Source organism: Phocoena phocoena, chromosome 3 (genome assembly GCF_963924675.1).
Source record: "Phocoena phocoena chromosome 3, mPhoPho1.1, whole genome shotgun sequence".
Classification (NCBI taxonomy): domain Eukaryota; kingdom Metazoa; phylum Chordata; class Mammalia; order Artiodactyla; family Phocoenidae; genus Phocoena; species Phocoena phocoena.
Genome location: NC_089221.1, coordinates 151,334,040 through 151,406,128, shown reverse-complemented (window position 1 = coordinate 151,406,128; position 72,089 = coordinate 151,334,040). Strand labels below are relative to the sequence as shown.

At 42.7% G+C, this 72,089-nt stretch overlaps 1 protein-coding gene and 1 pseudogene across 1 annotated transcript; one reads left to right on the top strand and one right to left on the bottom strand.

Annotated features, from left to right (window-relative positions):
- Window positions 1-11,558: 11,558 nt before the first annotated feature.
- On the bottom strand, window positions 11,559-67,023 carry SFXN1 (sideroflexin 1). Its single transcript, XM_065873352.1, has 11 exons — window positions 66,972-67,023; window positions 42,269-42,441; window positions 30,324-30,494; window positions 29,509-29,607; window positions 27,921-27,996; window positions 27,242-27,327; window positions 26,189-26,316; window positions 23,357-23,406; window positions 15,925-15,974; window positions 15,464-15,511; window positions 11,559-11,738 (listed from the first exon to the last, which is right to left on the bottom strand). Exons 2-11 carry the CDS (start codon window positions 42,430-42,432, stop codon window positions 11,642-11,644), a joined length of 969 nt encoding a protein of 322 aa, XP_065729424.1. The 5' UTR covers window positions 42,433-42,441; window positions 66,972-67,023; the 3' UTR covers window positions 11,559-11,641.
- On the top strand, window positions 50,633-51,707 carry LOC136120320 (nuclear transcription factor Y subunit beta pseudogene; annotated as a pseudogene).
- Window positions 67,024-72,089: the final 5,066 nt, after the last annotated feature.

Sequence of the window (72,089 nt, the reverse complement as noted above, 5' to 3'; positions counted from 1 at the left end):
GTCTGGAGCCTGTGCTCCGCAACGGGAGAGGCCACAACAGAGAGAGGCCCGCGTACCGCAAAAATAAATAAATAAATAAAAATCTGGAGTTAATGAGAGTCTGGAAAACATCCAGGTGAGAGGGCGGAGCAATGAGAATGCTGGAGGGATGCAGACACGGTCTCCGAGTCCAAGCCTGACTCCTCCTCCCATTGGCTTTGGCCCCCGGGGGGAGCTACATAATCTTTCCACTCCTCGGTTTCCTCATCTATAAAAGGGGGATGATATCATTTCCTACAGCCGAGGATTCCTGTGGGGACTAAATGGCAGTGCACGGAGAACATCAGTTCCTGATGTGTGCTAAAGGCTCGGTAAAAATTAGCAGAGCAACGAGGTTAATGGGCATAATGCCCATGAAAGATAAAAGGGGGAAGAGGCAGGGAAAGTTTCAGACGGTGGTGCAGCTCTGAAGTTCAGCCAAGGCAGCATCAGGTTCTAGAGCAAAGGTTGTTTTTAGAAGAATCTGCATTGGACAGAAATAGCCAAACCTGAGTACCCTTGACCCTCTCCTCCATCCCTCTGCTCTTCTTTTTTTTAATAAATTTATTTATTTTATTATTTTTTACTTTATTTTTTTTTGGCTGAGTTGGGTCTTCATTGCTGCATGCAGGCTTTCCCTAGTTGCGGGAGTGGGGGCTACCCTTCGTTGCAGTGTGTGGGCTTCTCACTGTGGTGGCTTCTCTTGTTGTGGATCACGGGCTCTAGGTGTGTGGGCTTCAGTAGTTGTGGCATGTGGGCTCAGTAGTTGTGGCTCACGGACACTAGAGTGCAGGCTCAGTAGTGGCGCATGGGCTTAGTTTCTCCGTGGCATGTGGGATCTTCCCAGACGAGGGCTCGAACCCGTGTCCCCTGCTTTGGCAGGTAGATTCTTAACCACTGCGCCACCAGGGAAGTCCCAATCCCTCTGCTCTTAAACTGTGCCTCCCAGCTTTGGGGAATGAGACAGTGGTCCAACACTGAGCCAAATATGTAACGTCTGCTCTCTTAGCTGCCGAAGACCCAGAGGGACCCAGAAGCAATCACATGTAGGGACTTCCTCGAGGGCATGTCTGTCCTTGTGTCTGGGGGAGAGGAACCCAGGAAGGAATCTTCTTTTGAATGCATGAGAAGCTTATGCTTTAGAAGTCAGCCAATGTGTGTGGGCTTGACTTTTTTGTTAGCTAGTTAATTAATTAATGTATTTAGCAGCCACTTATTGAGTGTCACCTATGTGCCAGGCACCTGGAAATTCTCTCAGAGGAAAAAGACACCTACTTGGACCCAAATATGAACAAAGAGGCAAGGCCAAGGTTCCTCTCAGAGAGTAATTTAGAATTATCTAGGTCAGGGCCCTAAAGCACTATTTTAGAGAGCACAGACTAAGACATTTCAACTGAAAAATGCTCAAAGCTTAAAGTTATTTTATTTTTTTCTAGTTACGAAATAGTTACTCATGTCAAAACATTTAGAAAGCACAAAAAAGTATAAAACAGAAATAAATATCAGTATCACTTCAATATTAATATTTTGGTGTTCTTGTTGGTTTTACCCTGGTCTCAGGAGGGGCCATTTTAACTGGGCTTTGAAGGATGAGTAGGAGTTCACCAGGCATATCAAAGATAGGAAAGCTTTCCAGGAAGACGAAATGGCATGTGCACAGGCCTGGAGATGTGAAAGTACATCGACATGGTTTGCAAAAGCCAACGGGAGAAGGACAGGAGGGCCAGAAAGAGGATATTCATTTGCATAGTTATGGAGGGTCTCACATGTCAGACTGAGGAGCCAGGACTTTGTCAAATGGCTTCAGGGGAGGGTGTGCCTGCTCAGGCAAATGTGGAGGATGGGCTAAAAGAGGGAAGCCTGGCAGCAGGAGCCAGTGGAGGCTCTGGTCCAAGTAGGGGAGACAATGGTCCAAAAGAGAACGGTAACAGTGGAAGTTCGAAAGATTTATCCCAAGGGATGAGAAGTAAAATTTTAAAAAGTGACTTTTAGATATTTAGTTCTTACAAAGACAACTATATCCTATCTTGGGGAGGCTGTGGGCCCTGTTGCTAGAGTGAAATACCTTTTTGGAGGACAGTCCATTTACTCCTAGGGTGGTTCGGGGCAAGGGTTTCAACCTCTCTAGGCCTCAATTTATTGTGTGAAAAGTGAGGCTAATAAGAGAATTTATCTTATAGAGCTGATGAGAGGCTCAAATGGGACAGTGAATAAATTGCACTTATCAGACCTGGCACATCAAAATAAAGGCTAAATACAGTTAGCTTTCATCATCATCAACAAAATTGTAAATGCTCACATCCTAGGACCTAACTAATCTCCCTTCTAGGAACCTCTCTTAAAGAAACAACAGCGTAAGAATATAAAGCTTTGCACAAGGATATTCCCAACAGAATTTTTTTTGTAGTAGCAAAATTGTGGAAATAACAGAAATGCCCGTCAATAGAGGAATGATTAATAAATTATAGGAATTAACGTTTCAGAATTCTATGAAGCTCTTAACAAGAATGAGGAAGATCTATAAATATTACCTAAAAAATAAAAAATTTTATGGGGAAAAGTGAGATTGTAGTAGAATATGTATATTTCATTTGTATGAAGTCAAACCAAATACACTTACGGGTGAGCGCATACATATGCAGTGGCCAGATGAATGGAGATCAAAGTCCACAGCCATTACTCCCGGAGAAGGTAGCCTTGGGGTTGAGATTAGGAAAGGAGAAGAAGGAAGCCATCTCTTTATACGCTTCTGCGTCATCTTAGTTTATACTTATGAGCGTGTATTATTTTGGTGGGGCTTCTTAGGTCAGAGAGGTTGAGGCAGAAAAGAAGGCTGAAGGAGGAGGAGTGTGAGGCGGAGCCTGATGGAGCCTGGATGGGAAAGGAGGCAGGAAGCAGCCGCACGCCCAGAGGAGAGCACGCTTCAGGGCTCCAGAAGCTTCATCTTTCACATTGCAAACTCCACTCACACTGGAATCCTTCCAGAGCCACATTGTCCAGAACTAACAAGCCACTGCGGTCCTGGGCACATCTGTTGTTTGCCTCTGGCGATGTTCCAGAATTCTTCTCCCAGGCCTGTGGGAATGGAGCCTTGGTTGTGCTTACCCTGGGGTCAGAGGCTGGCTCGACCCTCCCCCCCGCCCCCCCCCCCACCCGCGATGGATGGCAGGCTAAGGGGAGGGTCTGGGCAGGACACATAGGCCGAGGGCATTCTGCCTACCTCTGCCACGCGTGAGCTGGCTATCTCTGGCAAGTCCCTGAAATGCTGCAGTTTCATGTGTGAAGTGGGAGCAACTAGAGTCGCAGTTACTTGACAGGGTGTTGTGACAGTAAATGAGGCTGCGATAGGGTAAAATAATTGCTCAGTGCCTGTTAGCCATCGCTGTCTGTAATGGAGGCTCGACAGTGGTCGAGTGCAAATAAATGATAACACAGGTCCACACTCCTAGTTCACTGCGGGACGTCCCGTCCCCACCACTGCAGAGCACTAACCACTGCCCCCGCTCCCCAGCACCTCCATAGCCGTGGAATCACTTTAACGTACTCTTCGATCTCGAGAACAACAGTTCTCAACCCTGGCTGCACTTAGAACCTAAGCCCTGGGGAGCCTAAAATGCCGGTTCCCAGGCCACCTCCGAATATTGGGATGTGATTGGTTTGGATGGGACCTGAGCAATGAGACTTGTGAAAGTCTCTTCAGGTGATTCTGGAGTGAAGCCAAGGAGGGAGAAACCGTACCCTACACCCAAACGGGGGTGCCTTCTTAATGCCCAGCATCAAGGATGGGGGCTCCCCATTGCTGCCTCTTTGTGTCCCCTCCCCCCAAACCCTGTCTTCCCGGCTCTCAACTCCCAGACTTGAGAGCTGCTGTCTACACCTGGTCCAGGCAGCTTTTCTGTCCAGCCTTCTCTCCCTCTCTCCATTTTTTTATTGTCAGCCTCTACTTGGGAGTCCTTCGCTTTGTTTTCTTTTGTTTCCCCATTGTCCACATTTTGCCTTGCAAAGGAGCCCTGGGAAGCTGGAGGTGCACTGCAGAAGTAGAATCCAGTCCCAGCTTCTCTTTCGGTGACAGTATCCTTTTCCTCCTCATCGGGTCATCCTCACTAGATTTGCCGATGTGACTCACCCCGCCCAGGGAGAAGGCCGTTGGAAGAAAACTTTCTGCTTCTTTCCTATGTCAGCCATCCAGCGGGTAAGCCACCCGGCTGCACCTGAGGCCGCTCCCCTGGGGAACAGGGTTCCCAGCAACCCCACTCCTAGTTCTGGACCGAAATTATTATTCAGGGTTTGTATCAGGAGGTGGCATCCTTTGGAATTTCAATAGCATCGTCATCTTCGTCTCTATTTTTAGCTTTGCGTTATTAAAAACCTTGTTCTCTCCTGCTACCATCTTTCTTGGAGATTGCACATGATTAAAATACATTTTCATCATAAATGAGAATACGAGGAAAGAACTTGTTCTTGATTGCAATCACACATGATGAATCGATTTCCTGGCTCCTGGAAACGTCACACTTGCCAAACCGACACTGTGACATCCTGGAAATGGCCTGCTTGTCTGTCTTTTCCATTTGGTTTATTGCAGAGAATTAAAAGGACAAGGGAAGGAAAGTCACGACTTCAGGTTCTCCATTTACCCATTTTAAGTTTCACAGCAAGACTGTAATGTATGTATGTATTTATTGTCTGTAATGTATGTGTTTATTTATTATTTGCAATTTATTGTCTCCATTTTACAGATGAGTACACTGAGCATCGGAGAGGGGAACTGGCTGGTCCCACATGACAAAAACAGCAAGTGACAGAGTTAGGACCTGACTGTTCCTCCCCGGGACAAAAGCCTCCAGAAGGAGTCCCTGCTTTCAGGATGAAGCCCGCACTCCTTCCCTGGGCACTGAAGGGCCCTCACGACCCTGAGATGCCGGTGGCATCTTCCCCAAAGTTCCCTCCTTTGCACACACCATTCAGCCACACTCTCCCTGGTTTCTAGATCTTTCCATGAAAAGGGAAGCCCATTCCGGTACGGAGAAGCCCTAGTTTTCTTCTTGCCCCTTTTCTCCTCCCAGTGAGAGATTTCTACTCCTCTTCCCGGTATCAGTTGAGATGCCACTCTTTAAAGCCCTCACTAATTCCCAGCTCCATTTCCCTGAGCCAGCTTCAGGTGTGATTGGCCTGTGTCGCAGCACTGATGGCCCCGAGGGCAGGGGCTGGGTCTGGCCTACAATTGTTCTGTGTTCCGCACTGCCCCCCTCCTACCGGGAGTCAGGTGCCCTGTACAATAAGTCCCATTCCTGCTTGTTGGCATCTTTCCAGCTTCCTGAAGCTGGAGAGATCATGTCCTCCCGGCTTCCTGCACCATCTTCCCGACCTGGCCTTGGAAATCCAGAGATGCACGTTCGAGGGCCGCAGTCTGTTGCCTTCCGCCACCTGCCGGCAGCTCTGGGGATCGGTGGGCTCCAGTCGCGCGATGTTGCAGGCAATGCTGCTCCCTGGCGGCGTCTCTCGGCGCTGCGGATCTCTCCGGCCTGGAGCTCCAAAACCACAGGTTCAGGCCTCTCTATAAGGTAGATACTGTTTCCATCACTTCCAGGAGAGAGATGGAATCAAGGGGAGGGTCAATGATTGGCTCGGTAATCCCAGGGCTTGGCAGCTGAGAGGCACCCGCTTCCAAGCCTGAGCTGGGGGTCACTCAACGGCCTGAACTTGACGTGTTTCTGATTTTAGAACCAATAAAGGTACATTCCAGAAAATCTGAGAAACAGAAAGCTGTAAAGAAAATAAAGATGACCTGTAAATCCAGAGATACCAACTGTTAACCATTGTGGTATATATTCCTCTAATATGTCTTTTTATACGTATCAGTGCATATATTATTATAAAATTGGGACTATAACCTACAGGTTTTTTTTTTTTTTTAAGTAGCATTTAATATGTCCTGAGTTCAGAAACAGAAGTAAATCTGTAAAACTAGAAAAGCATAAAGGGGAAAATTTTAAAATCACTTAAAATCCCACCATCCAGAGATAGCCTTTCTTCCCAAATTAGCTTATATTTGTGACAATCAACTGTTATTTATCCTTCTATCTTGCAAAAATCCAATTCAGAAATTTAAAAATTCTTTTTCCCAAGGGAAAATTTATTCTTATACTTGGGATTACCCACAATAGTGTACACTTTTTTTTTCCTACCTGGCAGTTTCTCACCATCTTCTGGAAATATTCTCCAACCTCCCCCTTCCTTCACTTCCCCCGACCATTGCATTCATACGGTTCCCTCCCAGGAGTAGCCAGGCCTCCTGTGAACCCGAGTGTACCCATCTGTGGGATTAATTCTTAGACGTGAAATTGCTTTAAGGAGGGTACGTGCTTTTATACGTTTTGAGGGAGACACCCAAACTGTCTTGCAGGAAAACTGCAGCAATTTGGATGTCTACCAGCAGTCACGAGAGTGCCTGTTTCCCTGTAGGATCACCAACAGTGTTGTCAAACTTCTGGCCCCGGGGATCACATAAATTTAGCTACAATGCGTTGAGTGTACCCTGTGCCAGGCTAAGTGCTGTCCATTTATTAATTCTCATTGAATCCTCCCAACAACCCAATGACGGAAGTGGCATTAACATCATTTTACAGATGAGGAAACAGGTTTAGAGAGATTAGCCTGCCTCAGTTCATAGAACGGAGCTGAACGCGACTCTAGCATTCATCCTAACAACCACCCAGTGGTTCTCAAGTTTGAATGGACTGTGTCAGAGTCACTCAGAGGGCTTGTTAGAAGTTGGCCGGGTCCCACCTTCGAGTTTTTGATTCAGTACGAGAGGGCCTGAGAACATGCATTTCTAGTTCCCAGTGATGCTGATGCTGCTGGACCAGGGACCACACTTTGAAAATCATTGTTCCTATTACTCTAATAGGGGATCCTATCTGGAAATGACCTTGCTGATCTGCCTTTGACCTTGGTTGGGTCCTTATTGGAATTCTGTATGTTCCATAAACCTTTTGTTTGTGGGTGTGTGTGTGTGGGAACGTGAATACATCTTTTATAATCCTTTGAATCCCCCAAGTTAGGTTGGTGGTAAGTGATTTCACTTCTTCAAGACTATTTCCCCACTTTTTAAATGGAGATGATGCTCAGAGGAACTGTCGGGGGTATTACAAGGAGTAATGTATGCAGAAATAAAAATACGTTGAAGATTGTAAAATGCTGTACCGAAGCTAGTTCTAATTATTCCTATTGATGGAGAAGCTGTGAAGTACAGTGGAAGACACTGGAGTCTGACAGGCCTGGACTGAGATAGCAGTTGGGCCACCGCATGACATTAGACAAATCAGCCCACATCTCTGAGCCTCAAATTCCTTCTCTTTAAAACTGGGCATATCGTGGGCTCCTTGAGGGTTCAACAAGCCCCTATGTGTATTGTCCCAAGTGCTCCTTCATCTCCAAAAGCTACAGCGGCAGTGGTGTCCTCCGTGACAGTTGGGCTGGCTCCACAACAATGGTTACAACTTGGATGCGCATTTTGCCTCTTGGTTCCCAAGGATAACATTCATGGCCAGCTCTGGTCCCAGAAACCCTCAGATTCCCTGTTCTTTCCACATCTTGGTGATGACCTCTCCGTGACGCCAAGTGGCTTCCTTTCCACAACTGGATATCGGAAATGTGAAGACCCTTCTTCAGATTCCCAGAAAAAGCCCAGGATGAACCCGATGACCATATGGGGACCCTTCGCTGGTGCCAGTTGTTCTAGGTGATGGAGCTACGGCCGTGGACAAAACAGAAATCCCTGCCCTCATAAGCTTGTTGACCCTATGTCCCTAAGAACGTCAACATTGAAGCTGGAAGCTTCCTTGGAATCTGGTGAGGGGTAAATACGCAAACTCACAGAGTATTAGAAGTTGATCTGAAACTGACCCAGTGAAGCTCGGGTCCCTGGGAGCGTCGGAGATGTGGCACAGCCAGAACTTCTCCAGCTGTGACGCATACGGGGATCTCAGGGCTCCTGTTATCTGGCAGATGTTGGCTCAGCAGATCTGGGCTGGGGCCCAAGAACTTGCATTTCTAACAAACTTGGATGTTGCTGGGCTATGGACCATACTTTGAATATCTAGAGCTTGATACTTTATAACATCACTAACAGATGTAACCTGACCTTTCTTTGGCTTTTAGTGAAATTATGAATACACAAGAATACACCAATTTGAAAAACTAATGTTATTGGAGTGTTCCAGTTGTTTACACTTTTTGGACAGGGCTGTAGATTCAGGTGTCAGACCTTGGCTGCCACTATAGTTTTCAAGCGACCAGGAGCAGCCTTGAACTTGTACTACTTGAAGCCCCAGCTTTCTCATCTGTGAGCAGAGACTTTCCTACCTCTGTCTCATCTAGGCAAAACCTTAATCGTTGGACGTTTTAAAAGGATGGATTCAAGTGTCTCCCCATGGCCACTTTAATCTGCTACTTTTAGTGAAGTTGTGGGTTATCTCTGGGGAAGCCGCCAAGATTCTGAAATCTTACCAGTAGATTGATGTACTGGCATTTGGAATGCACGTCCAACATCTGTAGACAATTGGCAATCGTCCACTGAATGGTTACTCTGTACCAGGCACTACGTAAACCGCTGTGCTGGAATTATCTTGTTTACAACTCTGTGAGGTAGATTCAATTATTCTCTCCAATCTAAACTAATAAAACTGAAGGTCACAGAGAATGTCACCAGCCCAGATACGTTTATTTTAAAAGTGGGTACAACCAAGACTGTAGCGGCTCTGACTCCTAGGCCCAAGCTCTTGAATATATTTCAATAATTTAAGTGATAAACAGAGGTCCTGTAGCAACACAGAGCAGAGACGTGACCACGGTGGGTAAAATGCTCAGTTCTTTTTTACGTCTCTTAATAAGGCACTCCCCAATCCTGGGTTCAATTTAGATTTTCTCTGTGAACTATGGTAAACGCTAGTTCCACATTAGAATCTGACAAACAATATAAAAGCAAATTGACCTGACCACATGTGTAAGGGTGTCAGTCATCAGGGTCTAAGGCAGAATCTCATTCCCCCTGTGTCATAACGAACGTACCTGGAATTACGCTGTGTGGGGCTGCCGTGGTGGGGCGGGTGGGAGCCTCTATGGTGTTCAAGAAGGTGGAAAACTGGTAGCCAGGACTAGAAATATATTTCCTGCTAAAGGCATAATACAAAAATATCTCTTCATCAGGAGTTACTGATGGTACCCAGATATTAAGTTAGAATGAAAGGTACCATTGAGTATAACATAAAAACTGCATCATCCTTTACATACAAATGAAAGAGAGAATTTTTTTTTCATTCTGAGTTTATTTAACATTTCATCCAGTTGAACTGAAATAATACATCGACTCCAACACTGGCCAGACACTGTGCTAATACTGAAAAAAGCTGCCAGTCGGTTAATACTTACAGTCATAATTCTTTATATCATGTTGCTAGAAATATTAATAACTATTTACCTTTACAAGCATATTGCACTTCGTGTGAACTTTTCTCCAGAAGAGGTATTCCTAAGAGATCAGCAAAGATCGCCAATCTTGGTTCATTTTGTTCCTTTTTATAAACCATGATTCAACTATACAATTCATAGTTCTCTATAAAAGCATCAAGAGTCAGAAGCTTCAACAGATAATGTTTAAAAAGACACATCTCCAGGCTCATTATCCCTTTTGTAATGATCCTTTGGCCATCTCATCCTGGTGTGTATTAAAATTTTGGTCAGTTTGTCAATCTTCCAACCAGGCATTCATTAATTTTTCAACGAAGGTTAAGATTTGGACATGGAGCTGCCACCTGACTCGGGGTAAGCATTCTGAGATTAGCTGGGGCGAGTGGGGTAGGCCTCAAGGGCTTTAGTTTCTTGTTAAAAGTGCCCTTTAAGCACCTCGTGGAGCTCTGCCTTGAATTTCCTGCTTTTACCCATTTTTAAAGAGAAGCATCTATGGCCACAAAAGACATCCAAGGCCAGAATGTCATGGGGAAGCTCTTTTGCTTCAAATGGCTTAAGACAGGAAATCTAAATGAGAATATTCTGGCAGTATATAAAGGAAGGCTCAGAGTGGCCCAAAACCTTCAGGTCCATTCATCGTTTCAGAGAAAAGAGAAACACAGACACGAGGCACACCATTTTTTCTTTATGAGGAAATTCAGTCTGGTCACAGTGTCAGGAAAAATTTGCCCAAACTAGTTTCTACATTTTTTTCCCACTTATAAGTCTCTGAATTACAAATTGAATCGAGTGGTCTATACTCAGTGAAATGACCACCTCACATATGCCTTTGAACCTCTACAGAGTTGAAACATAATCTATTAACATTAAATATATTGTATGTGAAGATACTACAGATGATGTAAACAGTGGTCCATGGGTTCATTATTTTCAAACAGGGTGGAATGTAATATACAACATTCAAGTAAAACTCATTGAGTCATTGATTCACATACACATTATTTCCGTATCTTTCTGAAAGCCAAAGAGATCTACGAGGATGACAAGAAAAGACATGTAGGCAGAGGGAACTGTTCTCTCACTTCTAAAAAAAAAAAAAAAAATCAAACACGCCAGATTCAACCCAGTCATACAGCGTTGGTTTTGAATATACTTCCAAAATTTGACATTTGTGCATTTCTGTTATTTGATTAGTTGATTTAAATGACTGAATATAAAGTCAACAAGTGCAAGGTAAGATTGATATCTTCATAAGAATGTAAAATAGAATAAATTTCAAACTCAACCGAAGAAATCCACCAGCAATATGAAAGCATACAGCTGTTGACAGCAGGGACCTTTCACAATTGTCTATCACTCTGACTTCCGGGAGGTGTATGAAGGAGCTTTTATCCTACAAATGCAAAGAACTCATCATCTACTTCAGGTCGCCTCCAGCCCGAACTGGGCAGGAAAGTAAACTGTCCTTAATATTTACGAGTCATTTTCTTTTACAGTTTAGCTTCAGAGCTTTTGTGTTTTCTCAACTCACTACTGAGCTCTCCTTGATTTGAAACCAGAGTAGGATAAAAATTCAGTATTTTAAACAGATTTCCTTTTCATTGACTGACAGTCAATATACTGAACATCTACTCTATGCCTAGCGGTGCTTTTGAAAACTCTGGGTGAGGGTTGGGATATTGTCTTTTTTTTTTTTTTTTTTTTGTGGTACGCGGGCCTCTCACTGTTGTGGCCTCTCCCGTTGCGGAGCACAGGCTCCGGACGCGCAGGCCCAGCGGCCATGGCTCTCGGGCCCAGCTGCTCCGCAGCATGTGGGATCTTCCCGGATCGGGGCATGAACCCATGTCCCCTGCATCGGCAGGCGGACTCTCAACCACTGCGCCACCAGGGAAGCCCGGGGATATTGTCTTTGAAAAAACAGTGACTACAAAAGCTACAGGAAGGGTGTTTCTGTAAATTATACCATGATTCAAATGTAAGGGGAGGCCACCCCAGGTGCTGTGCTGTAAGTAGCAGCTTGACTCTAAAAGGCTAATGTGGATCGTTAAAAGGTATCTGTCACCTGTCGACCAGAACCAGGATATTCCTTACCAACTTGGCTACACCACACTTGTGGTTGGTAGGATCCTCTGAAGATGTTTCTTTCCCTACTTTATAATCCCTTGTTAAAGTACACGCGCCGTAATTCAGGATGGGTCTCTTGGATCTTGGCTTGCAGCTCGGTCTCCAAGCTTGTCACAGACATGGAACTGGGAGAAGGGAGAAACGACAGACAGGGTCATTCCACGGGTGGAGGTGGGAATTAGAACCTGGAGAGAGGAGAGAGAGTAGCCCCACCCACCCCCTGTGACTGGGACAACAGAGTCCTGTTTGAAAAATGCTTCACATGCCCAGAAAACGAGTATCCTGTCCCTCTCAGAAAACTGTCACTAAATATCAAAGAAAGGCACCATCAAAACCCAACACTGAGGTACGCTTTTTACCTCTCATCTTATTAAAAGCCTTAAAAACCACTTTTGCCAGCAAGGAGGTATGGTGATGACACTCTCAGACCCTGATGGTATTGGAAAACAACCTGTGGTCACGCCACTTCCCAAGGAAAACAACATACATGTTCACCGTTAATTAAAAAAAGATATATGCACTCAGTGGAATTTTTTAGCACTACAAATTCACTTGCGTTAATCTGCTTTTGTCCACTGTATAGTAAAACATACTTATTCTAAAACTTTCAGAAAATACTAAAATGTATGAGAAAAAACATGTCTTGTTGACCACCGTTAGTGCTTGCTTTATACATTTAAAAATGTACTTGAATGTTTTATATGTGCATATGTATTAAGGATGAAGAAAAACTGTCCAGAAAAACTGTGGACATTTTGTTATTGAAAGCAACTCGTTTGCCCCTTTCCTGTTTGCCCATTTATGTTGCCCTCTGATTGTAAAAGAACCTAATGACAGGGATGAGATCACTAGGCGATTAGCCTAACTCCTGACTTGTGCTGTCCTGAATGCACACCAGGCCTTGTCTAACCTGTTGATTCTTTTCCTAGATAAAAAGAAGAATGAAGAAGTAAGCAGTTAAAAAAATGACTAGCTCTCTACCCACAACGAATCCCCCTAAGCAATCCCGCAGGCAGATCATGTGGGCAAGATAACATGTGAAGAGACTCAGCCAGTCTGCACTCAACGGAGAATGATGCAGAATCCAGCTTCCTGCCTCGATGATTCGCTGAGATTCTTCCCCCTCCATTTTTTTCCCTTTAAAAACTGTCATGGCTGAGCAGAATCATCAGAGCCGGTCTCTGGACACAAGTCCACCATCTCCCCAGACTGCCAGCTTTTCTGATTAAAGCACCTTTCCTTTCTACTGACACCTGCCTCTTGAATTATTGGCTTCTGAGCGGCAAGCAGCCGAACCTGGGTTTGGTAACACTATATAATTAGTCTTTTAAAAAGATTAGTTCTTTAATATAGTTGAGATGTGGTAAACTCCGAGGTAAAAAAGGTAAGAGGCCTCTTGCCTTCCAAGATGGCCCACACTCTGTCTATGGAGTGTGTATCTCCCTGAATAAACCTTCTTTCACTTTACTAGGTCTTGCTCTTGAATTCTTGCCTGCACGAAGCCAAGAACCCACACTTGGCGGCCACCCCAGGGACACAGACATGACTTGGGATGTGACCATCCTCTCGCATCCCACTCTCTTTCCTGCAACATCTTTTCTGGCACCCAATGCGGGGCCTCAAAGGCCATAATCTCGATCTGCCTATTGGGCTATGGCTCCCCTCTGAAGGGTGGCTGGGACTTATCCTGAGCCATGTAGATTCGAGTAGCCCGTTAAGTGGCAGCTGACGTCGCCTGCAGGATCTGGCAGAGACCAGTTCTCTGGCCGTGAAGAAGTGCACTGAGGCCAAGGCTTTTCCCACTCAGTCTTTCTCGTTCTCCTATTGCTCTATCACTTTGGACTTGAAAAGATCCACCCAGATGACCACCAAACATCCAAATTATGACTGCGTGGCAAGTAACTGACAACTTGGTTGGGTCTAAAGAACTCCTGCCAGGGGGCTTATCTGGTGGTGCAGTGGTTGAGAATCTGCCTGCCAATGCAGGGGACACGGGTTCGAGCCCTGGTCTGGGAGGATCCCACATGCCGCGGAGCAACTAGGCCCGTGAGCCACAACTACTGAGCCTGCGCGTCTGGAGCCTGTGCTCCGCAACAGGAGAGGCTGCGATAGTGAGAGGCCCGCACACCGTGATGAAGAGTGGCCCCTGCTTGCTGCAACTAGAGAAAGCCCTCGCAGAGAAACGAAGACCCAGCACAGCCAAAAATAAAAAAAAATTAAAAAAAAAAGGTAGGATACAGATTTATAAACATATGCAAAAAAGAGAAAAATTATGAATATAGAAAAAAACTAGAAAAAAACCACAATGGCTATTTTTTTTCCATATAGTGGGAACTTGGGTAATTTTAAAATCATGTTGCTGATGATAATGATAATGGGTGTGACTTAGTACTCAGTTTCCTGGTCCGACGTTATGCGTTTTAACCCTTATAAAAACCTGGCAAGTCAGGGATTATCCTAATTTTACAGATAAGGAAACTGGAGGTGTAACTGAGATTTGAAGTCAGATCTTTCTCGACCCAAATGCCATGTTCCTAAGTCACCGAGCACAAGGTCAAGGGCTGAACACACATTCCAATGCGCTATACTAATGAAATAAACATTTCTTACCTTAAGCCCTGAGATTCTGGGGTTTGTACAATTAAATAGGTATGAGTGCTTCTCTTTAGGAAACTCATCTGTATTGGGCTTCAACAGAGGTTCTGAAGGTCCCGCCCTCTTCAAAGGGGGCTTAGCTAGGCATCAAGGTGATAAAAGTTCCCTCTCCTTGAAATTTAAATCCCCAACTAAGAACAGTGGGGGTCAAAGGCAGAAGTGAAAGACCGGATAAAAGATGGATTTTTCTATCAGGTAGAGGGACCTGATGAAGTTAGTTCTAGAACAGAATACCTCATCCCAAACCCACTGTGAAAGCCTAGGGCATTAAAGGCCATATGTTTGGGGCCCGCTGGCCCACGAAGGATATTACAAGGGCAGGAGTCTGGTAACACAGACCACAGCAAAACAACAAAATGCTGCTCCTCTGTGCCTTGATGTTAGAATAGAAAAAAGCTGAAGCCTTAGATTTATGTGACGCTGATTTAATGCCTGTCAATGCAGTTCTTACATCAAAGGCAGGATTCAAGGGCAGCTTGTGATGAAAGACACGTGCACAATCAAGCTTTTAAGGCAAAAAAAGAAAAAAAAGGGCTTCCCTGGTGGCGCAGTGGTTGAGAGTCCGCCTGCCGATGCAGGGGACACGGGTTCGTGCCCCGGTCTGGGAGGATCCCACATGCCGCGGAGCGGCTGGGCCCGTGAGCCATGGCCGCTGAGCCTGCGCGTCCGGAGCCTGTCCTCCGCAACGGGAGAGGCCACGACAGTGAGAGGCCCGCGTAACGCATAAAAAAAAAAAAAAAAAAAAAAAAGAAAAAAAAGAAAAAAAAAAAACCCTAAGTAGGAAGAAGGGAAGCAAATATACCAACCACCAAAGCTAAGTGCATATAACTGCTGTCCCTGGGGGTGGAACTTAAATTCGAATATATCTGCATTATAGATGCATTTGCCAATGGATTGGACATCGAGTCATATTTAAATTTTTATAAGAGCAAATTGGCACCAGAGTTAACCTGAGTCTTACACAAGAATAAAGAATTTTCAAATATAACAGTAGCAGGTAGAAAAGAGCTGGGCAAAGAGAATTTTGATATTAAACAGACAAGCATTTCATTTCTGCCTCTTATCTCTTCCTTTTAGAGGCTTGGCTTCATTATTTTTTGAGACTCAACTTTCCTACTAGTGAAATGGACCTGTGTCTTCAACTGGTTTTTAGGATTAAAACGCATGATCACTCTGAAGAGTAACAAATACATACCTTTTCTGAGGAAACAGAGCACAGCACAGAGGTGTAGCAAATACCAAACTTAAAAAAAAAAAAGAAAAGAATCAGAGCATTTTTGAAATGGTCGACTTTTCAGATTCTTTTTTATTATTTTACTTTGATAACAATCCCCTTTCTTTCATTCGAGTGTTATGCTGCCTCCCAAAAATATGTCCTGTTCGTATCATTTTACTACCAAGGACTGCCAAAATATATATATATTTTTAAATCAAAGAGATAAAGGCATTTAAAAAAGAATCACACAAATAGCCCCAAATGTTGTAGGCTTCTCTAAAGACAGCTTATGTCTAGCTAATAACTGGGACCGTAAGTTCCAGATGTTCTGGGATGGTCTCATTTTCAAAACGTGTGTCCCATATTATCCCTCACATTTCATATGCTGTATACTTATCTTAAAAACAAGAAATTAATGACATCAAAGTAATTCTACTCACCAGAAGCCAACTAATCCGACCTGAATGGGCGCGCTCATCCATGGGAACCTCTGTGTTGAGAAATAAATTATTTTGAGTACTTTTTATACAGGCTCTTAGAAACAATTTCTTCTGCTGGTTAACTGGGACAGGAACCTTGCCACATTACAAGATCCAGCTGGAATGCGATTAGTGAAATGCAGGGGTAACTCTGTAACAGCGTTACAGTCAGTCCTGACTTCCCTCTTCGATCTGTCCAGGAATGCACAGGCAAAGATTAAGCGGCTTCTCGTTTTTCTCCCTTGCACATATAATCTGAGAGATGCCTGGCTATATGGGAGCTGGAGAAATGGTTATCCCTTAGCTATAATTTCTCTCCTGGCTGGGGGACTGTATCGCGTGGTTCCAAGCCTGGAAGACAATGCTGCAATCAAATCCCTGCCCTACCAGTCCATCCCCACTGTGGGAAAAGGGCACACGGTCTCCAACCTTTGGTTCCTTCTCTGTAAAATGAGGATCACGACAGCTTCCTAAAAGCGTGTGAGTGAAGATATGCCAGATAACATTCATAAAGCACCTAGTACCGTGCCCGGAACGTAGCAGAAATCCAACTGGTATCCCCCCTCCTCCTCTGCACCTTTCCTTTCTTGGGTTTAGTTGCTGTCGGTACGGCTAAAACCATTGCTGGCATGACAAGTTTTTGCCTGTCACTTTTTGGTTAATGGAAATGAATGAGTTGGTTGGTCTTTTAGAGAATAAGTGCTATTAGATTTTTAGCATTCAAAAGGGAGTTTTAAAAAAGCATAACATGCACTATAAAGAGCAACGAAATATACAGATTATATAAATAAGGCCACTGACAGAGCTGCAACCACGTTGTGAACTGGCTGTAATGAAATCAGCCAACTTAGTTAAGTGTCAGCACAAGCTGTTAAAAGATCATGACCCCAAGGAGGCTTGCGTGACAGGCATACCGTGGTCCCCGAGCAGACTCCTCTGGCAAAGAGGTACATCACATGGGTGAACGTGAAGGGAGAGAGGCGTGGACTGGAGAGGAAGAGAGAGATGTCATCAAGCAGAGACAGACCACGGAGCTCTCACAGAGGGGCCCCACCCCTCCAAGGAAAGCAGGAAAAGGAAATATTGTATCTGGGGCAACTGGCTCTGTCTGATGATGAAGGATTTTCATAAGGAGATGGTAAATCCTCTTCCTAGCACTTCCCAGATGTGTGTCATCTGGGCGGGTACACAGACTTGGTGATGGGAAGGCAAGCTAAGCCCTGAATGAGATCTTGAGGGAAGATGAACCCATGAGAGCCCATCCTCACGTCAAGTGGACTCTTGAACAGCTGTGTGTAATCTCAACAATGGATGTGTACAAACCAAAGGCTGACGGCGGCTTGTGCAGAGGGTTTTGTTGGAAAGGCTCTCGGTAACGACAAGGATCCTGGAGAATTCTGATCTCTTCCATGAAACCCAACCTGGATGTCATCCCTCCTCCCGACTCCTTCCCAGCATCCCATCCTGCCTCCTTCATCCCTACTTCTTAAACAGAACTTAGTCTGAGATTAAAGAAGTGAGCTGAGGATGTCTGGTTTTCCCCTAGATAATCACAGAACTCCGTGAGGGAGGGACACACCTTATTTAGCACAGAATTGTGCAAACAGAGGATATTTTAAATGAATTAAAGACAGTAATCACAAGTTTAAAAGATATATAGTCAATGAAGTAAAAGCTCAAAAAGTTAATATGAATAAATTCTTTCTCCTCCCAATGATTTTTCCTCCAACAGCTTTATGAGACACAATAAATTGTACATACTTACTGTGTATGATAGAAGTTCTGATATACGTATTCAGCTGTGAAGCCATCACCACAATCAAAATAATTAACAGAGCCATCATCCTTCATGTTTTCCTTGTTCCTTGTGCCCTTGGCAATTCCACCATCTTCCCTAAACCCGGCACCCATTCCCTGGCAACCTCTGATCTACTTTCTGTCATTATATACTAGGTTATAATTGCTAGGACTTTCTATACAGTATCTACTATTTTGTGTAATTGTTTTGAGATTCATTCATGCTCTTGTACGTATCCATAGTTCAGGACTTCTTATTGCTGGGTTAGGTATTCCACTGCATGGAATGTATTGCTTTGCTACTCCATTCATTCTCCTGTTGATGAACATTTGGATTGTTTCCAGTTTGGGGCTATTACAAATAAAGCTGCTTTGAACATTTGTCTTTTATGGACATATGTTTTCCTTTCTTCCAGGTAAATACCTAGGAGTGAAATGGCTGGGTCACATGGTAAGCATATGTTTAACTTTTTAAGAAACTGCCAAACCATCCTCCAAAGTGGTTGTATCATTTTACATTCCCACCAGCAGGGGATGAGAGTTTCAGGTCCTCCACAGCCTTGTCAACACTTGTTATGGTCAGTCTTTTTGATTTTAGCCATTCCAGTAGGCGTTTAACGGTAGCTAATGTGGTTTTAAACTTGAATTTCCCCAATGACTAAAGATACTGAGCATCTTTACATGTGATATTATTTTATATCTATATATACTTGGTGAAATGTCTGTTCAAACCTTTTGCCCTTTTTTTTTTTTAAAAAAAAACTGGTGGGATAGGGAGGGTGGGAGGGAGGGAGACGCAAGAGGGAAGAGATATGGGAACCTATGTATATGTATAACTGATTCACTTTGTTATAAAGCAGAAACTAACACACCATTGTAAAGCAATTATAATCCAATTAAAAAAATGCAAAAAAAAAACTGGGTTGTTTTCTTTAAAAATTATTGAGGACTCTTTATATATTCTGGATACAAGTCCTTTATCAGACACATACTTTGCGTAAATTTTCTCCCAGTCTGTTTCTTGTCTTTTCAATCTCTTTACAGTTTTCAAAAAACAGAACTTTAACATTTTGTTGAAGCCCAATTTGTCAATTTTTTCTTTTATGGACTGTGCTTTTGGTGTTATGTCTAAGAAATCTTTGCCCAAGTCTAGATCTCAAAGATGTTCTGCTACATTTTCTTCTAGAAGTTTGACAATTGTAGATTTTTACATTTAGATTCCATGAACTATTGGGAGTTGATTTTTATATATGGTACAGTCAGTTCCCTACACATGGCCCACATCCCAGGCAACCTGACCATCTGCAAGTCTCCCAACAAGCCGTGCTCTGTGTCTTCTCTGAGCTTCTGCAAAGCAGATGTCCCTGGCCAGTTGTCTTCAAGCCTCTGCCCACCTATGGCCGTTGGGGGCGAAACCTCTTCTATGCTCCCTCTGTGCCTCACGCTGTACTCACCATGTATTGGAACCATTTGCCCTGTGCCTCTCCCCACCACCATGCTATATGGTCCCTGAGGGCAGGGCCCAAGCCCTATTTCTCTGATGCTAGGACCTAGCACATTGCTTGGCATGCAACAGGCATTCAACAAAGGGCTGCTGGATAAAATAAATGAATGAACAAATAAACGCTACATTCACACTCCATTAGCAGACAATCCTGAAAATCTACTGAGTAGACAGAGCCGTCCACTTTTATTAAAGAAAATATAAATGAACTAGAACTTAAGGAACGAGCAGCTCTTATCTGACCCAGACCATATCAACTTTATTCCCAATGAAAGTGCCAGCAAAGTAGAGAGGCCACAGGAGCTATTCTTCAGGAACACTGTTGGGAAAAGCACCAGATTTTAAGCAGTGAACTTTTTGGTTTACTGCAAAGATTTCTGTGAGTCACCTGCCCACAGCTGATGCTTTTTGCCAGCGCTCCATTTGGGAAAAGCTAAAGCGTGGGGGGAAGGATGAGTCATGCCGAAGGCTCCCCAAGCTCACCGTTTAAAAAAGCCAAGAACATTCAATTCATTTCATGTTTGCAGAGGAGTCTGGTCATATTCAAGGTAAAAGCCCAGATAAGTACATCCTCGCAGAGAGGCACATCTGGCCGCTGGAGCTACGGGAACAATCAGAGGGCTAACCGACCCAGGCAGATGCCACCCACATGGACATGAACGGCTGAGGAGATGACCTCTAAGCCTTTGTAAAAGGGCTCAGAAAAGCCTGCCCTTCCAAATAGCATGTGAAAGTGCTTTGCAGATGGAAACATATGGATAGGAAGATAAGCGGCTCTGCCTATGCTTTTGTAATGGCCATAGGTATCAGTGAAGTCCTACAGTCCTCGCTACATGGGCAAATTGCAATATTTTGGTGTAACAGCCACCCTGAACATGGGAGTGGGATGTTATGTCCGAAGAGCTCAACGTTTAGCCATTGCTTTTTCAAAGCAACATCCTCCACAGAAGTCCAAACGAGTTCAGCTGCAGCCAGACCCTTTGTAGCTAGCGAGGTGCTCGGACTGACCCATGAGCTACTCTGACCGCCTCCCCCAACCCTGCCCCATGGCTTCTGATGCCAGCGGCCCCTTCCGGTTCCACATGAGGCCCTTTAGTAGTGGAGTGGGGCGGGCAGAGGGGAATCGAGGTGGCACACCTCTATATGATTATTGAAGGGTATGGTACCAAGCAAAGCTGAAAACCACAAACAAAAACAAGGGAGGAAAACACAATATTTATTCATGTATTGCTGTGAAAAGCCTAGGGCAGTGTGGCAACAGCGGCTAACTGCTCGTATCATTTGCTGGTTGCTTCATGGAAGAAAATGCCAGGCTGTATCTACAGCAATTTCTGTCTGTCCCAGCAAGAAAATGATACAATATGCCCAGCTATGTCTCCTGCCCAGTGTTTGTCACCAAGATATGAGAGTAACCGTGGCAACTTTTCCAACAACACTGAGACCCCAGGAGTTCAAAGGCACGACAGTTGGGAGAGTAAAGGACCAAGTTCATTTCACATGTCTTCCCCAGTGACCTAACTCTTTAGCATGAATGTAGGTTCGAATGCAGACTTTCCTACAGAATTTCTGGAATCCCACGCCATGATCAGCTCACATGTAAGCAGCCATGTGTGCTCAGTATCCACAGCCTGGAGTGAGACTCCGGGGAATAATGTCCCACCAGCAGTGGCGGCTGGCAAGATTAGGAGTCTCCACTCCAGAGCCGGGCTGCTGACATACCTCTGCTAACTGGGTGCTGGGTGACGTTTGAGAGGCAGAGAGAAGGGGATGGGAAAGCTTCAATGGTGGGGACACACTGTCACTGAAGGTGGCCTCCCAACTGCTCTCACAGTCACCTGCAAATTCACGACAATCACATATTATTGATGGAATGACCCACACTTGCAAAAGTATTCCTCTCTTGCAAAAGTTCACTTTTGTGCCAGACAAACTAACATGATGAGATGACAATTTCCAAGCCTTGTTATCTACCCAGAAATCTGGTCTTGCTTTAAAAACCTGATTCTGCTTAAATTCCAAAATTTAAGTTGGGAAGTTGGGTTTATTAAACATGGTTTTTGATTCTCCATTGTTCCCAAAGTTGGCATGCCAATACCTTAAGAAATTAACAACCAGGCAAAAATCCAAAGGTTGACTGGGTCAACATATGGCCTTGCAGAAAGACTATAATCCTAATGGCTTATCAGATCAAGAGCCAGCAGAGAAGAACCCAGGGCATCAATTCCATGTCTGCAAAGTTATGGATCCACTGGATGGGTCACTTCCTATTAGCATCCTGGAGGATAATGTTGATGGCCCCCTTTCTAAGTTCATTTGATAGGTTTTCTCCCTCAAAGCCTAAATTACGTCCCATAAGGAAAGCAGGGATGGATAGAGGAAGGAGCATTAATTTTTTTTTTTTTAGATTATTTGAAAATCACTGAAATGTCAAAGTTGGTGAGTTTTAGATGTCTACATAGGATCTAGTCACTGTTCAAGCACATACACTAATTCCTTTGGCAGCTTTAAAGAGTTCATCTGTTTACATAATTTGGTAATTTCAAGATCTAGTCCCTGTTCTAGTACATAAACGAATCCCTGAGCAGCTTTAAAGAATTAATCTTTTCTAAATTTTGCAGCAGAAACAGACTTCAGCAAAGCCTTTTCATGAATCCTCAAAATAAGGGCTTATCGAAGTAGGTAAATTATGTCAAATGAGGTCACATTTACATTTTGGTCATCACTAATAGCGTTACTGATTAAATCGGTGTAACTGTTTTATATTTTTGTTTAATCTTACACTTTAGGCTGTAGAAACCCTCACAGGAGATGGGACGGGGACTCAGAGCGCATTTGAGGATGCAGCCTCCTGGGGTGGCCCGGGGGTCTGTGGACACCCCTGGGAACGTTCTCAGGAGCAATGGGATAGTTCAATCACTACAGAGCCACTGTGACACCCTGTCTTGCAATTCACATCGACATGTAAGATTGCCAAAGGAAGAAGCTCAGGGAATATAATCTGCTCACGTACCCAAAGCTCCCAAGGAAGATGGGGAGGGGGCTGCTGAAGAGAGGGTCCCCTTTCCCTCACATGGGGTTGGTGCATCGACATGCCAGTCAAATGAGGCATGCAACACTACTGTTTTTTCAAAGCATACTTTCTTGGCTTATTTTTCTAAGAATGTGATTGTATTGAAAGTATTTAGTGTTGGCCTTAATTTTCCTCCTGGATGGAGCCCATAGGGTGAATAAAGGTCAATGAACATTTACCTGTTGGACACTTAGAATTCTCCTAATCACAGAAATCATTCAGGAGGTGTTTGGTCTGTGAACCATGTCCTTTTTTCAAAGTCCGATACTGTCCTCTCAGTGTGACGGTTCTGTCGCTAAGACCCAAAACAATTCACCCCAAGAGAGCTGCAGTGTTTACAACACACCTGCTCCTCCAGCAAGGAGCTGGACCCATTCCTCCCTGCAGGTGTAATGGTGTCAGTTTCTAAACACAGCAGGAGCCAAACGAGTCACCCTATCCCACTCTTTCCTACTTGTTACAAGAACTGGAAAGCTAAGATGTAGCATAAATATGATTGCATTAAATCATGGAAGTTACAAAAACAATGCAGACAATGCATAGAGATTTCTCAGTGACAGTTTCATCCTATAATATTTTCAGACCCTGAGGGGAGGTGGCTGATAGATTATTAGATATGATCACCAAAGAAAAATACGTCAGGGCACTAAATTCAGTGTTCTGTGAAGCTACTACCCCAGATTATTTTTTCCTTTCTGATAGTATGTATCGGGACTTACAAACAAATCATTCCAAATTCACACCATCTCCTCATTATTACCTAGCTAGGGATCCAACTGATGACTACGATGAATGTGTACCTGGGTTATAACCTCTCAAGAGGGGTGGGCAGCATTCAATAAATGAAGATTTATGAGAGCTTTTTCAAATATCTGATATTAGAAATAAAATATTCCCTGAAGTGCCCAATTGCCACTGGCCTTCAAATTCTTTACTCACTATTCATGTGGGAAATACTTCAGTTTGAAGTCTGAAAACAAACTGAAAGGATTGAGACAAGGATAAACAGAACTGGGGCTTACCTTGAGAAAGGCTTTCTTTTCCAAAGTGTTCATGATAAATGGAGGGATGGCTGGAAGTAAAGATAGATCCACTTAAATCTTCATGTCTATTTTCAGCTCACTTTTTTTTTGTTCCCCCCAACAATTTCACAAAAGGCTTATATTACTTTTAGGCTATTTTCACACTGACAGAGTAAAAGTAATTGCAATAATTCTTTAAAATACCTTAGTATTTTTAAAAAAATCCATTGTTTCCATTCTCTAGATTTTTGAAAAATAACACAATGCTCTTTGCCAGCCAGAAAATTTTATGATCTTGAAGAGAACTTTATATCTAACATTAAATATGCAACAGTACAAACATCAGGAACTTCTCCCTCCTATACCAATGAAACAAATGCAGCCTTCCCGGGGTGTCCATCCCACGTAGAGTCCAGTATAAAGATTCCTGCTTTGAGTCACGCAGACCACTTGCTAGCTGGGTGATCCTGGAAAACACTTCTCTGAGCCTCAGTTTTCTGTTTTCCTCATCTATATAATAGGCACAATTGTATCAAACTAGCCAGGATGATTAGATGCAATGATGCACGCAAAACACTGGATAGCGTTAGTTCATTTATTCATGATTTTTATCAGACTAAACTGTCACATCAATTTCAATATATCAATTACCTTTAGAGATATCGCTGGGATAGAAAGATTGTGTTCCTTCTCTGGGGACTAAATAATGTTTAAAGTAACCAAGCCACTGGAAACAAATTTGTTGGGCCGGCTGAACTTCAAAGAGGAGCGTCCTTATTTCAAAATGGGAGAGAACAAAACCAAAAGCCCACCCAGGGTAGAAGCCAGAATGGCCACCTTGATTTCGGCAAACTGGAAATCTGGGCTCAGCAGGTGTTCTGGGGCTGCCTCCCCAGCCTCCTCGTAGGTTAGTGACAATGTGCTGGTCCCGGACTCAGGGGACTCCTGGCCTACAGTTTACGACTGTGGTTTCCACCATTCACTCACCCCTACGGTGCACACCGCTGTCTCATGAGGGCACTGAGGTGCTTCTTTGTTAAATCACTTAATGGTGGTTAAATCAGATAACCAATTAGCTGGAGTGCCATTGGCTGGAATGCGCCTCCAAGTTTTCTTTCATGCCCTTTTCTTCAACTTTCCTTTGCCCACTCCTACTTGTCTGCTGATCAGCTTTCCCAGTCACAAAAGGAATTTAAAGACAACAAAAAATATTAGTGAGAAAACCTGACAGCACTTGATCAAGTATGCTTCTTTTGAGAGTTTAGTTAATAGCCAAGTGCTGTTTGCATCTGATTTAGACAAGGGAAGTAAACATACTCATTTCTCTCTGTAAAATATATATTTATATTTTTCTGCAAAGAGTTATGTACTCCCGGGCCCTCTGGTTTCTGAGTAAGTCTGAGAACCTTCTTGAGAGCCCTGGTCTGAGGGTAGCTGAAGAAGCCTTAGGAGTGGACCAGAGATTCTCAGGGGAACTAAATCACAATGGAGATTTTCTGCTTTTGGTTATGTTGAGTCCAGGCCCTAGGGACAAAACTGAGTCACATATTAATAGCTCCTATAACTAACCCAACTTGGTTCATGCTCTAAGGGTTTCCCATTGATATGAATAAATCTTCAGTAGAAGTTATTCCTATTCAAGAACTTTTGGAAGTTTCTTTTCAAGATTTACAAAGATCAAATTCTTTCCCTTCAAATTGTCATCACCTTCACTGTCACTGCCCTGGTCCAACTACCATAATCTCTTGCCTGCAGCAGTCAACAGCTTCCTGAACAGTCTCCAACCACCATTCTTGGTCCCTCTTCAGCCTACTCTCAACGCGGGACCCTGAGTCACTCAGTTAAAACCTAAGCCGGATTATTACCACTCCTGTGCTCGAAACCCTCCACGGCCTCCTACCCCTCAGACTAAAAGCCGGGGCTACAAATGCTTGCAGGGCCATCTGCGTTCTGCCCACTGGGGCCTCGTTGACTCCTTTCTACTGTTCCCACACCCTTCTCTCCCCTCCCGCTGCACCTGCCTCCTGTGATGCTTCCATCACACTGGGCACAGCTCCCTGCTCTCCTGCTGTTCCGTCTGCCCGGAATATTTGACCCTGGAACCACTTGGCTCCCTCGCTCCCATCTGTCCAGTCTACTTCTGTAACCAAGCAGGACCGCACGGGGTCTTCCTGGGACAGACCCCTTCCCCATATCCTCTGCTGCATCTCCTCTCTGAAGTACCCAGCTAACAGTACCTCATGGATATTTCCCGAGTTTTTCAGATGCTAAAAGCCACCACCCAATGGAAGAAATTAACTGTTTGATGATGGAGCACGTAGCCCCCAGACCTTCTGGTGCCTAAGGATGGATAATGTCACCTGCCCTGTGGCCTCCACATCAACCAATCAGAGGATTGTGCATGCGTAGATCACACACCCTGTGTCCCCCCTCCCTCACCTGGCCTTTCAACATGCTTTGCTGAAACCCTTCGGGGGTTTCTGGGGGCATGAGCCACCCACTGTCCTTGCATGGCCCTGCCATAAACCTTTCTCTGCTCCAAACTCCCAACACGTTGGTATCATTTGGCCTCACTATATGTGGGGCACACGGACTTACGTTCGATAGCACTTCCACCCCAAGATCCCCAACCCTCTCCCCCCCGCCCCGTTAGCTCTATAACCATCTCACATATTCATATTCTACTTATTTTTTTTAGTTTTCTGCCTCCCCCGCCAGAAAGTAAGTTCCACTAAGGGAAGGGATCCTTTGTGGTTATTGCTCACTGGTGCACCAACGCTTGTTTGATTGAAACGTACCGAATAAATGAATGGATGGCAAAGCTCTACTCACCCATGCCGGGGGCTGCCATGAGGATCCTGGAGACAACTACTTGCGTGATGGCTTGTTTGGCTGCGTTTGCTGACTCGCCCAGGCGGTTCCCGTTTTCATCTGTGACAGGAATGCCAACTTTGAGTTCCCTAGAAGGCAAGACAACGGGCAAAGAAGTTCACAGGTGCCTTCGCGGAATGGCTGGACACAGTACTGAAGCTGTGAAAGCCCAAGTCTCTACTTAATCCAAAAATCCACTCCAGTGTCATTTTTGGCACTATTAAGTCTATTTTTAAAACCACAAACATGCTTAATCCTTGCGTGATAGACACACAAGTAAAATAATGCCAGTAAACTTTGTAAAAAAAAAAAGGTGCAGCGTTTTGAACAACAATAGGACTCAACAGGTGAAGACGCTAACTTAGAGATAAGGCTGATTTCTAAGCTCATGTGCAAATTTGAGCAACTTTCCAAATGAGAGATAGATATAATTACTAAAAAATAAACTAACTATACTGACATAGGAGTCACAAGTACACGGAACTATTGCATATTTAACTATGGTCACTACTGCTACAATTATAGCTCCTGCTGTTACCCTGCTTTTCGTTATCCAATCCAAAATGCTTTTTTCTCGTTTTTTCTTCTCCTTTAATTTTTGCCAGCACTAAAAAATACTTCCAGAGATATAGATTAATATTACTTGAAACCCCAAGAGAAAATCTGGGGGGAAGGGGGGAAGAACCTACTGTATAGAAGAAGCTTTCTAGGCATAGACGTAAGCTTGAGATCTATTTTTTAAACTTTTTATTACACAGGGGTAGAAAGACTATTCTAAACCCCATACGGCCATCAGCCGCTTTAATAATCAGCAACTCAGAGCTGACCTTGTTTCATCAATGGACCCATCCTCACCCCCAAAACCAGATTATTTGGAAGCAGATCCCAGATCTCATAAAACTTCATCTGTAAATATTAAAATAAAACAAATTTATTTAAGTTTCAACAAAGCAGAGTATTATAAGACCCTACTGTCAAGCACAAGTCCTCTCTTAGAGGGCATATTAACCTTACCTTTGCCTCATTAATGGAATATTAATGCAATTAGCAGCAGCTACCGCAGCGAAGGGAACAAAGCGTCCTATGAGCGGAGAGACATGCTGCAGAAAAGATAATTCCAAAAGCAAGATCTTATTTTTCCTGTAGTACTGAATGCAGGTACTTATTTCTTCTTGAAAACCTCTACAAATGCACAGTCCTATTTGTATAGAAACTTGGGCCAAGAGTACGTTCAAAACCTGGTTTCCTAGAGGTACTTTTCTATTTCCAGCCTGGGCACACTGGGACAAGGCAGACTTCCAAGATATTTTGATGGCTTTATGTGGCTGATGGAGCAGGGGCTTTGGAGTCCCACAGTCTTGGGTTCAGATGCTGACTCCTCTACCTCTTCAGGGCAGTGCCTGGAGGTACCCAGCCCGGCACCCAGCCTCTGGTGGGCTGTATGGATGGGTGAGCATTTAGCATTGAATACACAGTGCCAGGTACAGACCAGGGTCTTGGCAGATGTTATTAGTGACACTCCTTCCCAAACGTATTGAAAGATACACTTTAAGAAAGCAGTTGAAGATAATGACTATAATAAGAGAGTCATAGGACTTGAACTATTTTTGAGAAATTAACAGAGAGATTTAGAGCCAGGCAGGTGAGAACAAATTTAGAAGCTTTACTGCTATGGAAATAAAAATCTGAGTACCTTGGTTAATGCATTGAGTCCTAGAGCTGTGGCTACAGCACCTGTTGTTGCAGAAACATAAGCTGTTCCCAATTCACTGAAAACAAAGAAAATGGTACATAAACAACAAGTGTTATGTCAGAAAACTCAAGCCCAACATTTTTGGAAGAAATCAAGATTAAGAATAGAGATTCCATAAAACATGACACAAATGAACTTATCAAAGAAACAGAAACAGGCTCACAGACATAGAGAACAGACTTGTGGTTGCCAAGAGGGAGCGGGGTAGGGGGGGGATGGATTGGGAGTTTGGGAATGGCAGATGCAAACTATTATATATAGAATGGATAAACAACAAGGTCCTACTGTATAGCACAGGGAACTACACTCAACATCCTGTGATAAGCCATAATGGAAAAGAATATGAAAAAGAATGTATATATGTGTAACTGAATCACTTTGCTGTACAGCAGAAATTAACACAACATTGTAAATCAACTATATTTCAATAAAATAAATTTTAAAAAGGAGATCCCACAGAACAACATTCGTCATCACTCTACAAGTAGAGATATTCAGAGAAAAAGCAAGCAGACCCATACAAAAATGGCATTCTTCACATAGAACCTAACTACCACGCCAAACGAGTAGACATAGAGAATATGCATGCGTGGTGGTGGGGGGGAAGGAAGCAGGGACTGTGCAGGAAGCTACAAATGTGGGAAAATGCATATTAGCTTAAATGTTTGTAGCATATTTGCTTAAATAAAAAAATACTTCTCAAAATATCACTATACATACTGAAAGTAAAAATGCAGTGCCACCATTCTAAAAATGACATCTTATGGTATAAAAATACTAAAAGTCTCATCCTCAAAATACAATTAAGCCCAAGCAGTTCTCTCTTATTTTAAAATAAATTTTAATTCAAGGATTGGATCAAATGAAGGTGTGACCAGCACTGCTGGGTGGCAGATTTCAATATTCTTTGTTGCCTAGGATGATAATAGAAGACTACAGATGGTCAAAAGCAATTTGAGAGTTAAAACAAAAAAGAAAATGCTTTGAAGTGTTACTCAGTTAGGCTCAAAGTTTTGGTTAACTAATCACTTTAGTCTATCTGAACATCTTTTCACAGGAGGCAAAATTTTAAATCCATTCACTCTCCTATTTTAAAGACAAATCAGATACAAAATTCCCCTGGATTTCTGCAGAGATCACATTGTTGATTCTGCTTCTTTTGATGTTGGTATCTGTCTACACCCACAGGGTGGATGGGGGTACAGTGTGTCATGTCACACAGGCCAGCCCTGAGCTGCCTGCTGTGTGTTCTGTGGGGGCGAGGCGGGGATGCGCCCTAGGGTGTGGGAGCCATGTCCTCCTACCAGAGCCACTAACGGCATGGATGATGTCTGGAAAGGCAGCCTGCAAAAAACCGTTACCTACATAGAAAGGGAGGAAAAGAAACACTACTGAAAAAAATGCTCCCTAGGATTCCAAACCATATAAACAATTTGTACGAATATACTTTTTTAACCAGGAGAGCATCACCAGTGAATCAAATGAACCCCAGAGAAGTGCAGAGGACAGTTAAATCTTCCAGTCTTACTTTACAGTGAGGGGAGCATCTCCACTTCTGTTGGTGTAATTGACCACGGCATTGAAGGACTGGTTGATCCACTGCCAGAACAGCACTGCCGGTGTGGTCCTGAAACAGAACGATCCATCACATACCCACCAGTGCTTGTGAACCAGCCGCCATGCAGAATGGACAACGCGAGCACCAGTAACCAGAGAGGAGATGGACTGGAGAAGGGAGAATGCTGGGTCCAGGACTGTGTGTTCTGGGTCAAAGGCCGAGGACCGGTGTGGCTAGGCAGATTTTTATCTTGTCTGATTCTCAGTTTCCTCATTCGTTAGATATGGATAGCAACAAACTCAGAGGGTTAGGGTGAGGATGGAGCTAACTTATTTAAATTTTATCTTAAATTTGTAAGGGAGCCCAGCAAAGAGTGGGCACTCAATTAATGTGATTAATGTCAGGTCCCTTCTCTTAGGGAAAAAAGCCATTTGTAGGCTATTTCTGGTCCCTCCTCACTACATGTCTACACCTACACCTATACTTATACCTATATCATATGAATGGATTAAACAGAATCTGCTTAGAGGATCTTTTTATTTTCTTTCTCATTTTCTTTTGGGTCTAAGATTTAGGGAGAAATTCAACCTCCTTTTGGGCAACAAGGAGAGTTCTACTCAACAGAGGGAAAAGGTAAAACAACCCCCTAGAGTTGCAACATTTATACAAAATGAAACGCCACATGAAATGACATTTATTTCGATAAAACCACTCACATAAAAAAATGTACTTTAAGCTTCTGGAATATAAAGCAAACAAACTGTCGTTACATTGGCAGAACTCACCTATAGAATGTCATCATACAACCTGTGATGGTCATGTTCATTGGAACCTGAGCTGACATCCTTCCTATCAAAATCATCTTTTCACCAGTGTCGGGATGAAAAGCTGAATCATAGATGTACTTTGCTCTCCATAACTCATTTTCTGTGAGACCCGGAGGAACAATTCCTTGCCTAGGAAAACAGCAACAAATAACATGGCAATTGTTCATTCCAAATATCTCACCAGTGTTCTAGAGACATGTAGCTAGAATGTTCTGGAGTTTATGTTTACCTAGAACATCTGTGTCTGGATGGAGTGACAAATCTAACTATTACAGAGTCAGGGAAATTCTAATAACACAAAAGACAATAAACACTTAAAATGAGCATGTCAAACCCATAAACCTCAAATTGCCTATAATTTGGAAAAACAAAAGCATCTTGTATAATAGGGAAGTATTCAACTTTGAAATATTCTTTGTTTTAAATGACATTTAAAAATGTACTTTGAACTCTGTAAATGCTATTTTTAACTCATTAGACAAAAGTTGTAGCAATCAAGAAAGTGAATTCATTTTTAAACCTATAGTTTGAAAACCTAGACAAGAAAGGCTCACTATTTTTCCTCTTCAAAGAAACACATACTCATTGCAAAAAATTTAGAAAATACAGGAATTCATTAACACAATTAAAATCATTCAAGCCTTTCCCAACTTAGCACCACTGGCAGTGCTTCGGTAAATGCCCTTTCGGGCTTTTATTGGATCTATTATACATGATATTTTTATTTAAAGGCATCGTATCAAGTCACCTTTTTTATTCAATAATATTTTGTAAACATTTCTCTATATCTTTAGATATTCTTCTATATCATCTGTACTGGGTTGAATAGTGTCCCCCCTAAAATTCTTGTCCACCTGGAACCTCAAAATGTGACCTTATTTATAAACAGGGTCTTTGCAGATGTAATTGCATAGTTAAGATGAGGTCATGCTGGATTGGCGGGGGCGGGAGGGAGCAAATCAAATGATTGATGCCTTTATACGAACGACCAAGTGCAGCCACGCAAAGAAGGACATGTGATGACAGAGGCAGAGATTTGAGTGGCGTAGTTACAAGCCTAGGGCCACCAGAAGCTGGAAGAGGAAAGGAGGGATTCTGCCCTAGGGCCATCAGAGGGAGCAGGGCCCTGCCAACACCTTGATTTCAGACTTCTAGAGTCTGGAACTGTGAGAGAATAAATTTCTCTGTTGTATTAAGCCACTCAGTTTGTGGTAATGTGCTATGGCAGCCTTAGAAATTATACCAATCCCCTACTGTTGGACATTTTAATTGCTTTTAACCTTTTCCATTGGTAAGGGATAAGGAAGTAAATATCCTTATAAATAAAACTCTTCCCCCATCCAAGATTATTTAGAAAGAAATGAGTACATTTGCTGAGACAAAAGCTATGTAAAATATTAAAACCGTAAACATATCTTTTATCCTCTTTCTCTACTTGAGTATGTCTTTTTTTTTTTTTTTATCCTCGGCAGCAGTAGCATCATTATTATTTAGGTAACCTGTTGTATCCTTTATACAATGTGGATCATTTTGTTTAGTTATGTTATCTGCCACCCTGAAAATTTTTATAATTATGCAGTCAGGTAGGAACAAATGAAGTTTCTGCCTAGAAAGGCGTGACCCACTTCAAGATTATAGGTATGTTCACCTATATACTTCTTTGCATTTTCCTAATAGTTTTTTTTTTTTGGTCACAGTTTTAATCTATTTGAAATTTATCTTAAGATATGAATATGTGAAATTGCTTAATTTTAGATTCCAGTTGGCTGGTCTGCCCTTCCAAGACCAAGATTTCAATGCTATATTTACCGTCATGAACTTTTGTGAATGTTAGGCTTGACTTCCGGACTTTGGACAGTGTGCCCATCATCTACACCTCGTGCTGCCAAACCCACCACTTTAACTGAGGGTCCCTTTGAATACCTGGTAGAGCAATGGTCCTTCACTCCACTACTCTTCGTCTGCTTTCTCAAAAGTGCCTTACTTACACCCAGTAATTTGTTCTTCCAGGTAACTCTTACAATTATTTTGTTAACGTTATAGGGGATCGCAATTGTATTTTGACCAAAACTATATTAAGCTGAAGAGAACTGCTATCTCTACAGCAATAAGACTTTCTTTCCAGGCCTACCACATATTTCTCCAGTTACTCAAAGTCATCTTGTAATGTCGCCCAGTGGTCTGTACTTGCCTCCTACTTCTGGGTAAGTTAATTCCCAGGTATTTTATTTATTTATATATATTTAAAAAAAAAAAATATATATATATATATTGTTCTTAGGAATGAAATTGAAAAATACTGCCTAATAGAAAACAAACCTATGGTTACCAAAGGGGAAAGCATCTTTTTGTGTTCTATGTCCCCATAACGTTAAAAGAAATAAATCTCTTTATTGAGGTGTCATTTAAATATTATAAAAGTCATTCATTTAAGTATACAATTTGATGAGTTTTGACAAATGTACACGGTGGTGTAACCACCTTCAGAATCATGGTACAGAATTTTCATCTCCCCCAAAGTTCCCTCAGGCCCCTTAGGAGTCATTCCCCCACTTCCTGGCAACCACAGATCTGCTTTCTACCACTACAGTATTGCCTCTTTCAGAATTTCACATGAATGGAATCGTACGAGTGAGTAGTAGTATGTGTCTGGCTTCTTCAACTTTGCATAGTGCTTTCAGATGCATCTTTGTTGTCTCAGTGACCGGTTAATTGCTGAGTGGTACTCCATTCAATGACTGAACCACAGGTATTTATCAATTCTCTTTTTAGCCATTCTAGTAGGTACAAAATGGTATCTCATTGTGGTTTTTGTTTTGTTTTTCATTTTTAGACTTTCCAACGTGTACTCTTTTCTTCCAGTTTTGTTGAGATATAGTTGACACACAGCACTGTCTAAATTGAACGCATCCAGCATAATGACTTGACTTACATACATCATGACATGATCAGCACAATAGTTTAGTGAACATTCATCATCTCATACAGATACAAAGTTAAAGACAGAGAAAAAAATATTTGTCCTGCTGATGAGAACTCAGACTTTGCTCTCATTAACAACTTTCATATATAACGTACAGCAGTGTTAATTCTATTTACCATGTTGTACATCACATCCCAAGTACTTATTTATTTTATAACTGGAAGTTTATACCTTCTGACTGCCGTCCGCCAATTCCCCCTGTCCCAACCCCCGCCTCTGGTAACCACAAATCTGATCTCTTTTTCTATGCGTTTGTCTGTCAGCTTGTTTGTTTTTGAAGTATAATTGACCTACAACACTGTGTTAGTTCCTGGTACACAACATAGTGATTCAGTACTTCTGTACATTTCAAAATGATCACCACGATCAGCCTAGTTACCATCTGTCATCTTACAAAGATATTAAAATTATAGTTATCGACATATCCCCACACTGTACTGTACCTCATGTATACCTGTGACTCATTTATTTTGTAATTGGGAGTTTGAACCTCTTAATCTCCCTCACCGATTTCTCTCCTCCCCCCAACCCCCTTTCCTATGGCAACCACCTGTTTGTTCTCTGTATCTATGAGTTTGTTTTTGTTTTATGTTCATTTGTTTTATTTTTTAGATTCTACATGTAAGTAAAATCATACAGTATTTGTCTTTCGCTGTCTGACTTATTTTCACTTAGCATAATACATGCAAGTCCATCTGTGTTGTTGGAAATGACAAGATTTCATTCTTTTTTATGGCTGAGTAATAGATGTTTTACATATCTATATATACCACATCTTCTTATTCATTCATCTATTGATTGGCACTTAACGTTGCTTCTATATCTTGGCTATTGTAAATAATGCTGCAATAAACACAGGGGTACATATATCTTTTTCTAATTAGTGTTTTTGTTTTCTTTGAATAAATACCCAGGAATGGAATTGCTGGATCGTATGGTAGTTCTATTTTTAATTTTTAAAGAAACCTCCATACTATTTTCCATAGGTGGCTGCACCAATTTACATTCCCAGTAAAAGGGCAGAAGGGTTCCCTTTTCTTCACATCCTCGCCAACAGTTGTTATTTGTTGTCTTTTTGATTCTGACAGGTGTGAGGTGATATTTCATTGTGGTTTTAATTTGCATTCCCCTAGCAACTAATGATGCTCAGCATCTTTCCATATGCTTACTTGATATTTCTATATTTTTTTTGGTTTAGTGTCATCAGCCTATTCAAATCTTTTGACCATTTAAACAAATTGGGTTGGAATGAAAAGAATTCTTTATCTCTTCTGGACATAAGTCCTTTATGAGCTATACGTTTTGCAAATATTTTCTTCCAGTCTGTGAATTGCATTTTTGTTTTCTAAACAGTGTCTTACGAAGTGGAGAGACATATCTTTTCCCTTATTGTTCATGCTTATGTCTTATCTAAGAAACCTTTGCCTATCCCAAAGTCATACAGATTTTATCTTGTTTTCTTCTAGAAGTTTTACAGTGTTAGCTTGTATATTTAGGTCTATCATCCATTTCAAGTTATGTTTATGATTTTGTTTAAAGATTAATACTCTCTTTTTATGTGGAAATCCATTTTTTCCAGAACCACTCACTGAACAGAATATTCTTTCTCTATTGAATTATCCAGACATCTTTATTTAAAAATCAATTGACTATATATGTTTGAGTCTATTTCAGGATCCTCTATACTGTTCCACTGATCTATATATCTATACTGTTTGGATTACCTGAGCTTTACAGTAAGTCTTGAAATCAGGCATTTAATATTTTTGTTGCTACTGAAAATATGAGTTTTAAAATTTCAACTTCCAGTTGTTAATTGTTACTATACAGAAACCCAATTGATTTTTGTATATTGATCTTATAATATATCTTGTGACTGTGCTAAACACACTCTATTTGCATTTTTGGTAGATTCTTTCTATATGATGATCATGTTTTCTGTGAATGAAGAGAATTTTAGTTCCTTTCCTATCTGTACATCTTTTATTTTTGTTGCTCTTTTTTTCTTATTGGACTAGCTATGCTAGTCCAATGCTGAATAAATGTAGTGAAAGCTGAACTCCCTGCCTTGTTCCTGATCTCAGGGGGAAAGTTTTCATTCTTTCATCATTAAGTTTGGTGTTAGTTATAGGCCTCTTTTAGATGTACTTTATTCCTTCTATTCCTAGTTTGCTGAGAGTTTTATCATGAAGGGATGTTGGATTTTGTCTGCTTTTTCTGCACTTATTGAGAAGACTGTATGTTTTTCTGTCATAGTCTACTGATACAGTGATTTCCAAATGTTAAAATGAACTTGCAATCTTGTGATGAACCATATTTGGGTTCTGCTTATTTTGGGTATTATCCCTTTTAAAGATGGCTAGATTTAAGTTGTAAATTTTGTTGAGGATTTTTTGTGTCTATGTTTATGAGGGATATTGGTCTGTAATTTTTGTCTTGTAATCCCTTTGGTTTTGCTATCAGTGGTCTCATAAAATGGATGAAGAAGGGCTTCCCTGGTGGCCGAGAGTCCGCCTGCCGATGCAGGGGACACAGGTTCGTGCCCTGGTCCGGGAAGATCCCACATGCCGCGGAGCAGCTGGGCCCGTGAGCCATGGCCGCTGAGCCTGCGCGTCCGGAGCCTGTGCTCTGCAGCGGGAGAGGCCACAACAGTGAGGGGCCCGCGTACCGCAAAAAAAAAAAAAAAAAAAAAAGGATGAAGAAGTCTTTCCCCCTCTTCTATTTTCTGAGAGAGTTTGTGATGGAATTGATATAGTTTCTTTCTGTGAAGAAATAATTTCTTTCACCTGTGATGCTAATTGGCCTTGGAGATTTTTGTGGGAAAGTTTTATTTTTATTTATTTATTCTGCCATCTTGCTCTTTGTTTTCTGTTTGTCTCATCTCTTCCTTGTTCCTTTTTTTTCTCTTTCCTTGCCTTATTTTGGATTGAGTCAAGTTTGGTAATTTATATATTCATAGAAGGCTAGACATTTCACTAATATTTCTAAAATTTTTAGCAAAGAGCTACATAGTAGGCTTCATTTTTTAAAAAAATTATTTATTTAACTTATTTTTGGCTACGTTGAGTCTTCGTTGCTGCGCACGGGCTTTCTCTAGTTGTGGTGAGCGGGGGCTACTCTTCGTTGCGGTACATGGGCTTCTTATTGTGGTGGCGTCTCTTGTTGCAGAGCACGGGCTCTAGGCGCACGGGTTTCAGCAGTTGTGGCTTGCGGGCTCTAGAGCGCAGGCTCAGTAGCTGTGGCACACAGGCTTACCTGCTCTGCTGCATGTGGGATCTTCCCCGACCAGGAATCGAACCCATGTCCCCTGCACTGGCAGGAGGATTCTTAACCACTGCACCACCAGGGAATCCCCTTCATTTTTATATTTCTATTTCTCACAGGCAACTTTCTTATCTTCTTGTTACATACTTTGAGTTTTATTTATTTATTTTATATTGATTAGACGTGCCAGGGGCTTATCTTTCTCTGGGCTTATCAGAGAACCAGTTTTTCATGTATTTTTCAATTCTGTTAATTTCTGACCTTGAAAAAATGACCTTCTCTCTGTTTTCTTTGAAAAACAGTCTATACAGTGGTTAACAGCATGAACTCTGGAGTCAGACTGAGTTTCTATGCTGGCTCTGCCACTTAACAGTGGCAGGACTTTGACTTTTCTGCCTTAGTTCTTTCATCTGAAAAATGGGCATAACGAGAGCACCTACCTCCAAGGGCTGTTGAGGCTTAAATGAATGCACATGAAGTGCTTCAGGCAGTATCATTATAACATTATAACATTATAACAATAGCATGTGCTATTGTTATTTTCTTTTTCTTATTTTGTGCTGTTCTTTAATTTCTTAACCTGAAGTCTCAGTTCATTTGTTGTAAGCCTTTAACGTTTAATCAGAGAGACATGTAAAACTATAAACTTCCACTCAGAGTACAATTTTGCACAATCCCTTAAGTTTTCATATTAATTTTCTCATTATTTTTACTTTGTAATTTTACTTTTGGTTTTTCTTTTTGCACAGTTAAAGTACTGAACAATTCTGACGTGATTAATCAAGTTCTGTCTGTATTTCTAACAGTCTTTTCTTTGTATATTTTGATGTAACATTAACTAGTTCATGAATACCGAACACGGTCATTTTATAAATATCAAATTTTTCTGATCTATTCGCCCTGAACTGAATTTTGTCCGATTTTCATACAGCTTCCTTTTTTTTTTTTTTAAAGAGAGCAATTTTTTTTTTTAACATCTTTATTGCAGCTTCCTTTTTATTTGCAGTTACCTTCGTCCTGCTTTGTAATGTTAGCCATTTTTATTACCACCCTTTGGATTCATACTAAAATAGCACGTTGGTATCCCATGAGGACTATAGATTACTGGTATTCATATTCCTTGAAGGTACACTGTACGTGATACTTCCTTGACTCCAACTAACCCTTTGAGCTATTCTCCTCTGAGAGTTCACAGCTAATTTGTCTCTTGGTGGGGAGGGGGAGAACTCTGGGGTATTTCTTAACCATTAATTCACCAATTGGTTTTACTGATGAATATATAGATAAAGATATAGATATAGATATATAATGAATATAAAAGCAGACATGATAAAAGCAGCATTTCCCCTAATCCCCAGTGGAGCAATTTATGACACAGACTCTAAGGGTTTTATATTCCTTAAAAGGTGAAGAGAAAAGAAGGTGGGGTGCTCAACGATTCTTGGAGGAAGTCATTGTATTTTTCCATGCACAATGACCTCATACAGAGATTAGTCATGTAGCTAGCAACCCTCATGCATTCCAATTGGGATGCCATGTCACTGTTGAGCTTTCTAAGTGTTTTTACACAATTTTAAAGTCTGATTTTAATAGAGGGTTTTAATCCCTTTTACACATACTGTTATTACTAAGCTGTCTGGCCTCCTCCATCTTGTTTTACGTTATTTTAAAAGCTTCTATGACAGTTTTTTGGTTTTACCTTTAGTTATACTTATTATGCTTTGTTTTTATGCCTTTGGGGTTTTAGAAGATATATCCTAAGATTTAACTTGACTAGTGGTTACCATTAAGATTCTCAAAACCGGGCTTCCCTGGTGGTGCAGTGGTTGAGAGTCTGCCTGCCGATGCAGGGGACACAGGTTCGTGTCCCAGTCCGGGAAGATCCCACATGCCGCGGAACGGCTAGGCCCGTGAGCCACGGCCGCTGAGCCTGCGCGTCTGGAGCCTGTGCTCCGCAGCGGGAGAGGCCACAACAGTGAGAGGCGTGCGTACAGCAAAAAAAAAAAAAAAAAAAGATTCTCAAAACCATTCTACAATAACATTTCTCTAACATGGTAAAGAGCCAAACCGTACATACTTTTGAGTCCACCTCCTATTTAAGATAAATATTTGGTATACTTTTAATTCCTCCTCTTCCTTTTGTTTTATTAAAAAAATTTTTTTTGATACTACAATCTAGGGCTTTAGATTCAGATAGCTATTACTATTTTTTACAAAACACTTAAAATTTCTTTTTGCCTATACATTGCTTTATAACTAGAAATGCAACAACTATTTCTATTTTAACAGTTTCAACATTCGTCACTAGTCTATATTACAGCTTTCTTTTATTTTTACTGTAATACAATATATAACATAAAGTTTACCATCTCAACCATTTTTAACTGTACAGTTTTGTGTTACTAGGCATATTCATGTTATTGTCCAACTACTGCCACCATCCATCTATCTCCAGAATGTTTTCATCGTCCCCAACTGAGACTGTATTCATTAAACAATAACTCCTGATTCCCCGGCCCCCTAGGCCCTGGCAACCACCATTCTATTTTCCGTCTCTATGAATTTGGCTACTCCAGGCACATTATATAAGTAGTATTGTACAATAATTTGTCCTCTTCTGACTGGCTTATTTCACTTAGCATAATGTCTTCAAGGTTAATCCATGTTGTAGCACGTGTTAGGATTTCCTTCATTTTTAAGGCTGAATAGTATTCTATTATGTGAATATACGACGTTTTATTTTTCCATTCATCCATCCATGGACACTTGGGTTGCTTCCATCTTTGTCTATTATGAGTAATGCCACTTTGAACACGGCTGTGCAAATATCTGTTCAAAACCCTGCTTCCAATTCTTTTGGGTATATACTCAGAAGTAGAATGGCTCGATCATATGGTAATTCTATTTTGAATTGTTTGAGGAATCACAATATACTATGGATTTCCTATTTTTGAACTCAATTTTGCTTCATCTCCTGACCTCTCAAGAAGGATTTATGAGGAGTTTGTTTTTGATGTCGTTATGTATTTTTCTGTTGCCTCTGTAAACAGAGACACTCTGGTATAAAATTCCTGGGTTACATGCTTTCTCCTAGAAACTCGGCACACGTTCCTTTACTGTCCTCTGGCACTCAGTGCATAGATAAGAAGATTGAGACTTCTCTCTGTCATTTGTTCTTTTTTAATAACTTTTTCCCCCTGTTTGAATGCTTATGAAATTTTTAAAAGTTGCTTTGTAGAAAAAAGAAAAAAAAAATCTCCATATGTGGGTCTCTTTGCCTGAAACAGGGTGAGCCTAATTTGTGGATGCCTGTCCTCACTACAGGACAATTCTTTTATCTACTTACTATGACATCTTTTGCATTTTTCTAGTTTCTCCTTGAGAAGCATCAATACATTATATCTTCACTCTCCATCCTCTAGTCCCCTAAAATATAATCCTTTTCACACTCTCACCTTTTCATCTATATCAGGAGTTGACAAACTACAGCCCACGCCTATTTCTGAATAGCTGGTGCACTAAGAATGGTTTTTCCATTTTTAATGGATGGTGAACAAGCAAAACAACACAGAATGAGACTGTAGGGCCTGCACAGCTGAAAATATTTATCATCTGGCCCTTTGCAGAAAAAGTGTGCCGACCTCAGATCTTCATCCTTGGAGAGTGACTCAGGTTTATCCCCAGCATCCCTGTTTCCACTTTTTTCTCGGTACCATTGATGTCATTACTTCTCCACCACTGCCTCCAGTGAAGATTTTAATTTTGCTCTGACAAGTTTAGGGGCTTTGCAATCTCTTTTATGGCTTCTTTTCAACTCCTCTAGCTGTCTTTACATCTCCACCTCTCCTCTTTTTATGGCTTTTGTTCCAGAATCATGGAACATTGACTTGCCAGAATTCTGAAATGCACTTCTGCCGTCTTCCTCTGCCTCGTTCCTCAGGACTTGCTCGTAGGGCTCCAGGATGTTCTGCTTCCCAGGGAGCCCTCTTTCTGCACGGCTGCGCATGCTAAGACCTGGCCAGACTCAGTGTTTGGTAACAAAGTTTATAGACCGCCCTTGGTGGCCTCACTGACTACCCATGTGACAGTCAAATACGTACCTTGCATGGATTATCCTTGGCATGTTTAGACTCACAGCTCCCCCTAACCCAATTCTCAGCTTCTGGCTGACTTTCCCTAAGAGCAGGAGTCAGCAAACTACTGTCTGTGGCCTGTATGGCTGGCCAGCTAAGAGTGATTTTTACATCTTTTAAAGGATTGTAAAACAACCAAACAAACAAAAAGCCCTAGAAAACAAACAAACAAGCAAGCAAACCCCCAAGACACTAAGAAGACTAGGCAGAACATTTAGGATAAGACAGAAATCCTCTGTAGTCCATGAAGGCTGAAATATTTCTTATATGGTCTTCCATCAAGAAAGCTGCATGTCCATCAACAGATGAATGGCTAAAGAAGATGTGGCGCGCGCACACACACACACACACACACACACACACACACTGGAATATCACTCAGCCATAAAAAAGAATGAAATTCTGCCATTTGCAGCAACATGGATGGACTTGGAGGGCATTATGCTAAGTGAAATAAGTCAGACAAAGAAAGACAAATACTGTATGATATCACTTATATGTGGAACATACACATACATATACAACAAACTAGTAAATGTAACAAAAAAGACACAGGCTCAGGCTTCCCTGGTGGCGCAGTGGTTGAGAGTCCGCCTGCCGATGCAGGGGACACGGGTTCGTGCCCTGGTCTGGGAGGATCCCACGTGCCCGTGAGCCATGGCCACTGAGCCTGCGCGTCCCGAGCCTGTGCTCCATAATGGGAGAGGCCACAACAGTGAGAGGCCCGCGTACCACAAAAAAAAAAAAAAAAAAAAAGATGCAGGCTCACAGATATAGAGAACAAACTAGGGGTTATAGTGTGGGGGGGCAACATAGGGGTGGAGGAGTGGAAAGTACAAACTATTGGACGTAAGATAGGCTCAAGGATGTATTGTACAACACGGGGAATATAGCCAATATTTTGTAGTAACTGTAAATGGAGTGTAACCTTTAAAAATTGTATTAAAATATTAAATAAATTTAAAAAAAAAAAGAAAGTTGTGACCATTGCCTTAGAGCATGTCTCTTCTCTCACCTCATGCCTGGCTTTTTGAACTGACGGAGTTCATCCCAAACCTACAAACTGTGCCACCAGCACCCTTCCCATCTGAGCTACTATATGTGGGGTTTATTCACTGGGGCTTAATCTGAGAAGAAGCGAACAACCTACCCTAATTCTTGACGACTTGCTTTTTGTAAGATGCAGCCTCTATCTGGAGACAGAAAGTTGTGGATGCAGGTGTGGTTGTATTGTCGAGCAGAAGGCAGGGCTCTAGAAAGGGGACCTCACGGATTGGCACCTATGAGTTGGAGGGATGGCTGGCTTATTTTCAGGTTACTACGAACCCTGGATATCTGTGTTAAGTGTCAACAATGGGGAATGAAACACGTCTTCCTATTTCTTATATATATATATTTTTTATAAAAAGGAATCAATTGCAAAAAAAAATGTTGAAAAATCACTAAGGGAAGGTTTAAAGACAATAGGCTAACAGGATGATCTATTAATATATTAAGCCCCAAAGCATACTTGTTAATGTTACCTGTAATCATGCACTACTTTCCTTGCATCCTCTAGTTGTTTGTTGGTTAACAGAATATTCCTGGGATCAGTTACAGTGAAGAAATGATTGGCTCGTCCAATGAAAGTGCTTTGATCCCATCGAGGTTCCTTGATGTTAATGTTTGGTGGAAGTTCTCCAGACATTGTCCTGGACTGTAGAGGGTCAAAAGGACAGGCCTAGTTAAGACTTACAAAGTCACTACACATTTAGAAACTTTGTAGTCACACTAATCTTCAAATAAAGAGTTAGGTACATTCCTATTTATGAAAATAATTTTGCTACAAATGGCAGAAAGGCTATTTAGATCCAAAGCTAAATTTGTCTGTAAATCTCAATTTATCTTAATCAAATTTCAATGATTTCCCACATAGTTCTTTTTATAAGGACATAGTATTTCATCATCCCTTACTTTGGAAATCTATTCTTCAGAAAAAAATAAAAATATAAAAAGTTAAAAATAACGTCAACAATAATAGTGTCTGAAGTCTGAAACACTTTTTCTGGATGAAAGAACCAACCTCAAACTACTGCGGCATTCTGGTTTACTAAATTTGTTTTTCCTACAAGTAGAAGTGACTCATTATGCAAAAAGGCTTACATGCTAAAAATTCTAGAATTAAAAGAAGATTCAGATTCATTCAGCCTTATTCAGTGTATAGACCACAATCCAAAATGAAAAATTATTCTCCTCAATCTAACAGTGGGAAAAACACATTTTGACAACCCCATAAACAGTAATAACATAGAGCATATTATTTTCCTCATAAAATACTTATTTTCTGGCTAAGAACCATTACTTCTTTCTAAAGTAACTAGTTTCTTTCGCTGAGTAATATATGCTTATTTTTAGAGGTGCTTTGTATTGCTGTAATACATGCTTATTGCAGTATTTTGAATAATATAAGCTTATTGTAGAAAATAAAGAATAAAGAAACAAAATCTGCTATAATTTAGCCATGCTGAAATAACCATTGTTGATGTTTTGATCTATTTCCTTGCAGACATTTTCTATACATATTATCCTCTAACAAAAAAAATAAAGTTGACATCATACTCTATATTTTAACATCCTGATTGTTTCCTGCTGTACTTATTTCACGAGCTCTCCCTATGGCACTAAATATTCATTTCAGGTATTTAGCAACACCTTCAACCTTTACGTTATTTTCAGTTTTTCACCATGAAAAATAATGCTGTATCCTTGTCTATTAATTTTTTTCCTCATAACTGGTGACTTCCTTAAACTAGATCTCTCTATGTGATATTAGCAGGTCAAAAGATCTTATCACTACTAAGGCTTCAAACCATTGCTTTCTCATACCTCTTTCCTCTTTCTATATTTCTAATATTGGTTCTTATAGTGGCTTTCTTTTCCAAGTATTTTTCACGATTTTTCAGTGCTTCACTAGATCATAGGTCTGCTAAGATGTCAGGTGCAGACGCCTGTCATTTGAACTTTATCACAATCTCAAATTAACACACTTCACGGCCCACTGGATCAAAATCAAGCATGTTAGGCCCAGAGATGTGAGGAATCTAGTATATGTAAAACAGCTGGTCAGTTGAGAGGAAGAAAGTAAAAATCAGCCCCATTATTCATAAAGCAGGCTGGGATGACAAACACAGATAAAGTCAGCTGCAAAGCTGACAGGAAACCATATTTCTCCCAAGGTCACACTGAAGCTGAAAGGTGTCCTAACAACCCCCTTCTCTGGGTGACCACTGCTTTCTTATCTCATCGAGAAACCTTGTTCTCCACAATCACAGACTGTCAGAAACTTTGCTGTTTGAAATCATACTAGGAAGAATGAATCATCCCACTTTGACACAGAAAAGTATTTTGAATAATATAAGCTTATTGTAGAAAATAAAGAATAAAGAAACAAAATTTCCAGCCCAGATGCAAAGTTTCAGATTAGGGAGTTTCTGGACACAACATTCCATGTCTTTTTTCTTTGTTTAAAAAATTAATTTATTATTATTATTTTTTTGGCTGCGTTGGGTTTTCGTTGCTGCACGTGGGCTTTCTCTAGTTGTGGTGAGCGGGGGCTTCCCTTCCTTGTGGTGCGTGGGCTTCTCATTGCGGTGGCTTCTCTTTGTTGCGGAGCACGGGTTCTACGTGCATGGGCTTCAGTAGTTGTGGATGGCAGGCTCAGCAGTAGTGCCTTGTGGGCTCTAAAGCACAGGCTCAGTAGTTGTGGCGCACAGGCTTAGTTGCTCCACAGCATGTGGGATCTTCCCGGACCAGGGCTTGAACTTGTGTCCCCTGCATTGGTAGGAGTATTCTTAACCACTGAGCCACCATGTTTTTCTTAACTCTGTAGTTTCCAAGGAAACTTTGTAGTTTCCAGGTCATGGGCTACTTCACAGTTCAGATCTTTATACTCAGCCCTGCTTTGAGCCAATCAAAATATTGCTTCATTAAACTTCCCTAAGTTCCACCATTCTCCAAGATGCTCTGAAAGACCTATCTTTTCCTTTGTTGGTGAGACACTCCCAGTTCCTCCAGTGCATGGTCTCCCTCATTGAAATACACATGACTTTGTTTAACTAAGGTTTGTCCCTGCTGGTTTTCAGTCAGCTGGGCTATGATAAGAGAAGTGTCTAAATTTCAAATTAGGACACCTCTAAGTCATGAACGTCAAGTCCAGGGATGTAAGGATATAATTTTCACTTCAAAGAGCTGTGTCATTGTAGGAAGAAATGTCTCAATTTTGAATAAGAATGTATCAAATGTATTATTTATAAAACATACAAAAAGTAAAACAAAAACTCTAATTCACACCCAGGAGAACAGTTTTCAGACTTGTGTGCAGGGACCTAGGGCTCTGCCAAGGCATGTTAGTGACCTGCAGGGAGTGGAGGGGATTCAAGCAGGTGGGTTTTGAGCCCCTGAGTTTATAGTCAACTAGAGCAGGTCTGCTTTCATCTGCTCTCTACAACTGGGTTTTATGGCAAGGATCATTTAAAGGGAGGGTTCTAATGCTTGGGGGGCGGGGGGGAGGGGAAGAAAAAGCAAAAAAGAAAAAAGTTGAAAATCACTATAGGAGAGGACAATCTGAAGATCTATGAGACGATTCATAAAGGTCCAGAAGGTTTCAAGCTTTTTTTTTTTTTATTCCAGCTTCCTAAGGTCAGCCCCAGCATCCATTTGATTAGTGCCTCTTCAACTATGTGCGGTGAAGGACCTGCTTTGTTCTAATTTCCGGTCCCATCATGAACCAATACTTTTGTAAACTATATTAAAAATAAATTTTGAAAAAATGAAATAAAAAGTGGGACACATATAAAAGCCCCCATTTTTATTATTAGGTTCAGCAGATATACTAGAACTCTATCATATTGTTATGAAAGTTCCTAAACGCTTACCCCCAATTTCTGTATTTTCCCCAATATGAGGACACTGGCCTCATCCAAGGGTCATAATTTGAATTTACACTTAGGCTTATAGATCACAATTTGTTTCTATACTTAAACGTCATCAAATAAATGCTACATATAATCATGTAACTAGAAAAGACAGATAATCTGGTCTAACTCACTTCTGTTTTTGAATGGACCACTAGAAGTTATAATTCTTACCCTCAAGTAGATCACATACTAAATACAGAACAGATGAAATTCTGACCAGGACACAACTTTTAGCTTTGTTTTTTCTTTAAGGTCTAGAAAGTGCTCCTATCTTTAGTGTTCACTGACTGGGCACCCACCACGTGACAGATTCTTGGGCTAAATCAGTGAACAAAAGACAAAAATTCCTGCCTTGGTGGAGCTGATGTTGGGTGTTGGCAATGGAAGGGTAGACAGACAATAAACAAGGCAAGCCAAGTATCCGCTATATTAGCAGGTAATAAATGGTTTGGGGAAGAATCACAATGGGAAGCATCATGGGGACAGACTGCATTTTTAAACAGGGCAGCCGGGGTAGGCCCCATGGAGAAAATAACAATGGAGCAAGATCAAAAAGAAGTGAGGAGGGCTTCCCTGGTGGCGCAGTGGTTGAGAGTCCGCCTGCCGATGCAGGGGACGTGGGTTCGTGCCCCGGTCCGGGAAGATCCCACATGCTGCGGAGCGGATGGGCCCGTGAGCCATGGCCGCTGAGACTGCGCGTCCGCAGCCTGTGCTCCACAACGGGAGAGGCCACAACAGTGAGAGGCCTGCGTATCGCAAAAAAAAAAAAAAGCGAGGAACTGAATCACGTGTGTATCTAGGGGAGCAGCATTCCAGGGAGAAGGAACAGATATTGCAAAGGCCCTGAAGCAGGTGTCTTCAAAGAACAGCAAGAAGGCATGCAACTGGGGTGGAGAGAGGAAGAGGGAGGGAGACAGGAGATGAGGGGTCAGAGAGGTATGGGGAGGGGTTTAGTTGGAATCACACTGTTTGGCGCCTCGTGGCCACCGTGAGGCATTTTACCCAGAGGGAAATGGGAGTCATTGGTGGGTTCCAATCAGAGGACTTACAACTGAAAAGGATGTCTCTGGCTGCTGTGTGGAGAATGCAGTGGGGCTATAAGAGTGGATGCAGGAAGAGCAATTGTAAAGCTCCTGCAGGCATCCAGGAGAGGGCTGATGGTGGCACAGGTGGTAGCAAGGAGGGGCAAGAAGTGCTGACGTTCTAGACATTGTGTTGACGGAGCCAACAGGATTTCCTGAAATCTTGGATGTGGGGTGTGAGAGAAAGAAAAGCCATGACTCCTAAGATGTTTGACTGGAGGAGAAGCAGGTGTCAGGGATCAAACAGCAAGTTCAGGTTTGGATGGATGGAGTTTGTGACGCCTAGGGGACTTCCAAGTGAAGATGTCCAGGAGGCGGTTGCATACGAGAGTCCAGAGTTCAGAGGAGAGATTTAGTCTGCAGATCTTCATCTGTGAGCAGAGACGACTGAAACTCATGCAGTGGGAGAGCGACAGGCATGTGGACGTAAACAGAGAAGAGATCCAAGACCTCCAATGTTAAGAGGTCAGGAAAGACTAAGTTATAGCAAAGGAGGCTGAGAAAGAGTGACCAGTGGGTAGGAACTCGGCAGAGCGTGGTGTCCTGGAGGACAGGTGAAGTGAGTCTACCTGCAGTCCCATTGGCCAAAAGGAAGAACACCTTGGTAGTTGGTTACTCCCATCTTGGGCTGGTGAAGAGGGGGATACAACTCCTGAAGGGCCATCTAGGGAATGGGAACGCTACAAAGATGGTTATCTTGGCAAATTCTAAAAATTCTTAGCAATGGTGATGGCAAGTAGGGAGTGAATGCACAGCACGTTAAATGCCCCCTCTTTGGGGCACTGGTTATTCCTGCAAGGCCACCGACACGGACTGGTGGTTCCTAACCGACAGAACGCATTGAAATCACCTGGAGAGCTTCTGAAAAAGACAAATACTATCGCCCTTCTAGAGATTCAGACCTAGGAGGTCTTACCTAAGGCTGGGCATGTGATTCTGCAGGCGCTCTGCGTCTGGACCTCCAGCTCTCTGGGCACCAGGCTGTGACTCTACACGAAGCTGGGAGCTGTTTCCTTCCCTGCATCTTTCTCTGTGCTGCCTATGCCTTCCCCCAGGCCTGAGCAATCTGCAATGCTTCCCAGTGGATATCTGATACTGATTGTTGCTAATAAAATTGAGTACCAAGCAATATATCTTCCTTTTAAAGTATAATTCTCACTATTTCCCCTTCACACTTAATATATATAACAATAGCACGAACAAAAAATTAAAATGTAGCTTTCATAGAATTCTAGTTCTTAATAACAAACGAGCTCCAATTTGTTAAATACAGGGCAAACTTCAGGTCAAGCTGTTGAAAACATGATCTGGTTTTACAACATGGTGTTTCATAAAATAAAGATGTTCTATTGCATAAGAGCTGGAGAGGATCTTAAAAATAATCCACCCAATGTTCTCATCATGTAGGAAACAGAGGCACAGAGGGGGAAATAACTTGTCCAGGGTGTGCTCCTGGTGATGGTGGCAGAAGGAAGTGGGCGAGGATGCAAAGCCAGACTGAACTCCTGAGCACTGGTCAGCCAGTTTACTCTTTCTACTCTATTACTCTCTTTTAGCTATTCCCCTCCCCCGCCGCCAAAGTACAGCAATTAATGTCTGCACAGAATCGGTATCTTTGAAGCCCTCCTTTTTTCCTTTCAATAAAAACAGCTTTACTCACACCACGAAGCTTCGCTAACCCTCTGGAGCCTCCATAGTATATGTGAGAAGAATGCCGTGGAGGCCTCACGAAGTCTCTTTTTTGTTTTTAATTGAAGTACAGTTGATTTACAATGTTGCGTTAGTTTCTGGTGTAAAGCAAAGTGATTCAGATATATATATATATATAACATACCTATGTATGTAAGTATGTGCGTATGTGTGTGTGTGTACGTGTGTCTGTATTCTTTTTCAGATTCTTTTCCATTATAGGTTATTATAAGATACAGAATACAGTTCCCTGTACTGTACAGTAGGACCTTGTTATTTATCTATGTTATATAGAGTAGTGTGTACAAAGTCGCTTCTTAAAAAGGCAAAGAAAAAGGAGATAGATGGGGAAAGGAAACCCCACATTTTCGGAGTTTCTGTTACATACAAGGAACTGGGCTGGATGCTCGCCTAAGAGTGCAAGCCCCTACTACGTGCCAGTGGCAGAAGAGTCTATGTCAGTTTTCGCAACGCTGTGCTTTACGCATACTGTGCACATTTCACAGAAGAGGAAAGTAAGATTCTGAGATGTCACTCACAGCTACCCCCTTATCTCCCGGCAAGGGAGGAAGCAGGCTTATCATCAGACTACAGGCCAAGCCCACCAAAACCCCAACACGGAACGCTTATACTGATCCACTTCGTATAGACTTGGGGTGGGCAGAATCGTGCCCGCCCAAAGATGTCCACCTCCCAACCGCCACAGGATCTGAATCGATTACCTTATGCGGCAAAGGTGGTTGCCGGTATGATTAAGTTAAGGCTCTTGAGACTAGGAAACCACCTTGGATTATTTAGGGGGGCCTGATAATCGCAAGGGTCCTTATAAGAGAAAGAGGCAGGCAGGAGAGGCAGAATCAGAGGAGTAGATGTGACAAGGGACCAGCAGAGCTTGGAGTGATGCAGGGCCACGAGCCAAGGCAGGTGCACAGCTTCTGGAAGCTGGAAACAGCAGGGAAACAGATTCTCCCTTGGAGCCTCCAGAAGCAATACAGAACCATTTGAGGCTTCTGACGTCAGAACAGTAGCTAATACATAGTTGTTTTGTTTTAAGGTACATTTGTGGTAATATGCTAAATAGTAATAGGCTACTAATTCAGCACTCTTTTCCCCTACTTAAAAGGATTTTATTTTGTACATAAGTTCATTAGAAAACAAACTTACGGTTACCAAAGGGGAAAGGAGGGCGGGCGGGGGAGGGATAAATTAGGAGTTTGGGAGTACCATATATACACTACTATATATAAAATAAACAACAAGGACCTACACCTATAGTTCCCTGTGTGTACAGCACAGGGAACTATACTTGGTATTTTGTAATAACCTATATGGGAAAAGAATCTGAAAAAGAACATTTTATATATATATATATATATATATATCTGAATCACTTTTACTGTATACCTGAAACTAACACAACATTGTAAATCAACTATACTTCAATAAAAATAAATAAACAAAAATTTTTAAAAAGGATTTTATGGGCTTCCCTAGTGGCGTAGTGGTTGAGAGTCCGCCTGCCGATGCAGGGGACACGGGTTCGTGCCCCAGTCGAGGAAGATCCCGCATGCCGCGGAGTGGCTAGGCCTGTGAGCCATGGCCGCTGAGCCTGCACGTCCGGAGCCTGTGCTCCACAATGGGAGAGGTCACAACAGAGAGAGGCCCGTGTACCACAAAAAAAAAAAAAAAAAAAAAAAAAAAGATTTTAGTAGAACTCTATACTGGCGTAAGTAATACCAACTAGACTTCAGAGCCTGTCCTGCCCCTGCCAATTTCAAAACCATAAGGCTAAGCAGGAATACCATACGAACATTCTTACAAAGACAGCTGATCTCAAACCAGATAAAATTTTAATTATTGACTAGGACTCCCATGTTCCAATTAGACAAGCATTTTCACTCACCAGCCTTCAAGCCCAGGAACAGTTTTCACTTTTTTCCCACTCTAAAAAAATAACCAGTTTCTATAATTAGGGGTCCAGTTTTCAAAAAAAATATTTATTTTGCACTAAAAAAACAGTGCATCCAGGCGCTGCTGCCCTGAATCACTGGTCTCCCTCCCGTTGTGGACCTGGGAGCAGCTCTGCACATCCGGCCAAGACGCAGGGGGCCACGGCTGGGGCTCCTGACCCAGTAGCGGCCTCCGGGGCCAAGGCACCCCCATGGCCTTGGTTGCTATGCGGGGGTCCCTGGGGTACATCACCTTCCTACCTGCCTCATCGCCAGGGCTTGGTGGGCTGGTCACTTGGTCGGCGACCTGCAGCATCCAGGGCGCCCACCGGCTGCCGGGGTCTGCGCTTTGGGGTCATCCACCCCACACACTCGGTACCGAGCAGCAGGCCAGGCCGTGGGGCTGGGGCCACCGCGGGCACCTTCGTGGGAAGGAAGTGAAGTCCCAGGGGTGGTAGAGGAAGAAATGGATTTGGTTTCCCCACTGTCTGGTTTATGCATGAAGAGCACAGCCATCCCTGACCTTGTGGTTCCTGGACTTTCCTCTCTGTCTCCTCACCAAGGTTGACATTGGTCAAAGATCAGATACCTTTCCAGAGAGTTCTTAAGCACCACTGACCACGTAGTTCTGACAGTATTCCATGACAATGTATGGTGACAGTTTAGAACAAGTGCTTCTCAGCTAAGAATTTCTGCAAAATAGACTGGGTAAGTCATTCTGCTGTACAGCCCTAGCAATGATACTGGGGACCATGTGGACGATTGCAAAGCCACAATGGCTCAAAAGAAAGTTTCAGAGAACAAGGTATATATATGTATATACACATACATATATGTATATATCGTCCAATTTCAGGGGTGGCAGGGATAAGGGAAAATGCCACACCTCCAAGGGACAGACTGCACGGGACACCAAACAATGTGTTCAAGGAAGTGCAAGTGTATCAGCTTTACAACAAGCCATGCAAGTGAAAGATGCCATGGACGGACTCAGAAGACATCAGTGGGAGGATCTTCTCTCTGCCACGTCTATCTGAGGCTTTGACAGTTATGCAGAAGGGCGGAAATATCTTCAGAAATTTAGAGAGGCTATAGAAGGAGAGACAGGAAAGGTGGAAACATCACAGCTACAGATTGATTAAGTGAAGAGCTTCCCAAGGAGAAATTTACTAACCAGTGACCAGCTGACTGAATAGCTGCAGATGGTCAACTGTGGAATGTCATGGTTTACACACAATCATATCAGTAGATTTCTGATGTTCAACAAACTCAGTTTCCATGACCTGAAGAAATGATGGAATAGGGGGTGTAGAGAAGCAAAGGAGGTTGGAAGATTCTGGAACAGAGGCGTTAACAGGAACCAACCTGTGAAAGGAGGTCTCTGCATATGTAAATAGTTATAATGTTGCCTTTTTTTTTTTTTTTTTTTTTCTTCCGGTAGGCGGGCCTCCCACAGCCACGGCCTCCCCTGCCGCGGAGCACAGGCTCCGGACGCGCAGGCCCAGAGGCCGTGGCTCACAGGCCCAGCCGCTCCGCGGCATGTGGGATCTTCCCAGACCGGGGCACAAACCTACGTCCCCTGCATCGGCAGGCGGACTCTCAACCACTGTGCCACCAGGAATACCCTATAATGTTGCTTTTTGACACTTGACCAACTGAGGTGTTAATTCTGACTTAAGAATCTTTTTTTTAAATGAATGATTTCAAAGAAAAATTTGGATTGTAAAGGTATGAAAATATTTTTTTGTATGAGAAAAAAGTGGGATTCAAAAAAAAAAATTTCTGTAGTGACTGACATCACTTACACTAAGAAATAAAGTTGAGTGATGCAGAGGAGACGGGGGAAGATGGCGTAAGAGTAAGACGTGGAGATCGCCTTCCTCCTCACGGATACACCAGAAATACATCTACACGTGGAACAACTCCTACAGAACACCTACTGAAGGCTGGCAGAAGACCTCAGAGCTCCCAAAAGGCAAGAAACTCCCCAAGTACCTGGGTAGGGCAAAAGAAAAAAGAAAAAACAGAGACAAAAGAATAAGGACGGCACCTGCACCAGTGGGAGGGAGCTGTGAAGGAGGAAAAGTTTCCACACACTAGGAAGCCCCTCCGCGGGCGGAGACTGCGGGAGACGGAGGGGGGAAGCTTCGGGACCGCGGAGTGGTGCACAGCGACGGGTGTGGAGGGCAAAGCGGGGAGATTCCTGCACAGACGATCGGTGCCGACCGGCACTCACCAACCCGAGAGGCTTGTCTGCTCACCCACCGGGGCGGGCGGGGCTGCGAGCTGAGGCTCGGGTTTCGGTTTTGGACGGAGCTCAGGGAGAGGACTGGGGTTGGCGGCTTGAACATAGCCTGAAGGGGTTAGTGCACCACGACTAGCCGGGAGGGAGTTCGGTGAAAAGCCTGCACGGGCCGAAGAGGCAAGAGACTTTTTCTTCCCTCTTTGTTTCCTGGTGCGCGAGGAGAGGGGTTTAAGAGCGCTGCTTAAAGGAACTCCAGAGACGGGCGCGAGCCGCAGCTAAAAGCGCGAACCCCAGAGACGGGCGCGAGCCGCGGCTGAGGGCGCGAGCCCCCGAGACGGGCGCGAGCCCCCGAGACGGGCGCGAGCCGCGGCGGGAAGCGCGAACCCCAGAGATGGGCGCGAGCCGCGGCTGAAACCGCGGACTCCAGAGACGGGCGGGAGACGCAGGGGCTGCTGCTGCCGCCACCAGGGGGGCTGTGTGCGAGCACAGGTCACTCTCCGCGCCCCTCTTCCGCGGAGCCTGTGCAGGCCGCCACTGCCGGGTTCCCGGGATCCAGGGACAACTTCCCCGGGAGTACGCACGGCGGGTCTCAGGCTGGTGCAGCGTCACGCCGGCCTCTGGTGCAGCGTCACGCCGCCTCTGCCGCCGCAGGCCCGCCCCGCACGCAGTGCCCCTCCTTCCCCCATCCCCCAACCCCCGGCCTGAGTGAGCCGGAGCTCCCGAATCAGCGGCTCCTTTAACCCCGTCCTGTCCGAGCAAAAAACAGACGCCCTCCAGCGACCTGCGCGCAGGGGCAGGGCCGGGTACAAAGCTGAGCTCCTGTGAGCTGTGAGAGCAGGGAGGAGAGGGGGAGGTCTCTCCCGGCAGCCGCGGAGGCGGCGGATTGAAGCTCCACAATCAACTTGATGTGCCCTGCATTGTGGAATACCTGAATAGACAGGGAGTGATCCCAAATTGAAGAGGGGGAATTTAGGAGCGAGATCTGTGATTTTTTTCCCTTTTCCTCTTTTTGTGAATGTGTGCGTGTATGCTTCTGTGTGAGATCTTGTCTGTATACTCTTGCTTCCACCATTTGTCCTAGGGCTCTATCCGTCCATGGTTTTTTTTTTTTTTTTTAAATTTTTTTTCTTAATAATTAATTTTAATTGTAATAACTTTATTGTACTTTACCTTCGTTCTTTCTTTCTTTCCTTCCTTCCTTCCCTCCTTTAGACAGCGAATCACCCCAGGTTGAGGGGGTGGTCTCTGGGAGCAGGATTTATGATTTTTCCCCCTTTGCCTCTCTTTGTGAACGTGTATGTGTATGCTTCTGTGTAAGATTTTCTCTGTATAGCTTTGCTCCCAACAGTTGTCCTAGGGCTCTATCCGTCCATGGTTTTTTTAAAAAAAAATTTTTTTTTCTTAATAATTAATTTTAATTGTAATAACTTTATTGTACCTTACCTTCGTTCTTTCTTTCTTTCTTTCCTTCCTTCCTTCCCTCCTTTAGACAACAAATCACCCCAAATTGAGGAGGTGGTCTCTGGGAGCAGGATTTATGATTTTTCCCCCTTTGCCTCTCTTTGTGAACGTGTATGTGTATGCTTCTGTGTAAGATTTTCTCTGTATAGCTTTGCTTCCAACATTTGTCCTAGGGCTCTATCCGTCCATGGTTCTTTTAAAAAAAATTTTTTTTCTTAATAATTAATTTTAATTGTAATAACTTTATTGTACTTTACCTTCGTTCTTTCTTTCTTTCTTTCCTTCCTTCCTTCCCTCCTTTAGACAGCGAATCACCCCAGGTTGAGGAGGTGGTCTCTGGGAGCAGGATTTATGATTTTTCCCCCTTTGCCTCTCTTTGTGAACGTGTATGTGTATGCTTCTGTGTAAGATTTTCTCTGTATAGCTTTGCTTCCAACATTTGTCCTAGGGCTCTATCCGTCCATGGTTTTTTAAAAAAAGAATTTTTTTTTTCTTAATAATTAATTTTAATTGTAATAACTTTATTGTACTTTACCTTCGTTCTTTCTTTCTTTCCTTCCTTCCTTCCCTCCTTTAGACAGCGAATCACCCCAGGTTGAGGAGGTGGTCTCTGGGAGCAGGATTTATGATTTTTCCCCCTTTGCCTCTCTTTGTGAACGCGTATGTGTATGCTTCTGTGTAAGATTTTCTCTGTATAGCTTTGCTTCCAACATTTGTCCTAGGGTTCTATCCGTTCCTTTTTTTTTTTTTTTCTTTCTAAATATTTTTTAGTACAATAACTATATTATACTTTATTTTATTTTTACTGTATCTTCTTTCTTTCTGTCTTTTTTCCTTCTTTCCCTCCTTCCTTCCTCCCTCCTTTCTTTCCTTCTTTGCTTCTTTCTTCCTTCCTTCCTTTCCTTCTTTCTTTCCTCATACTTCTACTAATTCTCTCTACATTTTCTCCTTCTTTCCCTCCTTCCTTCCTTCCTCCCTCCCTCCTTTCTTTCCTTCTTTGCTTCTTTCTTCCTTCCTTCCTTTCCTCCTTTCCTTCTTTCTTTCCTCATACTTCTAATTCTCTCTACATTTTCTCCTTCTTTCCCTCCTTCCTTCCTTCCTTCCTCCCTCCCTCCCTCCTTTCTTTCCTTCTTTGCTTCTTTCTTCCTTCCTTCCTTTCCTCCTTTCCTTCTTTCTTTCCTCATACTTCTACTAATTCTCTCTACATTTTCTCCTTCTTTCCCTCCTTCTTTCCTTCCTTCCTCCCTCCCTCCCTCCCTCCTTTCTTTCCTTCTTTGCTTCTTTCTTCCTTCCTTCCTTTCCTCCTTTCCCTCTTTCTTTCCCGATACTTCTACTAATTCTCTCTACATTTTCTCCTTCTATCCCTCCTTCCTTCCTTCCTTCCTCCCTCCCTCCCTCCCTCCTTTCTTTCCTTCTTTGCTTCTTCCTTCCTTTCCTCCTTTCCTTCTTTCTTTCCTCATACTTCTAATAATTCTCTCTACTTTTTCTCCCTTTTATTCTGAGCTGTGTGGATGAAACGCTCTTGGTGCTCCAGCCCAGGAGGCAGGGCTCTGCCTCTGAGGTAGGAGAGCCAACTTCAGGACACTGGTCAACAAGAGACCTCCCAGCTCCACATAATATTAAACGGTGGAAATCTCCCAGAGACCTCCATCTTAAGACCAGCACCCAGCTTCACTCAACGACCAGCAAGCCACAGTGCTGGACATCCTATGCCAAACAACTAGCAAAACAGGAACACAACCCCACCCATTAGCAGAGAGGCTGCCTAAAATCATAACAAGGCCACAGACACCCCAAAACACACCACCAGACGTGAACCTGCCCACTAGAGAGACAAGATCCAGCCTCATCCAGCACAACACAGGCACTAGTCCCCTCCACCAGGAAGCCTACACAACCCGCTGAAACAACCTTAGCCACTGGAGACAGACATCAAAAACAACGGGAACTACGAACGTGCAGCCTGCAAAAAGGAGACCCCAAACACAGTAAGATAAGCAAAATGAGAAGACAGAAAAACACACAGCAGATTAAGGAGCAAGATAAAAACCCACCAGACCTAACAAATGAAGAGGAAATAGGCAATCTACCTGAAAAAGAATTCAGAATAATGATAGTAAGGATGATCCAAAATCTTGGAAGTAGAATGGACAAAATGCAAGAAACAGTTAACAAGGACCTACAAGAACTAAAGATGAAACAAGCAACGATGAACAACGCAATAAATGAAATTAAAAGTACTCTAGATAGGATCAATAGCAGAATAACTGAGGCAGAAGAACGGATAAGTGACCTGGAAGATAAAGTAGTGGAAATAACTACTGCAGAGCAGAATAAAGAAAAAAGAATGAAAAGAACTGAGGACAGTCTCAGAGACCTCTGGGACAACATGAAACGCACCAACATTCGAATTATAGGGGTTCCAGAAGAAGAAGAAAGAAAGAAAGGGACTGAGAAAATATTTGAAGAGATTATAGTTGAAAACTTCCCTAATATGGGAAAGGAAATAGTTAATCAAGTCCAGGAAGCACAGAGAGTCCCATACAGGATAAATACAAGGAGAAATACGCCAAGACACATATTAATCAAACTATCAAAAATTAAATACAAAGAAAGCATATTAAAAGCAGCAAGGGAAAAACAACAAATAACACACAAGGGAATCCCCATAAGGTTAACAGCCGATCTCTCAGCAGAAACCCTACAAGCCAGAAGGGAGTGGCAGGACATGCTGAAAGTGATGAAGGAGAAAAACCTGCAACCAAGACTACTCTACCCAGCAAGGATCTCATTCAGATTTGATGGAGAAATTAAAACCTTTACAGACAAGCAAAAGCTGAGAGAGTTCAGCACCACCAAACCAGCTTTACAACAAATGCTAAAGGAACTTCTCTAGATAAGAAATGCAAGAGAAGGAAACGACCTATAATAACGAACCCAAAACAATATAGAAAATGGGAATAGGAACATACATATCGATAATTACCTTAAATGTAAATGGACTAAATGCTCCCACCAAAAGACACAGATTGGCTGAATGGATACAAAAACAAGACCCTTATATATGCTGTCTACAAGAGACCCACCTCAGACCTAGAGACACATACAGACTGAAAGTAAGGGGATGGAAAAAGATATTCCATGCAAATGGAAACCAAAAGAAAGCTGGAGTAGCAATTCTCATATCAGACAAAATAGACTTTAAAATAAGGACTATTAAAAGGGATAAAGAAGGACACTACATAATGATCAAGGGATCGATCCAAGAAGAAGATATAACAATTGTAAATATTTATGCACCCAACATAGGAGCACCTCAATACATAAGGCAAATACTAACAGCCATAAAAGGGGAAATTGACAGTAACACATTCATAGTAGGGGACTTTAACACCCCACTTTCACCCATGGACAGATCATCCAAAATGAAAATAAATAAGGAAACACAAGCTTTAAATGATACATTAAACAAGATGGACTTAATTGATATTTATAGGACACTCCATCCAAAAACAACAGAATACACATTTTTCTCAAGTGCTCATGGAACATTCTCCAGGATAGATCATATCTTGGGTCACTAATCAAGCCTTGGTAAACTTAAGAAAATTGAAATTGTATCAAGTATCTTTTCTGACCACAACGCCATGAGACTAGATATCAATTACAGGAAAAGATCTGTAAAATATACAAACACATGGAGGCTAAACAATACACTACCTAATAATGAAGTGATCACTGAAGAAATCAAAGAGGAAATAAAAAAATACCTAGAAACAAATGACAATGGAGACACAACGACCCAAAACGTATGGGATGCAGCAAAAGCAGTTCTAAGGGGGAAGTTTATAGCAATACAAGCCCACCTTAAGAAGCAGGAAACATCTCGAATAAACAACCTAACCTTGCACCTCAAGCAATTAGAGAAAGAAGAACAAAAAAGCCCCAAAGCTAGCAGAAGGAAAGAAATCATAAAAATCAGATCAGAAATAAATGAAAAAGAAATGAAGGAAACGATAGCAAAGATCAATAAAACTAAAAGCTGGTTCTTTGAGAAGATAAACAAAATAGATAAACCACTAGCCAGACTCATCAAGAAATAAAGGGAGAAGACTCAAATCAATAGAATTAGAAATGAGAAAGGAGAAATAACAACTGACACTGCAGAAATAAAAAAAATCATGAGAGATTACTACAAGCAACTCTATGCCAATAAAATGGACAATCTGGAAGAAATGGACAAATTCTTATAAATGCACAACCTGCCAAGACTTAATCAGGAAGAAATAGAAAATATGAACAGACCAATCACAAGCACTGAAAGTGAAACTGTGATTAAAAACCTTCCAACAAACAAAAGCCCAGGACCAGATGGCTTCACAGGTGAATTCTATCAAACGTTTAGAGAAGAGCTAACACCTATCCTTCTCAAACTCTTCCAAAATATAGCAGAGGGAGGAACACTCCCAAATTCCTTCTACGAGGCCACCATCACCTTGATACCAAAACCAGACAAGGATGTCACAAAGAAAGAAAACTACAGGCCAATATCACTGATGAACATAGATGCAAAAATCCTCAACAAAATACTAGTAAACAGAATCCAACAGCACATTAAAAGGATCATACACCATGATCAAGTGGGGTTTATTCCAGGAATGCAAGGATTCTTCAATATACGCAAATCTATCAATGTGATAAACCACATTAACAAATTGAAGGAGAAAAACCATATGATCATCTCAATAGATGTAGAGAAAGCTTTCGACAAAATTCAACACCCATTTATGATAAAAACCCTCCAGAAAGTAGGCATAGAGGGAACTTTCCTCAATATAATAAAGGCCATATATGACAAGCCCACAGCAAACATCATCCTCAATGGTGAAAAACCATTTCCACTAAGATCAGGAACAAGACAAGGTTGCCCACTCTCACCACTCTTATTCAACATAGTTTTGGAAGTTTTAGCCACAGCAATCAGAGAAGAAAAGGAAATAAAAGGAATCCAAATCGGACAAGAAGAAGTAAAGCTGTCACTGTTTGCAGATGACATGATACTATACATAGAGAATCCTAAAGATGCTACCAGAAAACTACTAGAGCTAATCAATGAATTTGGTAAAGTAGCAGGATACAAAATTAATGCACAGAAATCTCTGGCATTCCTATATACTAATGATGAAAAATCTGAAAGTGAAATCAAGAAAACACTCCCATTTACCATTGCAACAAAAAGAATAAAATATCTAGGAATAAACCTACCTAAGGATACGAAAGACCTGTATGCAGAAAATTATAAGACACTGATGAAAGAAATTAAAGATGATACAAATAGATGGAGAGATATACCATGTTCTTGGATGGGAAGAATCAACATTGTGAAAATGACTCTACTACCCAAAGCAATCTACAGATTCAATGCAATCCCTGTCAAACTACCACTGGCATTTTTCACAGAACTAGAACAAAAAATTTCGCAATTTGTATGGAAACACAAAAGACCCCGAATAGCCAAAGCAATCTTGAGAACGAAAAAAGGAGCTGGAGGAATCAGGCTCCCTGACTTCAGACTATACTACAAAGCAACAGTAATCAAGACAGTATGGTACTGGCACAAAAACAGAAAGATCAGTGGAACAGGATAGAAAGCCCAGAGATAAACCCACGTACATATGGACACCTTATCTTTGATAAAGGAGGCAGGAATGTACAGTGGAGAAAGGACAGCCTCTTCAATAAATGGTGCTGGGAAAACTGGACAGGTACATGTAAAAGTATGAGATTAGATCACTCCCTAACACCATACACAAAAATAAGCTCAAAATGGATTAAAGACCTAAATGTAAGGCCAGAAACTATCAAACTCTTAGAGGAAAACATAGGAAGAACACTCTATGACATAAATCACAGCAAGATCCTTTCTGACCCACCTCCTAGAGTAATGGAAATAAAAACAAAAATAAACAAATGGGACCTAATGAAACTTCAAAGCTTTTGCACAGCAAAGGAAACCATAATCAAGACCAAAAGACAACCCTCAGAATGGGAGAAAACATTTGCAAATGAAGCAACTGACAAAGGATTAATCTCCAAAATTTACAAGCAGCTCATGCAGCTCAATAACAAAAAAACAAACAACCCCATCCAAAAATGGGCAGAAGACCTAAACAGACATTTCTCCAAAGAAGATATAAAGAATGCCAACAAACACATGAAAGAATGCTCAACATCGTTAATCATTAGAGAAATGCAAATCAAAACTACAATGAGATATCATCTCACACCAGTCAGAATGGCCATCATCAAAAAATCTAGAAACAATAAATGCTGGAGAGGGTGTGGAGAAAAGGGGACACTCTTGCACTGCTGGTGGGAATGTGAATTGGTTCAGCCACTATGGAGAACAGTATGGAGGTTCCTTAAAAAACTACAAATAGAATTACCATATGACCCAGCAATCCCACTACTGGGCATATACCCTGAGAAAACCAAAATTCAAAAAGAGTCATGTACCAAAATGTTCATTGCAGCTCTATTTACAATAGCCTGGAGATGGAAAGAACCTAAGCGCCCATCATCGGATGAATGGATAAAGAAGATGTGGCACATATACACAATGGAATATTACTCAGCCTTAAAAAGAAATGAAATTAGTTATTTGTAATGAGATGGATAGACCTAGAGTCTGTCATACAGAGTGAAGTAAGTCAGAAAGAAAAAGACAAATACCGTATGCTAACACATATATTTGGAATTTAAGGGGAAAAAATGTCATGAAGAACCTAGGGATAAGACAGGAATAGAGGCGCAGACCTACTGGAGAACGGACTTGAGGATATGGGGAGGGGGAAGGGTGAGTTTTGACAGGGCGAGAGAGAGTCATGGACATATACACACTAACAAACGTAGTAACGTAGATAGCTAGGGGGAAGCAGCCGCAAGGCACAGGGCTTTTAGCTCGGGGCTTTGGGACAGCCTGGAGGGGTGGGATGGGGAGAGTGGGAGGGAGGGAGACGCAAGAGGGAAGACACATGGGAGCATATGTATATGTATAGCTGATTCACTTTGTTATAAAGCAGAAACTAACACACCATTGTAAAGCAATTATACCCCAATAAAGATGTTAAAAAAAAAAAAAAAAAAAGAAATAAAGTTAAGGCTTTGTTACCTGAAGACAAAATCAATAAACTAAGAATGACAGCTATCTGGGGCCCTTAATAATTATAGCATTAGATTGCATTTAAATGAGTCATTCCTAAAGATATTATTTTACAGATTATATACGTTAATACATTAATTAACCCCTCAAAGGGGATAGAAATAATCTCTTAGAGGGAAAAAAAATCCTGCTAAAATTCAATCTCTTGGCTAAGGGGTTTTGGGTAAATATAGTATCATGAAGCCTCATCAAAACTCATCAAAATGAATTTCTCCAAGTTTTCTTTATGCATTCATTCATAAACAAAATTAATATATGCATTCAATATGCACTGAAGGCCTCTCCTATACCCCAGCACTGGCTTGGCCCTGGATTTGGAAAGACCCAACATGCGGTAAATAAACTGAAAGGCAAACACATTCTAATGAATACAGCCTAAATTTCCCCAAATGTACTTATCGACACCCTTCTCATATAGAGCTTATTACGGGTGGACATCACCCACCTCTGTCCGTGCAGTCTTCAACTGAGTTATCAGATCACTAACCTGGGTAAACCTGATTGAAGACTGTGATATGAATGATTCTCATATCCAAATCTGTATACACTTTTCAAAAATATCTATTATTTCAGTGAAGTAAACCTGGTTTAACATCCACAATAACTCAGCCACAGAATTTATAAGCTTTTAAAGCCAAAATGAGTGCCATGACCAGGATTCTCTAGTCATAATACTGTATTACACATTATAGGCCTACTGGAAATGGTACTTAACTCCATCTTTTTTCAAGTCATTATTTAAGTCATATCACAACCTTCATCACCAATTCTGGGAGGGCAATACTGTCTCCCTTTTAGGTTAGATGTTACACAGTCAGTGCACAGCTATGCAAGGGCGAGGACCACCCCCTGACTCAGAGGCCCAGGACCACTTCCCACCACATACAAGCCTTCATGGCTGGTAAACAGTCTGCTCCAAGTAGACAACGGTGATCAGTTTCATTGCCAAATAACTTTACTGAACCAGTTGGTTAGTGGAACTTGAATTTCTGGCTCCAAGCCGCACCTCCCTAACTGCCCTGTAACCTGGAATCCCCCGATGGAGGTGATGAGGGAAGGGGTGTGTAGTGGTTAGGGGCTTATGCTTGTGGAGGCAACAGACCTGAGTTCCAATGCCAGCTCCACCGACGACTCTGTGACCTTGTACACATTATCCCACTGCCCCAAGTTTCTGCATCTTTATCAGCAAAATTAGGATGCTGTTTAATAATAACACTAATGTTTAAGAACCACGTATCCCAAGAGCCCTCCTTATATCACCCCATCCAACCCTCATAAGGGTTTGGTTACAAGGAAGCAGTGCTGCCAGAGTGTGACGTTTTATTACCTGGCTCCGGAACCCCTGCTCCCTGGGGAGGTGGTTCTGACCTGGAAAGCAGCTTTCCTGATTCAGTAAAGCGGGGGTGGAGCCTAGGAAGGTGATCCTGAAGAAATACACCAGGGGATCCTATGATCAGCTAAGTTTGGGAAACACTATGTGGGAAAGGATATAAAACTTATAGATAAATAACCAAATGCCCTACCAGTTAAGGGAAGATTCTTACCCTCTTTCAGGGGCAACAGAAATATTTAGACGACTCCATGGCCACTCAGGCTGGTTGCTGGCTGGGTCCTGTCGAGGAAGGCTCCCTGCCCTGTAGCCTGGTCTGCTGAGTACCTACCCTGACAACCCACGGAATTGAGAACTGGACTTGAACCACTGCAATCTGGATTAGAGTCCTGACTCTGTCTCTTCCTTTCTAAGCATGTCACTGGGTAAGTCATCTCACCTCTCTGAACCTCAATTTTCTCGTCTGTAAGATGGAGATGAGAGTTGGCTGACACAGTTGGAAGGATTAGGAAACTGAGGTATGCAAGAGGGCTTTATTGACCTTTATTAAGTGTAAAGGGCTAAACAAAGGTAGGGTCATTACTAACATGTCATTCTCCAAGCAAGGAATCTCCTGCCCTCATTGGCTCAAGTCCTGCACAGAAACACAGTGGCTGGTAGTATTGGTGGGGTTGGTGGTGGGGGGAGGGTGGGGAATAGAATGGCACTTGGCTTCCTGAAGGTGATGCCTAAGAAAAAGGATTTTCTCTGAGATAAGCTTTATTTCAAACTTATGTTTAGCTACATGCCAAGAAAATGCTTAACTACTGGAAAAAAAGAAGAATTTTCCAAAACTTCACAGAAAACATACTAGCAGGGAATGTGCTTTCTCAGGGACTTGGTAAGAAAGACCTTTAACCCTGGCTAAAGATTAACAACGATAATTAAATTATTAAACTGGAAACTTATTGTTAGTTATGTTTTAACTAACATAATGCAGTTGTTTACTGCATTTGAAAGAGTTGAAAAAGAGTCTGGTTGCTCTTGGTTTATTTAGTTAGGGCCAGAGAAGTGTGACATAGCCTATCAAAGTCACTATAGGGGGACATGGCTGAGCACCCATTGTGTGCCAGACACAGGGTGTTCCACGCGTTACTAGACTGCTAAATTCTCACTTCACCTCTAAGAAATTTCCCCCTACTTTGCAGAGTTACTCAGAGAAATCAAGTGCCATGCCCAAGAAGGCAGTTCGGCCTGACTTTATACCCCACTTCTGACCCTTGCGGGGTCAGAAGTGATGTGTCTGGCAAGGGCAATCACGTTCATTGAAGGCACACGTTTCCTAATTTGGCTTTGTGATGGTCATCCACACACAGCATTTCTTTCTTATGGGCATGGCCACACAAGAGATCAAATTATAGATCAGAGGGGCTTCCCTGGTGGAGCAGTGGTTGAGAGTCCGCCTGCCGATGCAGGGGACACGGGTTCGTGCTCCGGTCCGGGAAGATCCCACATGCCGCGGAGCGGCTGGGCCCGTGAGCCATGGCCGCTGAGCCTGCGCGTCCGGAGCCTGTGCTCTGCAATGGGAGAGGCCACAACAGTGAGAGGCCCGCGTACCGCAAAAAAAAAAAAAAAAAAAAAAAAAAAATTATAGATCAGAAAGTTGAATCCTGTGCTAAGAAGCAGATTCTTTCAAAGGGCATTTCCACTCAGCAATGGCTTTCTGTGGCATACCCTCCTCTATTCCAGGGACAGGTCTGCATGGAGACATGGGGCCTGTGTAGTAGAATCAGGAAGCCATGGGGAATGACTGCCTTCTGTCTGTCTCCCTGCCACCATACTCCCTGCCTCCACTCACCATCCACATGGCAGATCCCATTCTTCTATGAACTTTAAAACACCCAGGTGACAATACAATCATTGTTCATACTCTGGTGAACCTCAAGATCAACTTTGGGTTTCCTAATCAATTTCTTATGATGAGTGAAGTTCTTATCCATTTTTTAAAAAAAATTCTATTAGTTTTTACTTGAGATGGTGGTATCAGCCTGTAAAAATAATACAGTACTCCCGAACTGTAGTATTTTGGACATATTCAGTTGAATATTTTCCCACCTACTTTAAAGAATCAAGTAACAGATTATATATACTGTGTATGAAAACATTTCACAAAGTAATAGCAGTTAACTAAAAACTTAATAACTTTGAACTTTGTATAATTAAGTATAGGTTTGATATGTATTCTGACAATAATTTTTCACTGTCTACGCAAGAGTCAGCCTTTTAAAAAAATGACTTAGTGCTGATTTCTCATCTTTAACCTCAAACAAAAGGTTGGTTCTATTCACAATTATACTCCAACCGAATGCATCTAACCACGGCTTGCTTAGTAGGATGTAGATGCCGTATTTCATTCTAAAGCATCAGAGAACAAAGAAGTTTTATGATGGATCTGCTCTAAGGATCACTGCTGCTCTGGTTGTCTTCTCAGCTTCCTCTGCAGGAAGTGAGGAGGGGGAAGGGGTCCCCTCCCTCTGACAACATCTTTCTATACTCATCCACATGGGATTTCATAAAACTTTTACCGAATATTAAAAACATTCTAAATATTTTCCTGATCCTGAATTACATCTACCCCTTGCTATACAGCTTCTTCTCTGACAACTGCAAGCACAGACATCCCTTTCCTGGAAGCCCATGGGACTTAAATGCTTGCCTGCTCAAGCAAACCCTTGAATACATACTTAAAGCAATCATATGTTAGAGCTGGACAGAAACCGATATATCCTCCTCTCCAAACACCATCATTTTTTGCAGACTAGACAACTGCAGTCCTGAGGGGAGAAAGGAGCTGCTTGAGGTCCCAGAACCTCCTGGTGGAGCCTCCACTCATCCTCCCAGATTTCCCTCTCAGCTTACAGCTCTTACATGGCAAGTTCAGCACCATAAGAGCTGCAAAGTCTCCTTATTTACCTGTATACCCACCTTGCACCTATTACAGTGCCTGGAACATGGAAGCAGCTCAGCAAACTGGGGATGGGCAAAGGAAGAGAAAAGCTGGAGACACGCAAGTAAAAATCTAGAAGGTGAGGCAGAAGAGAGATTATGACTTTGAGAAAAGTAAAAACAAAATGCCATGGGGCTTCAGAAAGCAGTTGCCCATGGAGTGGTTAAGTGCCCGAGCTCTGAAGTCACTCATACTGAGCTTTCTCATTCAGGCACTCAACAAATATTCAGTGAGGGTCTCCCGGGTGCAGGGAACAGACAGAGGAGCAAGACAAACAGAGGCCCTGACCACAAGCAGAGAATCAAACAAGCAAGTAAACAGTTAATTTCAACTGGTGACAAATTCTCTTAAGGAAAAAATCACAGGGGTAATCTAACAGAGGATGTGTGCATGAAGGGGCAATTTCAAACAACACAGCCAAGGGAGAGCATCTCTGAGGAAGTAACATGTAAGCTGAGACTACAGATGACCAACTGTGTGACTTTAGGCAGGTGACACAACCTCTCTGAGCCCCAGTTTCCTTCCCCATCTGGATTAGGAAGGCAAGGCCAAGTACCTCATGGGGCTGGAGGAATGTAAAAGTAGATGGACCTGAATCACCTGCAAACTCTTGGTAGGCATTGTGTCTACTGTCATTCTGAGAAGGTTAGAGGTTCGTGACAAGTTGGGAAAGCTCAGGCGGTCAGCACGGAAATGGAAGATCCGGGCAGGATCACTCCTGTTCCCATTACCTTTTCCCATTTTCTCTTCCCTACTAGATTGCGAGTTCTAGGGCAGGGGCCAGGTGGTCTTTGATCTCCGAGCCCCCCCTCTGCGCCAGGAGGAGAAGCCAGGAGCTAGGAGCTTGAGGGGCGTGGGGGTCGGTGCCACCGGACCACCTAGCAATCGCTCGCGCCAGTCCCCGCCGTGGCCTGTCCCCGCGGCAGCCATCTTGGGTGTCCTCCCCGTGGCGAGTTTCGTCACGCGGCCGCGGGGACAGCGTGGCAGGGCGCGTGCGGGCGTGGATGGGTGAGCCCCCTCCCATGCCGGGAGACCCACTCCACCGCGGGGGCTCAGGGGGAGCTCAGAGGAGGTCAGGCTGCTAGAGATGGGGAGCTCAGGCATTGGGATGGCAGGGGTCTCCAAGGTGCAGGGACCCCCTGGCCCGGGAAGTCCAGGACACGGCGAGGGGGCTTCTGACCTCCCAGCCCCGGTGTCTCCTGACAGCCGGCCCGCGGGAGCGCGCCCCCGCTCCAGCCCGCGCCCCTCCGCCAGGCTCCCTGCGCGTTTCCAACCCACAGCACCCGGGCCCGCGGCCCACGACTCACCGCTCCCCCCCGGCCACAGCCCGCGCCGCTCTCGGGACCCGCTCAGCGCCGCCTCCAACGCCACCGGAAGCGCTTCTCCCGCCACAGCGGCCCTGCGCGCCGCCGCCGTCCGGAGCGCGCCCTCAGAGCGCGTCCCCGTGCGGAGCCCAGAGGCCCGGCTGGGCTGGGCGGCGGCCGCGCGCGGGAGGCCCCGGACGCGCCATCGCAGTCGCTGCGCTCTGGAAGCAGCCTCCGCCTGGTCCAGGCGCGATCCTCTGTGCCCGCGCTTTTGCTTCTGGCTCCATCATGAACTCCCAAGTTCACCCTCACCGTGGTGCGGGCTCCGTGCCATGTTTCCCATTTTGGTTTCCCCGAGACCGACCCCTTACTTGATCATTTCTCAATTCCCAGGGTCTTACATAGTCAGCATCCTCTCATTCATTCATTCAAACCATTGTTTCCCAAAGTGTGGAATTTGGCACCACTGGGGCTACAAGGCGATTTTAGGTGGTACAAGGGCCATGACCTGATTTATGTCTAAACAGGAATCATCATCCTGGCTGCTGTGCGAATAGGCTGTAGAGGAGATGACGTGGAGGCAGAGGAGCCAGTAGGGAGGCTACCCGGGGCTAACCAGGGGAGAGATGACGATGGCTTGGACCAGGTTGGTAACAGGAGAGGCGGTGAGAATTATTGGATTCCGGGTATATCTTGGAGACAGGTGAAATTTAATAAGTGAGTGAAATTACATCATGTTCATGGATAGGAAGATTCGATTTTTAAAGTCGTAAATTCTCCCCAAATTAACCCAAAAATATAATGCAATACCAAACAAAATTCTGTCAACTCTAGTGGGTCTAAGAGTTTGGTGTATAACTTGACAGGGTGACTGTAAAATGTATATGAAAAAGAAAGAGCCAGAAATAGCCAAAACTATTTTGAAGAAAAAGAGCAGGGTGGAATGACTCATCCTATGAACACAGAGAGGTTGTGTGTTTGTGCAGGGATCAACAAATAGTGCAGGCAAACAAGAGGCACCAGACACACACCCTGCACATACAGAAACCTATTAGCTGCATCCTAAGTGAACGGGAAGGTTAGATATTCATTAAATGACGCTGGGGCAATTGAACCCCTACCTTAAACCATATATAAAACTGAACTTCAGGCACATTAAAGACCCAAATATGAAAAACAAAACTCCCAACTTTTTAGCAGACAATATAGGAGGGTATCTTTATGACTGGGGATAAGGATGCATTCTTAAATAAACACAAAATGGATGGAATATAAAGGAAAGATTGAAAAGTTAAACCTCATTAAAACTAAAAAAGTCATGCTTACCAATGATAGCATAATAAAAGGGAAAGAGTTCACAGACTGGCAGGAAATATTTTCAATACATGGATCTGGCAAAGAATACATATGGAGAAAATATTTAAAAGTTTTCAAATTAATAAGAAAAAAGAGAAACAATCCAATAGATAAATAAAAAACAAGAAGCATGCAATTCACGGACACGGAAAAACAAATGACCCTGATACCTAAAAACAAAAATTCAGCCTGGCTAGGGATTTGGGCACTCAACGTAGGTTTCACAGATAGTTTTTTTTTTTTTTTTTGTGGTAAGTGGGCCTCTCACTGTTGTGGCCTCTCCCGTTGCGGAGCACAGGCTCCGGACCCGCAGGCTCAGCGGCCATGGCTCACGGGCCCAGCCGCTCCGCGCCATGTGAGATCTTCCCAGACCGGGGCATAAACCCGTGTCCCCTGCATCGGCAGGCGGACTCTCAATCACTGCGCCACCAGGGAAGCCCTACAGATAGTTTTTTGGTGGGACTCCTCATTCTCAGAATTTCTAGGAACGTTTAACCGGTTTCTGTTCTTTACTACACTCTGTGCCAAGTGTTGGGCTCAAAAAGATTTAAAAAAATTCCTCCCTCAAAGAGCTTAGTGTCAAGGAGATATATATATGTAAACAAGTAGTTACAATAGATGATTACAACTCAGTATAAACGTTGCAACAGCATACTTTGGGTTATGTAAGTGCGTGAGCACAGGAGGGATGCCTCGCTCTGCCCGCAGAATGGTGATGTGAGAGAGGTCTGGTAGATACAAAGTGTATCCGTTATCTGTTGCCACGGTGATGCTATAGCAGAACCACAAAAAACCTCAGGAGTATACAAAAAAAAAAAAAAAAAGGTTGTTTTTGTTTCTGCATCTATGGGTTGGCTGGCGGTTCTGCTGATCAGAGCCGGGCTCTGCAAGGCCTCCTAATTTGGTGGCTTTGTGGGTCTTGGCAGGGTTTTCTCACTGTCTGAGTCTCCAGCTAGGACATGTGGACTGACTTGGCTCTGTTCCAGGTCTCATTTTTCCAGCAAAGTTACGGAGAGAGAATCCTCAAGGCTGCCTTCACTTCTGCTTTAGCCTATTGGTCAAACCAAGTCACAAGACCAGCCCAGATTCTTTATCTCTTGATGGGATGAGCTGCAAAGTGACATTATAAATAGATGTGATATATAGACAAGTGGAGACTTGGGGGCTTTCTTTTTCAAAAATTCTTTCTTGTGTGTATTTTGCCTTCCCAGCCTCCCAGTTTCTTTTGGGGAATCTCCTCTCTCTCACTTCCTTTGATCCTGGTCAGATTGTCAGTCATGGGACTTTTATCTTCTCACGCCTGCCACTGCCATGGGTATGTGACCCAAGCAGAATCCTGCTCTGAATTTATATGTAGACACTGGGAAAAAGAGAAGTCATCCCCCTGCTCTGACCCTATAGGGGTTGCTAAGCTGGGAGAATGTGGATCAGGGGCTGCCAGGGCTGCTCTTTTTGCCTGTTTGCAGAATTGAAAGTAAGCTGAAAGAAGGCAAGAGAGAGAGTTCAGATGACATCACTGCAGGCCCTGGGCTCAGCCAATCCTGAAGCTAGGTCTACCTCCTAGGCTTCCAGTTATAAGAGCCAATAAATCCACCCACATACAGTTTTTGTTTGTTTGTTTGTTTGTTTTTTTAAATCATAAGCTCTGTTGAGTTGGAGTTCTGTCTCTAACTGACTGGGGGCTTCACAGAAGCGGTGACATTTGAGCTGAATGAAATCAAATTTGAAAAATCAAGGAAAAGAAGGAAGATGAAGGAAGAAGAAATGAGCTAAGGTTTAAAGAATAAAAAGCAGGTGTCCACATGTGTTCCTACCATTGTTTTAAATAAACGTCTTTCAGAAAGAGCTTCCAAGGAAGCTAAAGTAGTATTTTTCACCTTTGTTGATAAGGAAACTGAGGGCTTGGGAATTCTTGCTAGTCTAGCATTGGCAAAGGTTGCAAAACCCTGGCATTTTAATATGGACTTTGAACCGTTCAGGGCATGGCAAAAACGAAACAACGCTTAAGTCAGCAAAGATAGGAGGACATTTCTGAGCATAGCGAAAGTTCCGTGAGCTGAGCAAAGATCTTGCAGAATATAATACAAGGTGAGAGTTTCCTTATGGTAGAACAGGGAATTCAGTGAGACTTAATATGTTTCTTTTAAATTAATATTTAAATGAAAACCTTGAGTTACAGATTCAATTAGCAAATTTATTTGTGATGATAAAAGAAATGCATAATCGTATGAATTTGAGAGGTGTGGAAAACTTCATGTACACACTCCATGCTGTTCCTCAGCTCTCTCCCTGGGAGATTTTTAGTATGTTTCCTTCTAGGATTTTCTTTTCTTTTCTGACCTAATCAAACTTCTGTTCTTCCTGAGCCTTTTAGGAGAAGGAACATAGGGGAATAACAGTCATTGAGTGCCCACTGTGAGTTGGGCACATAGTAGACACTTTCACAAACATCTTTTCTAGTCCTCAGAGAAACACTGAGAGGTTAACTACTTGTATTAGTCAGGGTTCACTGAGAGAACAGAACCAATAGGATACATCTCCATCTCTATAGCTATCTATCATCTATCTATCTATTTTTCCTAAGGAATTTTTTCACATGATTGTGGGAGCTGGCAAGCCTGAAATGTATAGGACAGACCAGCAGGCTGAAAACTCCTATTGATGTGTTGAAAGGCTAACTTCTCTGGGCAAATCAATTTTTGCTCTTAAGGCCTTCAACTGCTTAGGTGAGGCCCACCCACATTATGGAGGACAAAGTTCTTTATACAAAGTCAACTGATTACAGATGTTAACCATATCTACAAAATGCCTTCACAGCAGCACCTAGATTAGGGCTTAATTGAATAACTGGGTTTCTAGACTAGCCTAGCTAACACATAAAACTAACCATCATATTACCCTTCCCCTGATTTTATATCTCCATTCACTCTTGCCTCTAACAATTCATCCCCTGATCTTTTGAAAATGTGAATCAGATCAATTCTTGCCCTGCTTTAAAATCCTCAATGGCTACCGGTTTTATTTACAGTTAAATTTGAACTTTCCATCATGGCCTATGGACCCTCATGATCTGTCCTGTACTATTTCTGTGGTTTCATGTTAATATCACTAAACTTCCTGACTTCTGAACAGGCCAACTTATTCCTACCTCAGGTGCTTTGTATATGCTGGTCCAGCTGCCTGGAATGCTTTCAGGTCAAATATCACCTCCTCAGAGAAGCCTTCCTTGACCACCTGAGTAGGAGTAGCCCCTCCCACTCCCACTGGAGCTCATCACTCTTTTATTTCTTTTACTGCACTATTACTATCCAAAATCACCTTGTTGACTTATTTGTTGACTTGTTTCTTCTCTGTCTCTTCCACTAGAATGTCCCACCATAAGAGCAGGGGTCCTGTCTGCCTTATCTGCCACTGTATTCTCAGCTCCTTGAACAATGCTTGCTGCAGTTACCCTCCCCGCTCAAATCACGCCACAGCACCACTGTGGTGAGGACCCTACGGCCTCCATCCCGGATGTCGGACCCTGCAGCTTACACAAGAGTTACTCATGCTCCTGGAACTGCTTACTACAGCCGCTGCTGGAATGGATACTCCACCGCCTGGGCATGCGCGTCTGATTGGCTGAGCCGCGGTCACGTGCCAGCGCCACATCAAAACTTTTCTGTAGATGTCTAACACTAATTTCTAATTAGCTTTGTCTGTTCTGGAACTTTAGCTAAATGGCATCATATAGTATGTGCTTTTTTGCATGTGTGTCTGGTTTCT

What these genes read in the sequence shown, in the direction of transcription:
- SFXN1 (XM_065873352.1), bottom strand. Translation starts at nt 42,432, where the DNA reads ATGTCTGGAGAACTTCCACCAAACATTAACATCAAGGAACCTCGATGG. An exon ending in AAAGTAGTGCATGATTACAG is followed by an intron (nt 30,495 to 42,268) that starts GTAACATTAACA and finishes CTGTTTTCCTAG; the next exon opens with GCAAGGAATTGTTCCTCCGG. An exon ending in ATTCCATTAATGAGGCAAAG is followed by an intron (nt 26,317 to 27,241) that starts GTAAGGTTAATA and finishes CTTGCCTTCTAG; the next exon opens with GGAACTCAAAGTTGGCATTC.